The sequence below is a fragment of the Crinia signifera genome, chromosome 9 (assembly GCF_055691185.1).
Source record: "Crinia signifera chromosome 9, ASM5569118v1, whole genome shotgun sequence".
NCBI classification, from domain to species: domain Eukaryota; kingdom Metazoa; phylum Chordata; class Amphibia; order Anura; family Myobatrachidae; genus Crinia; species Crinia signifera.
In genome coordinates this window covers 123439036-123496799 of record NC_139225.1, presented here as the reverse complement: position 1 = coordinate 123496799, position 57764 = coordinate 123439036, and the positions used below count along the sequence as shown (strand labels likewise).

General features: G+C 45.0%; 2 protein-coding genes across 4 annotated transcripts; one reads left to right on the top strand and one right to left on the bottom strand.

The window, feature by feature from the left end:
- Positions 1–2231: 2231 nt before the first annotated feature.
- On the top strand, positions 2232–37541 carry RELB (RELB proto-oncogene, NF-kB subunit). The gene is made up of 11 exons (XM_083159635.1): positions 2232–2469; positions 3924–3962; positions 16424–16719; positions 27454–27614; positions 28456–28547; positions 29529–29660; positions 29789–29893; positions 32964–33179; positions 34498–34563; positions 34640–34711; positions 36863–37541. Exons 1-11 carry the CDS (start codon positions 2448–2450, stop codon positions 37177–37179), a joined length of 1518 nt encoding a protein of 505 aa, XP_083015761.1. The 5' UTR covers positions 2232–2447; the 3' UTR covers positions 37180–37541.
- On the bottom strand, positions 37488–42885 carry LOC146035923 (uncharacterized). 3 transcript variants are annotated; one of them, XM_083159636.1, is made up of 3 exons: positions 42401–42885; positions 38506–38889; positions 37488–38333 (listed from the first exon to the last, which is right to left on the bottom strand). In XM_083159636.1, exons 1-3 carry the CDS (start codon positions 42459–42461, stop codon positions 37762–37764), a joined length of 1017 nt encoding a protein of 338 aa, XP_083015762.1. In that variant the 5' UTR covers positions 42462–42885; the 3' UTR covers positions 37488–37761. The 3 variants fall into 3 exon arrangements, with proteins under 3 accessions (XP_083015762.1, XP_083015763.1, XP_083015764.1); XM_083159637.1 differs by lacking the exon at positions 42401–42885 and adding an exon at positions 42128–42318; XM_083159638.1 differs by lacking the exon at positions 42401–42885 and adding an exon at positions 39434–39783.
- Positions 42886–57764: the final 14879 nt, after the last annotated feature.

Genomic DNA, 57764 nt, shown 5'->3' with positions numbered 1-57764 from the left:
TATTATGGTATGTGGCATTCATGGCCACACCCCTATTGTGATGAAGCCACTAGCTTTGTGAGACCATGCCCCCTTTTTCGTGACCACGCCTTAGCCATAGCTGCCTACCCTCCTGCATTTTGCAGGAGACTCCCTGAAATAGCAGCAATCTCCCTCTCTCCCTCATTAGTCTACCAATCTCTCTCATTTCACCTAGCCCACATTACACGGTTACATTTTTGTGGAAAAAAAAGAAATGAGAGATAGATACATTTACATTGAATCATCTGCACGATTTCTCAGCACTTTAGCAAGTATAGTAGCTCTTACTAACTGCTCTGGGGCTCATCTACATTTGGATATAAGTCATTTGAAAAGATTCCTCTCAGATGTAGCAGTACACATCCACGCTTCTAGGTGCCAGGTTCACAATCTTATTTCACAATCTCTCCAAATATGGAACTAGACACGCCCTTTGGGTGGGGCATGACATGCCCCTTCAATGGGGCGATGTGCAAAATTCTGCAGTACTTGTGTATTATCAGGGCGCCCATTACGTAGTTTACGTAGTGGTGCATTCAGAATACCAATACAGCACTATGCTGGCTACGTAAACTACGTAAGTGACTCTGGAGCCCTAAAAATACACAATGCTTAATATCCCCACTATCCACGTCATACCCCCAGTAACCACATCGGCGTGGAGATGATCTTATAAAGCGCGGCGAGCGCAGCGAGCCACCGAGCCCAAAGTATCCGCGTCTCCTCGCCGGCAGTCACATTCAGTCCCCCTGCTCCGGCACTCGCCACGGACGCTGTAAGCAATTAGCATAGTGCCGCTGGGGGAGCAGGGAAACCATGTGATGAGCCGCCAGTGGCACTGCGCTGAAGGAGGGGGACTGAATGCTGCCGCCAGGGAGTGACCGTCGCTGCCGCCAGGGAGTCATCTGGGATCGCCGCCCGGAGGAGGGTAAGTATAAATCACACCATACCTCCCAACTGTCACGATTACAGCGGGACAGTCCCCCTGTCCCACCCGCGGCAGGCATTGTCCCGCTGCGGGGGGTGGCAGTTGGGAGACCCTCCCAATCTAATAGAATAGACGCTGTGCACATGCGCACAGCGTCTATTCTCGTATGAAAATGAGGTTGCGGCTAATTAGCATAAACCGCGCCCTCATTTACATACACCCGCCCCCTTTCCGGACGGAAGCCGCACAAGTGTCCCTATTTCATCAGCACAGAAGTTGGTAGGTATGACCACACCATTCTGCTCCCAGTGCTGCCTCCTGTATTATCACGGCGCCGGCTACGCTGACAACGTAGATCAGGGTTGCCGACCCTCCCGGAATTTGCGGGAGTCTCCCGAAAATCGGGTCCTTCCTCCCGGCCCCCGGAAGGGTGGGCAACCCTCCCGGAATCAGGGGGACCCCCACTGAGCCCCCCCGATCGCGGCATTTATATGCCGCAATCCGCGGGTCTCAGGGGAGGGGGCGGAGCTAAAACGGCACAATCGTGACGTTTTAGCCCCGCCCCCTCCATGGATATCAGTTATTTCTGCTATTTGCTGTAATGGGGGCGTGGCTTAATGACGGCACAATTAAGCCCCGCCCCCAAAACTCGTAATGCAAGATTCCTCTCCGGGCTTCTCCCGGAGAGGATTTTTTTAAAGTCGGCAACCCTGACGTAGATTGAAAACATAGCGTAGCTGGGCACCCGATAATACACAAGTACCAATTCTGCTACCAACTATAATGTCCCTGAAACTAGTTTTCAAAAGTAGGCAAGTATGTTTTCCATACCCCCACTTCAAAATTTCCACTTCGACCACTGAATATAGCTATACATAGAGAATATATAATATATTATTGTAAGCTTGCGAGCAGGGCCCTCCTACATTTTGACTGTCTGTAAATACCCTGTTTTGTTTCACTGTCTGCTATTGTAAAGCGCAACGGAATATGCTGCGCTATATAAGAAACTGTTAATAAATAAATAAATAAATATTACATATAGAGAGAAATAGATAAATATACATATATAGATCTATATAGATATCTAGATATACTGAGGAACACTACTAAGTATCTGCGTTCTAGAACCAAAGCTGTCACTCCCCATATCCTAAAATTATTGTTTCCAAGTTTTTTTTACAGTTCTGGCCCACGTGGTGTAGCGGACGGGAAGTCACGTGGTCTCCAGAACGCGGAGGGGGATTTCCTGGCCCCGCCTACCGTTCTGTCAATGATGTCACCACACTCCTCCAACCTATCAGCGAGCTGCCCACGGAGCCGGGGAATTCCAGGGCTGATGCTGCAGAGTCTGTCTGTCAATCCAGCAACTTTGCTCAGCGGAGTTTAGTGATCCGTGCACTGAGGCGCCAGCCGCCCTCTGGGTGTGTGTACAGTTATACCCGTGTATGCTGCCTTGTCCTGTGAGCTTACACCTGGGATCTGTGCAGACGGCAGGATGAGGGAGCCAGGCAGGGCAGGTAGGTAGTGTGTACTGTAGCATGCATTCAGTCTATATACACAGCACTGTCTGTCAAAAACACTCACACACTCTCACACACTCTCACACACTCTCACACACTCTCACACACTCTCACACACTCACACACACACACACTCACACACACACACACACACATTCACACACGTTCACACACATTCACTAGCTCTTTATACAACAGCTAGGACATGCTGGGAGTTGTAGTTCCACAAGAACTGTAGAGCCACAAGTTCCCAAGTCAGGATCTATAACTTTATATGAACTTACTAATGCTATTAATATTGAATTATAGCCCATATGCATGTTATTGGCAGCACAGTCTGATTTATTCCTGTTTCACTTCCCATTATTGTCTCTCCTGCTATGAGGACAGCCATGTTAGTGTGTACGGTTATTATGGTAATACATGGCCCTCTTAATATACCGAGGCGTATGAGGAAGTACAGTACGCATGCACTTCCCACTTTAAATCCTAATGCAAAACATCTGTTCCTTCTTACCATGCTTAAAGAAGGCAGTGCTGACATGAGCGGCCCCTCATGTGTAAAGTGATTTTTCTCAGTAATGTTCAATAACAAAAAGATCCAGTTTTATTATTCCTTTATTCTTGTGATTGATAACACCCGACACTTGCCAGAAAATCAGGCGCTGTTCTAGGCCTTAGACTTCGGCCATATGTTGGTGGGTCAGGCCCTCTCCTGTGGTATACACATTACCATCCAGCTGTTTGCTACATGCAGCACTGTAAGCATTATCAGGATCGGTAATTGGGGGCTATATGGAAACTGAGACGTGATTATATTGTAACCTGCTCATATTGAAAACTACACACAAAATTGGTAATGGGCATTTAATTGTCAAAACAGTGGGAACGAAACACCGAACATCCTTATCTGTCATACAGCCCATTCTGAAAGAAATATATTACTTTATCTTCTAGTGCTCTTGATGTTGTTAACGATGCGCGCCCCCACACATCGTTATCAACCCCCTCCCTCTTCCAGCATGTCCAGACAAGGTAGGTCCTTGTTACTCCCCCCACCCTCGCTCACCTTGCAGCCAGCATCTGCTGCAAGTGTGTATGCATGCCGTCGCTGCCGATATTGTCATCGGCGGTGTCGCCTTGTGTGTATGGGGCTTAACTCTCTGTACATCTGCCCCATCTGCAGCACAGAATGGTTTTACCAAAGTGCAAAGTTGTTTCTTTGTTTTTATTTTGCTCTGCTACAGTGAGTAATCAGATCTGTACTGTATGTAGACAGGATAGCCCCTGTCGCTAACAGCTTAGACAAGAAACTGCACAGAAGCATGTACAGTATTTATACTGTATCCATGCAGTATCACTCAGCCGTCATTGTACAAAGCTAGATATAGATGTCAAATCTACAGTATGTATATATATGGTTTTAATGTATTTCTTTGTGTTTCTCGCAGGGTCTCATAGTCTTCCTCAACAGCATGCTCCAACATTTGGTGAGTACCTACAGTACATGGTATTGGACACACTATTGTGGTACAGACTGTCTCAGATCTATTCATTGTAACTTGGATTCAGTTGCATGTAGGTGTGCAAAATGCCAATGCAAACACATATTAAACGTATTATAAGCTGACTGTCTGAAATCCGATACCCAAAATAGTCCAATATACAATATTTTTGGAGCCTGGACCTGAGATAGTGACACCTTTGCTTTCTGAAGGTTGCATGTACACAAACTTTGTTTCTTGCACAAAATTATAAAAAGAAAAAAAAAAGTATAAAATGACCTTCAGTCTGATTATGAAACATAAATGCATTTCGTGCATGTTGAGTTTTTGCTGAGCGATGCTAGATTGCTCAGATTGCTTGGCAAGATCGCTCCGCACACAGCACTGCACAGTAATATGCCAGTGATGTGTGCTGAGGGATCTGTCAGGGCGAGTGTTCTCCGGTGACAACACTGGCCCTGACCGGCGATCTTACAAGATTTATCGAGCACGCTGGATCTTAATCTCCAGGGCCCTGCGTCGCTATAGCTATGGACCGAACACACGGAGCAATGTGGGGCATTTTCTAAGCGATCTAGTCAAATTAATTCAGATCGCTGTCCTGAAATCGACCCGTGTGTAGGCCCCATTAGACATATACCCCATCTCCAAGATATCTCATGATTAGGGTGGCCAATCGCGGGATCGGCGGGATCCCTGGATTTGGCCCCTAAAATGCCGGGATTTCAATCCCGGGATTGGAGTTTCCAATCCCGGGATTTCGGGATTAGACTGCGCATGCGCAGTCTAATGCCGGGCAGCGTCTGAGCTAGTGCTCAGACGCTGCCCGGCTTCTCCCGTCCCGGGCAGCGCGGCTCTGCGCAGCGTGACGGCGTCAGAGGTCACGCTGCGCAGGCCACACAAACAACCGCCTCATCCATGCGCGCCGCGCTGACCTCCGGCCGCCTCGACGATACCGCCCACCCACCCAGGCTGCCTGCACTCGCCACTTACCGGACCCCAAAGCATCGCCCGATGAACCAGCCAGCCACCCACCTAGGCTGCATCTTCCTTCATGCCCAGCTCCATCGCCCACCGGCCCAGCCGCACCACAATTGTAAGTAAATATGCGGGCGGCCGGGGCGGGATTTTGTATAGGAATCCAATCCCGGGATCCCGGGATTGGGCATTTTTCAATCCCGAATCCCGGGATTGAAAAAATGCCCCGGGATTGGCTTCCCTACTCATGATGGTATTCCGAAATACTGATATATCCGAAATCTAAATACATCCAGTCCCAAGCATTTCTGATATGGGAGACTCTACTTGTAATATCTCAAGTCATAAAGTTCCTTAAAGTTCCTTGTCATACCAGTGAAAGTAATACACAGATGATATATGCTAATGTTTATATCTAGAACCACAACGTTTGCTCTCTGTGGTTAGCCATGGTGATGCGTCTCAAAGTTAACAGTGCTGTGAGTAATGAAAGTTATGTTATCGCTAATGTGTGTAGCAAATATAACTGATATCGGCAGTGTGCAGTGAGCAACTTGTGAACTGTTTTCACTATGGAAATTGACACAAGTGCAGTTCTTACTCTGTTGACAAATGGTCAACAGGTTCCCCCAGCTTGTTCCTATGTTTTTGGATTTATTTTTTATAGTTTCTAAATATGTTTTTTTAAAACCCTACTTTTATGTTAGTACAGATAAATGTCTCAGTGATTAATTGTATTTATTTAGCTTCCTACTGGGACTAAATGTTCAGTCCTTTTAAAGGTTAAAGGGCTGCCCTCTGTGGCCCTTGAAGTGTATCCAGTTACCTATTACTGCTGTAGAACATATCAACGTATCTTTGGCAATTTTATTTCATTTTAGCAAATGCTGACTAGAGTTGAAAATGATATATATATTTATTTAAAGGCGGTTACGTAATGACCTCTGAAAGAACGGCTGTGCTAACGCTGAGCTCCCTCTCCCACATTAGCAGATAGTTTATTTCATCCTGTTACATCTGATGTGCAGTGCTGCAAGCTGTGCTGGAATACTGGAGGGGAACTCCTGTCACTTACCATGGGGGTTATTTTGGTTCACTCTTTCTGACAAATTCCTTCTTAGATGGACAAAACCATGTGCGCTGCAGGTGGGGCAGATGTTACTTGTGCAGGGAGAGTTAGACTTGGGTGGGGTTTTACTTCAAAGTGAGATCTATATTGCAGTGTAAAAATAAAGCAGCCAGTATTTTCCCTGCACAGAAACAAGATGCCTCTTCTCCAATGTAAAGATACCTAATCTGGCCAGCCTTTCCTCATAACCCAATGACTCTAAACCCTTTGCCGGGATGTATTAATATACATCGCTGCCGCGATATGCGGCTAGCATCGGGGTGCGGTGACAGAGGCCCCCGCGATACCTGTAATGTGGTTTGCGGGGTCTCCGTCACATCCCGGCGGCTGTCAGTGTCCTTCTGCGTCTCCTCCTATCCCCTGCAGCCGGATGTCCTCCCGGCTGTGACACCTGCTGGGGGAGAAGGAGATCGATGGAGGACGGGAGGGGGGGGGTCGCGCGGACGGCGGGCAGCGAGCAGCGATAGAAGCCCATAGGCTTCTATAGGGCTGGCGATACCCTGCCCGGCGGAGACTGGGCGGACGGGTAATGGTACATAGGAAAATGCGGTAAAACCCCCGTTTTACCGCATTTTCCCTTTAGTACATCCCGTCATTAATAATATTTTGTTGCTCTTCTCTGAACACCTTCAAGTTACAAGATGTATTTTTTATGCAGTGTTACCCAAAACTGAACCCTGTATTCAAGATGAGGCCGTACCAATGATTTATACAGTGGCAAGATTACACTGTCTTCCCTTGCCTCTACACCCCTATTTATGCATGCTAATACCTTATTGGCCTTTGCTGCTGCTCCTTGACATTGAGCACTGTAGCTAAGTCTGCTGGCAATGAGCACCCCAGTCCTTCTCCTTTGACGATTCCCCTACATTTACCACATTTAATTTATAGATTGCACGCTTGTTTCTGTTCTTAAAATGCAAACCCTTATATTTATCAATGTTCCATTTAGCTGCCCAATCCATCAGTTTATATATGTCACTTCTGTAGATAGACTACAACCTGATCTGATTTTATTACCTCACACAGATAAGTGTCATCTGTAAAAATGGACACTTTTCTCACTAGATCACTGCCTAGGTCATTTATAAATGTATTAAAAAGTAGTGGCTCGAGCACAGAACCTTGAAGTATACCACTTACAAAAAAAATGCCCAATTTGAAAAAGTTCCATGAACTCTCTGTTCCCTATTCTCCAGCTAATTTTTGACCAAAGTCAAATATTTTTTTTTCCTAGACCTAGCTCAAGTATTTTGTAGATCAACCTTTGCAAAATCAACATTTACTGCATTGCCATGGTTTAAGTTCCCACTCACTTCCTTATAGAAGATAATTAAGTTAGTTTGACGTTCCCTATCCCTCACAAATCCTTGCTGGTTCCCACTAATAACTTTATTGCACACCAAGTACTCCTGAATGCTGTCCCTTAGTATACCCTCATGTAACTTCCCCAGAATTGATGTCAGGCTTACAGATCTATAATTTCCTGGATGTGTTTTACATCCCTTTTTAAATAACGGCACTATATTTGCTATTCACCAGTCCCTTGGTACTGTGACTGATGAAATTGAATCTGCAAAGATTAAATGTAATGGCCTAGCTATTTCTGAGCTCCGATCCATTAGAGCCCTTGGGTGTAAGCCAACTGGCCCTGGAGATTTATTTATCTTAATTTTACCCAGTGGCTTCAGGACTTCGTCCTCAGTCACACAAGTATTAATTAACTAGGGGAGGTCGTCATGGTGGCTCATAATGATGTTTTAATACAGGTACTGGTTTTAGAATTTGCTTTATTTGATTTTTTTTTTGTATTAAGTATGTATTTACAAATGCTGTAATACTAAAGCCCAATACACATGGGGCGCATTGAGCTTTGTGCTGAGCGACACTGAATCGCTCAGATCACTCAGCAGACATCTCTGCACCAGCGCTGTCTGCTGAACGATCTGTCACTGCCCATGTTCTCAATAGAGAGAACATGGGCAATGACTATATAATTCAAGCATGCTTGAAGTATCTAGCCCGGTGATAGCGATTCCGGGAGCTGCGCAACGCTATTGCTATGGGGCATACACACACAGTGATTTGTGCTGTGTGTGTGTGTGTGTGTGTGTGTGTGTGGGGCTTAAATCGCCCCATGTGTATGCCCCATAAGATATAAGGGTACTTATGTAGTATCTGGGCTGCCGATTTTTTGATTGTATGCCTTAAGTTAAGGCATACAATCAGATGCGATGCGATGCGATATCGCATCGCATGCGACCATCGTATGCGACCATCGTATGCGATGACCCGATTTTTCCATAGGAATCAATGTTAAAATGGACTGAGTCCATTTTAACATGGAATTCAATGGGAAAAAGGGGTCCTTTTCATACCCCTACTATCCAAGTGGGCATGGAGTTGGATAAAAACCTGTGGCGAGCGTAGCGAGCCACCGAGCCCGAAGCGTGGCGAGCGAAGCGAGCCCCGCGAGGGGACGGTATTCTGTGTCCCCTCGCGGGGCTCGCTACGCTCGCCACGCTTCGGGCTCGGTGGCTCGCTACGTTCGCCACAGGTTTATATCCAACTCCATGCCCACTTGGATAGTAGGGGTATGAAAAGGACCCCTTTTTCCCATTGAATTCTATGTTAAAATGGACTCAGTCCATTTTAACATTGATTCCTATGGAAAAAATCGGGTCATCGCATCGCATCCGATGGTCGCATGCGATGCGATGCGATGTACCCGATTTAGAAATCGGCAGCCCAGATACTACATAAGTACCGATATAAGAAAGTAGGTCCCCAGCGCAGTGGTTATGTATTGAATATAAATATTGCACAATAATAAAGGGATTGGAACACAAACTACAGAACTAAACAACCGTGTGTCCGATAAATACAGTTGAGGCAGAGGGAGCAGAGGATGGGTCAGGGGAAGTAAAAAAAAAAAAAAAGAGGTTATGTTGCCCATAGCAACTGATCAGATTCTGTCTATAATTTTCTAGGATGCAATAAAGAAATGATAGACAGGATCTGATTGGTTGCTATGGGCAACGCATCTCTTTGAATGGCTGACTGCTTTTGGAAGACTATTATATTGTCCCTCTATACCCATTTGGATCGATGAATAAGTTGGTAAAAAAAAAACAGGAAAAATGTTAACCTTTTCTTTGTCGACCGTTGACATGTAGATCTTTTTTTTTTTTTTAAACTCTTTATTTACGTAGAAAGAGAGAGCAGTACAGATGATTATAATAACATCAATAAACAGACATTTTACAACTCTCTATTTTTAGAAACATTATGTAAAAACAGAACAGAAAATATAGCAAATATAAAAAAAGGAAAAAAAAAAGAGAAAAGGAAGATGAAGAATGGGGAAAAGCTGAGTTAGAGGATTATAGTAAAATAAGAGGGTGGGGGGGTCACACATAAACGACCTATAAGACACATGGAGGAAATTTGGCTAATGAATGTAGTAGTGGGGTTACTGCTGAGGTAAGTGTCATAGGCATGCTGTAAGGGAGGTCAGGAGGGGGATAGGGAAGAGAATAGGACCCGAGTATAAATTGTTCATGTATTGGGGACTGTTATAGGGCAGGTGGTGAGTTTTGAGTGGTGTGGGAAGGATGGGCTGAGATCCAAGGGTCCCAGACCGAGTTAAATTTGTGCGGGCAGTCGTGGAGATGGTATGTAATTTTTTCCATACCGGCGATAAACCACACATAGTTAGTCAAGGCTGATAGAGAGGGAGGGGAAAGTGATTTCCAGTTTCTGGCTATCAGAGATTTTGCCGCTGCTAGTATGTGGGAGAATAATTTGTTGAGTGATGGCTCTAAGTTTTGGAAAGGGCAAGCTTATAGAAATACCCAGGGATCTAAGGTAAGCGGAATGCCAGAGAGGGATTTTAGTAGGTTGAGAACTTGGGACCAAAAAGGAGTTATAATGGGGCAAGTCCACCAGATATGAAGGAGGGTGCCTCTTTGACCGCATCCACGCCAGCAAACAGGGGAAGTTGAAGGGTAGATCCGAGATAGTCTATCAGGTGTAAAGTACCACCTGTAGTATAGCTTATAGGAGGTTTCTTTTATGCGGGTAGAGATTGAACTTTTAGCTACACCCTCCCTCACTTCATTCCAAGTTGTGGGCTCCGGTGGTGGGCCCAGATCTCTCTCCCACTCCAGCTCGTGACGAGTCTGCAAAGGAGCTGTGGATTCCACCAGTATAGTATATATGAGGGAGATTGTTCCCTTGCTTTGAGGGTTAGATAGGCATAATTGTTCAAAGGAGGTGGGAGCCATCAGAGTTCTGGAGTGGGGGAGCGACCCTAAAAAGTGGCGGATCTGAAAATACTCGAAAAAAGGGGGGGTCAGGAGGGGATATTTGGCTTTGATGTCGTCCAAGGATGCCCATGTCCCCCTTATATTTAAATCCGAAGCCAGTTTAATGCCTGCGTTAGACCATTGTTTAAATTGGGTAGGGGAGATGCCGGGTGGGAAGGCAGGGTTGTCCCAGATAGGAGTGAGAGGGGAGGGAGAGGAAGTCAGTTTGAATTTGCGGGAGGAGTTGTCCCAGAGTGAGAGGGAGAATTTAAGGGAAGGAAGGAGGCGTGTTTGGAAACGTCTTGAGGTTTTATCTAGGCCCCAGAGGGAAGTTAGAGAGCGCACTCCCAAAATATTGGTCTCTAGGTCTACCCAGGCCAATGATCCCAATGGAGAGTAGGAAGCGGCTATTTGGCTCAATTGACTGGCTAAGTAGTATAGTTTCACATCGGGAAAGCCGCGGCCGCCCAGGGACCTAGGGAGTTTAAGGGTATTTAGAGCTAACCTAGGGGGTTTATTGTTCCAAACAAATTTAGAAAGGGAGGATTGGATGTCTCTGAATAGAGTATCTGGGACTTTAATTGGAAGTGTTTGGAAGAGATAAAGAAGTTGGGGTAGTATATTCATTTTAATGGCTATTATCTTGCCAAGCCAGGAGATGATATAGGGCTTCCAGCGGGATAAGTCCTGCTTAAGTTTATTGAGTAGGCGAGGGTAGTTTTCCATGTAAAGTTGTTCATAACGGGAGGTAATAAATATTCCTAAATATTTGATTTTATTTGCTTGCCATTTAAAATGATATGAAGAGGATAGGTTGTTTCGTATGTCATGGGGAATATAAAGAGGGAGAGCTTCTGATTTTGTGAAGTTAATTTTATACCCTGATAGATGTCCATATTCATTGATAATGTCATAGAGTGCAGGAAGGGAGGAATGAGGGTGGGTTAGAGTTAGTAGGACATCGTCCGCGAACAAAGAGATTTTATAAGTTTGAGGGCCCACTTCTAACCCGCGTATCTTCTCCGATAGTCTGACCATAGCAGCTAGAGGTTCTATAACCATCGCAAATACCAAGGGCGATAGGGGACAACCCTGTCTCGTGCCATTGGAGAGTGGAAAAGGGTCAGAGAGCGTGCCATTAGTCATGACTCTTGCAGAAGGGGAAGAGTATAAAGCCGAAATAGCTGAGAGAAATTCGGCTTTTATACCATACATTTGAAGGGTTTGGAGTAGAAAGGGCCATGAAATGCGGTCAAATGCTTTTTCAGCGTCGAGCGCTAAGATAATAGATGGGGATTGTCTACGGTTAAGAATTTGGATCAAGTCAATAGTTCTTCTGGTGTTGTCCCTGGCCTGACGACCCGGTATAAAGCCCACTTGGTCATAATGGATCAGGCCAGGGAGAACATCATTTAGACGTGTAGCCAGAATTTTTGCATAGATCTTTATATCTACATTTAGTAGCGAAATTGGGCGGTAACTGGCACATTCTTGTGGATTTTTGCCCTCCTTATGGATGATTATTATTTTCGCTTCAAGCATAGATTTGGAGAAGTGGGAACCGTGCAGTACCGAATTAAAAAGTGATTTGAGATGTGGGGTTAAGATATGGGCAAATTTTTTATAATAGGAGGCTGAAAAGCCGTCAGGCCCCGGGGTTTTTGAGGACTTTTGTGACTTTAATACAGTGGAGATTTCTTCGTCGGTAATGTCGCGGTTCAATTGCATAGATGCCTGATCAGTTAAGCGAGGGAGTTGGGCACGACGTAGAAACTCATTTATGGTATCCACGGAGGGCTTGGGAGCTGAGGAGTCTTTGTTTAAATTATATAAATTAGAATAGAAGGATTGGAATTCTTGGTTAATAGAAGTGGGTGAGTGGGAGATGTCACCTGAACTGGTTTTAATTGCTGAGATGTTGTTACGTGAGTTTCTGGCTCTAAGTCTAGAAGCTAGAAGTCTGTCGGCTTTATCCCCTTTTTCGTAAAAGGTTTGGTTTAATTTTTGGAGGGCTTTGGCAGTACGTTCTGATAGGAATAGTGAGAGGTCAGACATGTAGATCTTTTGACCGTGTTGACCTAAGCGTCATCCAATAGTGGTAGACCTATTGACTGTTGTTAATAGTGGTTGACCTATCAGCCGGAAACAGGTTGGGTGCATGGAAAGGAATGGGATTGGATGGGAAAGCAGTGTTTTAAAATAATTATTTATGCAACAAGTAAAATTGACTACTGGGCAGGTCAGTGCTGATTGGAGATGCTGAGTAGAGGGTATCCCCAGCAAAGAGAGCTAAGAAGGTCAACTTGCTATGGCTGCCCCTAATCCCAGCCATCACAAATGAACAGCGGCTGTCACACTGATTGGTAAAGTTTGAAATAAGTGGCGATCTCTTGGAGGGATGTTCATTTCGCCTGATGTTGTTCTACCTGACTGAGAAATACATTGGCTTTACCATCGGAACAGCTGAGAGGACCCAAGGATAATTTTCCTTCCAAAGAAATCCATATATATATATATATATATATATATATATATATATATATATATATATATATATATATATATATATATATATATATATATATGTAAGAAAACTTCTAATATATGTCTTGATATAATTGATCTTATACCCAAGATTGGGCGATAGTTTATGAGGATTTAGCACAGGCCTGGCCAACCTGTGGCTCTCCAGATGTCAAACTACAAATCCCATCATACCTTGCCACAGTTTTGCTATAAGGGAGTGTTAAAACTGTGGCAAGGCATGCTGGGATTTGTAGTTTCACAACATCTGGAGAGCCACAGCTTGCCCTGTCCTGATTTAGCAGTAATTATGGAGGATGTACGAGGGCATCATGTCCTGGAACCCTTTGATATCTGAGGATTAACGTATTCTAGCTGCCAGGGGTGCGATACCCAATGCAAGGAGAATGGGTGAAAGTGTGCACCCCTGTCTTGTTCAATGAGATATAGGAAATTGTATTTAACATGATTGCCTTTTTTTTTTCTTGATTATCTTCTACCTTTCCTAACATTTATGTTTCATAATATGAAGACATTTACTGATATGCATTTAGCACGGAATATAGAGCGGAAATATTGAAGTTGTGCATCTGTTCTCAAACAAAGGCCCCAGTAACATTTCTGTTGTGCACTGCAAAGGGGATTACTCAGGCACACAATTTGTGTACCACGTTTTGATCTGACTTAGCTTTTTCAAGATCTAGTACCTAGAACTGAGGAAGCGGAATAGGTGCGATCATGCCCCCTTACAGCTTATATTTATTGTGGGTCCTTTCACTCCTAAAATGTTTTAAACCAGTTATGATTTAATGTTGCTTGAGTTAGGAATTTACTATATCAAGCTGAGTTTTAATCTTTGTGGTAGCTGCAGAAGCTTGCCTGAGAAGACCACATGAAGCAGTGCTTCCCAACCTGGGGTACTGGTACCCCTGGGGGTAATCTGCAGAACGGTTGGGGGTTCCCAAAAATAACTATTGATAATGGCGGAAGAAGTCTCCCATTGCCATTGACATGTTGTCACGTTCGGTTCCGTCTGCAGCGTCATCAGCGTCTCCTTGTGCTTTTGCCCGACCAGCAATACACTAGGAGCTATTTCAGACATCAGTGATTATATGCTCCACACTGACACGGCTGAATCCGCTGCAGTAATCCTACAGGCATTAGCGGGAACCTCCACTACTCCTTAATATAAGGACAAGCATAAGGATACCCATACCATGCACTTCCACTCCTTTTATAAGTACTGTGGATATTTCAAATTGAGAAGTGGGGTAATCATACATGAAAAGCCTAATCAAGGGGTACAGGAGAGAGAAAAGATTGGGAACCTCCGACATAGAGCCACACTCTCAGCATACAGAACAAGGAAACCAGTCAGCCAGAGATCTGTATGCAGTTCAGGCCAGGTGTTTGCAATGAATATTATGTGCATATAAGGCAGGGTGATTGTTGGCTTTGCTGCATATGTTGCATGGTAACCCCTTCATTATATCCATCAGAGATAAGCAAGGCTTATTTGTACTGCCCCTGACTCATTACTGTATGCTTCCTAGTGTTCAATGGTAAATTGTACACCGCCAACTTGCTGATTACAGTATATCCTCCACAGAGAAAAAATGATTTCCTTTGATTCCGAGCAGATGATAGTAAGACTGTATACAACTGGATGAAACGTGCCACCTTGTGTCATCAGTAGATGCACTTTTTTTCTAATCTATTTTTAATTCCCTCTCGATTTTCGCACAACTGCGAGGAAAGCTGGATAGCCCCCACAATACGATATAGACCTAAAGTTACAAAATGCATATATAACAATATTGCATTATAACAATAAAATAATGGCAAATCACATTTTGGGGTAGATGTATGAAGCAGTGATAAGGGAAGAGAAGTGACCTATGGCAACCAATTGTCTGCTCTGTATGATTTTATATTATGCAAATTATAGGTGTTAAGTCAGTGCTGATTGGTTGCCATGGGCCACTTCTCCTCTGGCTCACTTCTCCTCCCTTATCACTGCTTCATACATCTACCCCTTTGAGTTTTATTAAGTGCTAAACAAAAACCGCATCAAATAACAACAAAAGGAAAAGGGAGGGGTGGAGGCGAGGGGCACGTACAGAGGGATATAGGCAGTCACCATAAAAAGACAGATCAGTAATTCTAAAGAAGGTGGTCAGACCCTTAGGGGGTGTGGTATGTACTTTTACCACAATCCCACTACCTAAACATGGTCAGGCATCATTTTGTGGAAGTGGGAATACAGGGACCCCAGATCTTTCTCATGAAGGAGGGCAGTGACATTTTCCACAGAGGCGGTTATACTGTACATACCTTATTATTAATTAAGCCCCGCATGGGAGGATTAACAATGAGTTTCCAATTAGCCGCGTTAAGTATTTGGCCAATGGCTTGAATACTCCTCTTACTGATTTACTAGGTAGAATATGTAAAGGTAGGGGAGTAGGTAACCACCGCGCTAAACTGAGAAAACACCATGCCATTTTATAAATATATAGATCTCTCTAAGGTTGATACATGCATACATGCATATAAGAATGATCTTTAAATGCACTATGAGGTTCCCTTTGTTCGTTCAACTTTTTGGAGATAATGGGTGAGATTTAATAGGATGAGATATTCAGAAAGTGAGAGATTTGGGAAGAAATCTCCAGTTTTTTTTAAAGCGGCAATCATTTACACTTCAAAATCAAACTGGTTTTGCAGTGTAAATTATTGCCGCTTTAAAAAAAATGGAGATTTCTTACCAAATCTCTCACTTTTTGAATCTCTCATCCTATTAAATCTCACCCATTGTGACTAGAGACTTGGATTCAAAAAGACACTGGCTTGATCTGGTGAGCTTAGTTGCGTAGACAGACTGGCTGTAAAATTCATTGAAACCTGTGAGACTGGTTACTGTCCATTGACACCAAAAAAATGTAAACTTAACCTTTTTATGTGTCTACCTTTTCCCTGTCAGCAGTTTGCTTGTGTCAACCTTTTGTCAATGTCTACCTTTTCCATGTTGACCTTGTAAGTGTCTGTTGATCTTGACATTGTCGACCTTTTGATCCAAACCAAATTATTCTTGTGTCCATTTTGGTGTACATACTTAGATTTTGGATGCATTCATTGAATAGATTAACTTTCTTTGGCCCTTATTCTGGTTTACTCGCAAAGGCAAATTCCTTCTCAAATGGACAAAACCATGTGCACTGCAGGTGGGGCAGATGTAACTTGTGCTGAGAGAGTTAGATTTGGGTGGGGTTTTATTTCAAAGTGAGATCTATATTGCAGTGTAGAAATAAAGCAGTCAGTATTTTCCCTGCACAGAAACTAAATAACTCACCCAAATCTAATTATCTCTGCACGTTACATCTGCCCCCCTGCAGTGCACATGGTTTTGTCCATTTGAGAAGGAATTTGCCTTTGTGAGTGAACCAGAATAATGTCCCTTGCCTAATTTTACGTTCTGCTCACTCCTCTTTCTCCTTTCATTCTGACAGAAGAAGTTATTGATTACATCATCACCGACTCCTGCGACCTACAGACCAATGAGCCCCAATGGAGGCCTGACCCTCCCTTAATCAGCACAGTCACTGTTGCCCCATGGACAACCCCAGTGGAACCTCCTAACCCTAGTTCAGTGTCCTATTTGAGCACTCCAGAACCAGAACTGGTCATCTTAGAACAACCGAAACAGCGGGGGATGCGATTTCGGTACCAGTGTGAGGGCAGGTCTGCTGGCAGTATCCTTGGAGAGAACAGTACTGACCATAGCAAGACTCTTCCTGCTATTCAGGTGAGGTCATTCATTACTATAACATTTTTAACACTAATAGTCCGTGGTTGTCCCGGAGTAGGGGCTACAAAAAAAGGGGATGCACACCAACTGAAGTAAGGCACTTTGGAATGGCAGTTGGTGTGGCTCTCCTATTTGCATTATGAACTGTGCTGCAGCCCCCCCTGGATCCAACACTGCTAATAGTGACTGTGGCTTGGTGGTATAACGAGCATACCTGGAAATGCATCTATTGCTTCAATTCTAAAGGTGCTTACACACAGAACGATTTGAAGGACAATGTGGGCATTCCCAATCGTTCAAATCTTTACGTGCATTGTTACAGCTGCATAGACAATGGTCAATGATCTTCCATGCATGCAGGAAGATCATAGACCAATCTTTTGTGAAGTGTAAAGGCCCCCATACACTAGGGCGACTTGTCCTTAGGACAAGTCGCCCCCGACTTCCCCCTGAGCTTCCCCGGCTGCTCCCCGGGGGAGCTTGATTAGATTGGCACTTGATGTGCCATTTTTTACATGTGATAAATCGTCTTGATTTATCACATGTTAAAAACCCGGGGAGAAGGGGGGGGGGGGCTACAGAGGTGGGAGCAGGGGGGCTGGGGACGCTGCGGGGGACACGTCTGTGTCCCCCGCTGCTGGGGACGCTGCGGGGGACAGCGTCTGTGCTGCGAGGCGGTAGAGGGAGCAGGGGGGGCTGGGGACGCTGCGGGGGACACGTCTGTGTCCCCCGCTGCTGGGGACGCTGCGGGGGACAGCGTCTGTGCGGCAAAGCGGTAGAGGGAGCAGGGGGGGCTGGGGACGCTGCGGGGGACACAGGCGGCATAGAGCCGGGCAGGGGGAGCCGGCCGGGAGCTGTCAGTAATGAATAAAAAAAAAAAGCCCATACAATGAATGGGCAGCCTGTGATTGGCTGCTGAGCGCTCTCTCAGCCAATTGCTGACTGGCTGAGAGAGCGCTCAGCCAATCACAGGCCGCCCATTCATTGTATGGGCTTTTTTTTTTTTTACTGACAGCTCCCGGCCGGCTCCCCCTGCCCGGCTCTATGCCGCCTGTGTCCCCCGCAGCGTCCCCAGCCCCCCCCTGCTCCCTCTACCGCCGCGCCGCCCCACTAGGTCCCAAGTCGGGTGGTCGGACGTGCAGCAGGTCCGACCACCCGACGCAGATCCGATGCGCACGGGACCGCGCATCGGATCTGAGGGGACATCAAAACTAGCCGATTTTGGTCCGATTTCGGCCAGATCCGACTGCATACCCTCCAACTATACCGAATTTGCCGGTACAGTACCGTTTTTTAACAGTCTGTACCGGCAAATTCTAATAGTACCGAATGTACCGATTTTTGTACGTCTGAGCTGGCGTCACAGTCACTCTCATGTGCGCCGCTTCCTTCTCCTGGCTCCCGGTCCCCAGCTCCCTCTGTGGTATGCCTCCTGTGGTGCGCTGCCGGCTCCCTGGCTTTCCCCCACCCGTTCCCAATAGTGCAGCATTGCGCATGGTGCCAGGCGTCATGACTTCACGCGCCAGCTCCGCGCACAGTGACACTCTTCAAAGCTCAGCCCTCCCTCAGTCTCTTGGCGTGAATCTGCCGCCCTGAGGGAGAGGGGTGCGGTGGCAGGCCAGCCAGCCCCGGCGCACGTGACTGGGGGGACATCTTAGCATCGGAGGAGGCTCCTGGCCCGGCTGCCACGTCTCCAGCACTGTAAGCACTGCCGCTTAGGCTACATGTAAATAATAAATCTCCACACAAATTATAAATCTGTGTGAGGCACTACCTCACACAGGAGATTTTAAACTAGGCGACGGGGGGGTGGGGGCAGCAAGACATTATGGGACCATCAGGGAGAGAAGCCGGACTGGGATCAGGAATCATATGGGGGAAGGAGATGGGGGGGGGGGGACGGAGACATAGACAAAGTCCTGGGACATAACAAGGGTATAATCGGGGGTAACTCTCAGGGTGCATCAGGAATGTCATGTAATAAAATGTTATGTTGTAACAGTCACGTTACCCCATTACAGTTCTTAGGTACAGATGATCTTAGTATACGGGAAGGAGGGAATGACAGAGGAAGAATTCCCGGAACTATGGAGAGGGCAGGCAGTGTGCATGGTGGGGAGGCCTGTAGAGAGTCTATTGAAGGGGAGAGGGGAAAGAGGAAGCTAGTAAAAAATTCAAATGGGTCCTGGGGTGAAACTAATCACAATATTAGAGCCATATCTAAAAATAAACATAAATTAAAATGCTTACTGGCTAATGCAAGAAGCTTAGTGAGTAAAATCGGGGAGCTTGAAACGGTGATCAGTAGGGATGACTACGACATCATTGGTATTACAGAAACATGGTGTAATGAGTCGCATGACTGGGCATTAAACATGGAGGGATATACACTCTACAGGAAAGACAGGGAAAATAGAAGGGGCGGGGGTGTGTGCCTATATGTAAATAATAACTTAACATCATGTGAGAAAAATATGAGCACAGACCTGGAAGACGACAACTCGGAGATAGTGTGGGCAGAGATAACCGACAATAATAAGAAACCAAAAAACAAATTTATAATAGGGGTATGCTATAGACCACCAAATATAAATGAAAGGGAAGAGTCTCTTCTTTTAAACCAAATCAAACAAGCATCAAATCAGGGTCAGGTATTAATTATGGGGGATTTTAATTTACCCGACATTGATTGGGAAAACGAAACAGGTAAATCAGCAAGAAGCAATGGGTTCTTAAGCTTACTTAAAGACCAGTTTATTACACAAACGGTAGAAACTCCAACTCGTGATGAGGCACTCTTGGACTTAGTATTAACAAATAACACAGACTTAGTTTCAAACACAAAAGTAATTGAACAATTAGGGAATAGTGATCACAATATGGTTTCACTGGAAATCAACTTCAGTAAATTACATCAAAAAGGATCTGCAAAAATACTAAACTTCAGAAAAGCGAACTTTGAATTATTCAGGGAAGCCCTAAAAGGAATTGGGTGGGAAACGGTTATGGAGGGAAAAAATGCAGAGGAAATGTGGGATACTCTAAAAAAGGTGCTTGATTCACTAACTATTGAATACATTCCTAAAGTAACTAAAGGTAAATTCAACAAAAAAAAGCCACCATGGTTGGACAAAGAAGTAAGGTCAGCTATCAACAATAAAACCAGAGCCTTTAAATTCTATAAAAATAACTTGAATGAGGAGGCATTCGCAAAATACAAAGAATCAAACAAAACTTGTAAAGGGGTAATCAAAGCAGCTAAAATATTATATGAAGAGTGCATAGCCACTGAAAGCAAAACCAACCCAAAGAAGTTTTTTAAATACATAAATAGTAAACGTTTAATTAAGGAAAACATAGGCCCACTAACTGATACTAGTAGAAAAAGTGTTACTGAGGACAAGGGAAAAGCAAAACTGTTAAATGAGTTCTTCTCATCAGTATTTACTAAGGGAGAGCAGACTGTGGAACGAACATTTACCACAAACGGGACAAATAAGCCAGATCTCATTGTGGATTTCACGCCGAAAGAAATAATACTGAGGCTAAGCAAACTAAGGGATGAACTAGCTACCCCCCTACATTATATCTTTAGCAAGTCACTATCGTCAGGTATAGTACCAAAAGATTGGAGAATAGCAGAGGTAGTGCCAATATTCAAAAAAGGAAAAAAGGAAGATCCAGCTAATTACAGACCCGTTAGTTTAACATCAATTGTGGGTAAACTATTTGAAGGATTTTTAAGGGATGGTATCCAGGAATATTTAGATCATCACCGTCTACTCAGTACTAACCAACATGGGTTCGTGAAAAATCGTTCATGCCAAACTAATCTACTAGGGTTCTATGAAGAGGTTAGCAAAAACCTCGATAATGGAAATGCTGTAGATGTGATTTTCCTAGATTTTGCTAAAGCATTTGATACTGTCCCACACAAGAGATTGATTAATAAAATGGAGAACCTAGGATTGGGTGAAAATATCTGCAGATGGGTAGGGAATTGGCTATGTAATAGAGAACAAAGAGTGGTTGTGAATGGTGCCGTATCAGATATGATACCGGAACTAAGTGGAGTGCCCCAGGGTTCGGTTTTGGGGCCCGTTTTGTTTAACATTTTTATTAACGATATTGGGATAGGGTTACTCAGCAATGTATCCATCTTTACGGACGATACAAAACTTAGCAAAGTCATCAAATCACCAGAAGATGTCACCATGCTTCAAAATGATCTTGCAATTCTAGATGAATGGGCAAAAAAATGGAAGATGAGGTTCAATGTAGATAAATGTAAGGTTATGCACCTTGGGAGACACAACCAGTGTGCAAGTTACAACCTTAGCGGAGAGGAACTGGGTAATTCCATACTTGAAAAGGATCTAGGAGTCCAAATAGACAGCAATCTAGGATGTAGTGCCCATTGTAATGTAGCTACAAAAAAGGCCAACAAAATTCTGGCATGTATTAAGAGGGGAATGGAAACTAGGGACTCAAGGGTAATTATGCCACTATATAAAGCATTGGTGAGACCTCACCTAGAGTACGGAGTACAGTTCTGGGCCCCACACTATAAAAAGGACATCATAGAATTAGAAAAAGTCCAAAGGCGAGCAACAAAGCTTATTAAGGGAATGGAGAATTTAAGCTACGGGGAGAGATTAAGCAATTTGGGACTATTTACATTAGAAAAGAGACGTTTAAGGGGGGACATGCTTAACATGTACAAGTATATCAAGGGCCAATATAAGGAACTGTCACACACCCTATTTTCTACTAGAAAGGAATCTAGGACGCGAGGGCATGAGTATAGATTAGAAGAAAAAAGATTTCATTCAGCTAGTAGAAAGAATTTCTTTACGGTCAGAACAGTCAAACTCTGGAACTCTCTTCCCAGAGAGGTGGTAACGGCTGGCTCATTAAATGCGTTCAAGGCAAAGTTGGACAAACATTTACTGGAGAAAAACATCCATGGGTACAAATAAGAAATATAATTTGTCTGTAAAATACCAGAACCAACCAAATCAGCAATGGATATCTATACCAGGTTGAACTAGATGGACGCAAGTCTTTTTTCAGCCTTACCTACTATGTAACTACGTAACTACCTGCTCTGGCTGCAGCTCATGGTGGCTTGGTGGGCTGCTCTGGTATATTAAATAAGTATACTTAATATACTTATATTTATTAAATAAAAGTATATTAAATATACTTAATTATTTTTAATATGCCAGCAGACCACCAAGCCACCATGTGACATGAGCTGCAGGCAGCAGCTCATGTCACGGTGGCTTACTACAGCTGCCAACTGTGACTAGGGCCCTGTCCCACCCCCTGTCAAAGGCCTGCCCACACATCACAGCAATCAGCTGGTTATTTTATTTTAAATGCCCAGCTCATACACATACGAAAAGAGGATGGCCACGCCCCTTACAAGTGGACACACCCACTTTACTCATGGCCACGCCCCCTTTCGAGTGTGTACCGATTTCCCTTCTTCAGATGTTGGAGGGTATGCGACTGATCTGGCTGAAATCTGACCAAAATCGGCTAGTGTATGGGGGCCTTAACAAATCATTCTTTGTGTACGCATGATAAATGACTTGATACATTTGTGAACTATATCTGATCGCTTCCGGCATTGTTCCGTGTGTATGCACCTTAAGTGTAATTGTGTTATTCCAGAGAGCTTTATATAAAGTAACAATACAGTGATTGGCCATTCATCAAATAAATAGGACAATCTGAGCTATTGGTGGGTAGACCCATTTCAGACTATCTCCATAACCTGCCATGTATAGAAATGACATTATCTCCAAGCGCTGGTGATCTGTCTCTCTGTATACATTAAGCTGGACCCTGTTCAGACTGCACTGTTACCCAGGTCCATGCTGAAAACGTGGCCCAGGTAATTTTTATCTGCCCTTTCCAACCAAAACGTGACATGGGTAAGGTTGCCTCCCCAATTAGCCGGGTTTAACTTTTGGTAGAAAGGTGAATCCGTAATCAGACATTCCTTGTTAAAAGCAATTCAGCTCTGCCTATATGGTTTCATTTAGCGCTGGCCACACCTAGTTACATATCTATACGGCCAGAGGTAGCTGAAGGAAGGGACGTACAGTAGGTACCGCATTGTATAGACTGCGACAGGCACCATTACCATAAGTCACTTGTCATGCAGACCATAAGGCAGCAGGGGAATAAAGAACGCTGGATGCTTCCATATTACAGCTCCAACCAATCAGCCTCTAACTGGCACGTGTTTGGAAACTTATAGTTAGGGGCAGATTGGAAAGAGCACCGTTTATCATTTGCAAGGAGTTTTAAATAGCTAAAACTTGTTGATTAATGGGCCCCTAAGTAACTGGTAGGTTGAAAACATGCAAAGAAAAGAGCAAATCACCACCAGGTGATGAAGGCGCTTGGTGGGGGTGGTTGTTTTTTGTGGGCTGCTCACACTGAGGGGAGGTTCAATCCCCAAGTGTTGTAGATGCAAAATGAGGAATAGGGGGGTGTGTGGAGCGCCCAAAAAATTGGTATGAATACTAAAACATTGAATTATGTTTACAGTTAATAAAAATATAAACTTAAAATGAATTGAATTAAATAAGGTTGATCAATTGGGTATCACAAAGTATGAATTAATTTAATCATCACATCAAAATGAGAATAATAATAAAAATTAATTAATAAAAGTACACATAAAATTTGACATATAACATAATCATATTGCACTTATGATAGAAGTAATAGGCATACAGTAAACCACTTGTCTATATTGAAAGTTATTATGAGCAATGGATACTTAAGTGAGTCCCGCTTGTTCCAAATTAGTGCTGTCCTTTTGTTCGGGTTTGATGTCCCCTTGTCTGGACATTGGATTGGATTAAACCAGCCTTCCTTTTGTCCCCCCCACAAACATACCACTATTCATGCCGGCAGCCTCCACCTGGATGTACAAATTGGGTAACCCACTACCTGTTAATTTCTGGAGCCTTCCTTCCGTGAAGTGAGGTATTTCCATCTTGCCCACCAGTGGAATCAGAGACCAAGGCCTCCAGCAGGAACAACCAGATACCCACAAGTACCAGCCGAACCCCAATTCCATACCCATTCCCAGTCAAGCACCTCCCCTTTCCCCCATCCTCCACGTGGGGACATCAAACCCGAACAAAAGGACAGCACTACTTTGGAACAAGCGGGACTCACTTAAGTATCCATAATTCCTAATAACTTTCAATATAAGACAAGTGGTTTACTGTATGCCTATTACTTCTCTCATAAGTGCAATATGATTATGTTATATGTCAAATTTTATGTGTACTTTTATTCATTTGTATTATTTGATGTGATAATTTAATTAATTCATACTTTGTGATACCCAATTGATCAACCTTATTTAATTAAATTCATTTTAAGTTTATCTTTTTATTAACTGTAAACATAATTCAATGTTTTAGTATTCATACCAATTTTTTGGGCGCTCCACACCCCCCCCTATTCCTCAGGTTGAAAACATGTACACACAGGTTTTGTATAGCTGTGAAATCTCAGAAAATATGGAATAGACCTCCAACATTATGCAGCATAAGTATGGATGGATTGAAAACAGCGGTTTTATAAACAGATAAATGGCCAAATGCAGCTTTAGTATCTTGATAATAAACTCAACCGTACAGGTTGTCAGTATACGGGTGACTGAACACTCCTTCCGGTATATAAACCCCAATTTTAAAGGTGTTAAACTTTAAAAAAAATATGGTCTAGTACGTAATGAAATTCTGGATGTAGGCGCTCTCTATACAGACATAAATGCAGGTAGGGAAAAAATATAAATTACTTCCCTTATCTGGTCGGGAGTGAAGTTTTCTTCAAGATACTTTTTTTCCCCTTTGTTTCTCTTTGTTTCTTCTTTAGTTTAGGCTGGGGTCTATCTTCTCCTTGGAGGTTTCCCCGAAAACATAAAAGAGAATGTATGCAATAGGTTATATTCTATTAATCTTGAAAAAATGAAGATTTTTCAAGTTCCTGAAGTGTAATGATCGGGCGTACCCAACTCACTATTGGGATAGGATAGATGTACATATAAAGGTATCTTTTGTGCTGGGTAACGCACCAGTACTCACGATGTTAGTAGCTGTGTGACACACAAAAAGGTATCTTTCTTGTCTTTTTCTTTTTTCTGACAAAAGCATTTATTTCAAGTACACAGCAAACAATTTCAAATAAAAGATCCAAAAAAGATAAAATATGCTGTTTGAACCACAATTAGGTTTACAGGTGGTGATAATGTGAGGTCAACAACTTAAACCGGTGTTCCGGATCCCAGAAAAAGAGGACCAGCACATATACACTCACCTGATCCAAAACGTAGTCCTTCAGCTCATGCACATTCAGTTAGAGTCGACATGTTTCAAGACAAAAAGTCTCTTCATCAGGGCTCCACTGACTATGTGCAATGAATGGGGTTTTATATCCATTCCCCCTCCCACTTCCGGTTTCCCAAAACCGGAAGTAAAGTCGTCCTCTGGTGGGGAAATACATGCTAAATACAAATGATTTGAAAATGGGCCAAATGTTATAAATGTGTCCGCTCAAGTGACCCTCCATAGGGCGCTACAGTGCGGCTATATCCCGCTGTGTCTATGAAGCGGAGTTCGGCCGCGTGTGACGCGGCTAACCACTACTTCCGGTCGCGTGTTTTCCAGCGGGTGACGCGGCTTCCGGTCACTTCCGGTGACGCGTTCCGCGGTAAAGTTGCACCGCATGTTTCACAGCTTATAGACTTCCGGTCGGATCTATCGGTCCGTGTAGTTAAAGTCCTCTTGGCAACTGGTCACTGAAAGATAGTTCCTTCTTTCATCAACTTGTATTGAAATCTTGATAATGGTCGCTTCATTCAATTTAACTTGTATAGAAAGGGATGGTAATATAGAGGATTTAAGAACATCATTAGCAGCATAGGTGGAGAAAGGGAAATATAGTATAAAATCTAAAACATCCAAAAAGTTTATAAGAACCATTTAAGTTCGAAGTCGTGGTTTAAACCTAGAGGGGTGAGGGTTTTAAATTTGTAAATAAGTTTCATCTGAAGATAGACCCCAGCCTAAACTAAAGAAGAAACAAAGAGAAACAAAGGGGAAAAAAAGTATCTTGAAGAAAACTTCACTCCCGACCAGATAAGGGAAGTCATTTATATTTTTTCCCTACCTGCATTTATGTCTGTATAGAGAGCGCCTACATCCAGAATTTCATTACGTACTAGACCATTCACTTATATTGGGAGTCAATAGGGTAAGACTCCAGGAAATTCTGAAGGGCGAACTTGAAATCATCTAGCGCCACGCTAACCTCCACATCTATCCTTGTTTTAAAAAAAATATATTGCTTGCCAATTTTCACACCTATTTTGACAAATGCCCTTGGCACTCAAAGGGTTTATTATAAACTAGGTGATTCATTGCGCCCTATGGGCGCTCTTCACACGGTCGTTTGAACGTGTGAACGCCTTTAGTGTGTGAAATCTGGTTTGTGAACGCCTTTAGTGTGTGAAATCTGGTGAAATCTGGTTTGTATTCTATGGAGGATTACCTGTATTGGTACTGTAGTTAGAGGTTTCACTTTTAAGATGAAAAGGGCATTTGATTGTGAAGAGGGTGCAGGTTATTTTGTTGGTATGAACAGTGCTTACAGACGATGGGCGTCTGTGGTGTTGGTGTTGCTGGTTGCAGGGGTAATGCGGTATGTAGAGGGGCAGGTGCAGTGTTTTTACAGGTGGATTTTGGGGATGCAGTGTGTGGTGAAAGGCCCCCCCCCTTGGCTTGGTGACGTTGGAGGGGCATTTTTTTTGCGAGTAGTGGAGTTGGAGGAGCATGTAGGTGGTGTGGGGTGCCGGACGGGTTCCCCACTGTCGGGATCCTGACAGTCGTTTACCCGATGTCGGGATCCCGACTGTCAAAACGCAGACAGCCGGGTGCCTGACGGCCACCCGCTGTTTTCCCTCGTGGGGGTCCATGACCCCCATAGAGGGAGAATAGAATAGGTGGCTCGCAAGGGGCTTTTTTGCACTCGTCATGCTTTCTGACTCCGGGCAGTCGGGATCCCGACGTTGGGATAATGACTGTCGGGATCCCGACTGTCGGAGTCCCATACCACACCCGGTGGTGTGGGTGTGTGAGGTGCAGGGGTGAGGGTGCTGGAGTTGGAGTTGGGAGTTGGGTGGTAGTGGTTGATGGCAGTGTTGGAGGGGCTGTTGTGGGGTTTTGGGGTGGGTTAGGGAAGGGGTTTGGGCATGTTGTGGATGTGTGAAAGGCTGGTGTAGCATTGGTGGGGGAGGGGTGGTGTGGGAGGGGCGGTTGTCATGTTTGTGCAAGTGGATCGTGGGGTAAATTTATGCCTCGAGTCCTCATTTTAATATGCAAAAAGTTTCGAAGTGCAGGTTGACTATTGTTTTATTAATGTCTATGATCACAATTGTAACTCTACAACAAGGCAAACATCCATTCTCTGCATTACGGGCCTTTTGTGTATTAGGTATTGATCTTTATGCCCCAACATGCCCGTGATATGGCGAGGAAACCTTTTGTCAGTCAGAATGTTCCCAGTCACGTATTCAGGTTGTTAATGAAAGAGCAACTGCTAAGATTGTATTATCATTATGTGTACAACCCAACCTCGCACGGAAAGTACCTGAAATCCTCAGATTTATCATACCTGTCATCTCTTGGATTATTGCAGCTAGTAAATGCTGGGAGCCTTCATGATGTCCATGTCAGTGTGTGTCTTGTGTGGAAGGACCCCCCTTACCGAATCCACCCGCATGGCCTCGTGGGTAAGGACTGTCATGATGGCATTTGCGAGATCATACTGCATCCAGATGAAGGACAGACCGAGCACAGGTAAGAATGAACAGTAATGCCACAGATTTCCACTTTAGGTACAGACCATAAATAAATGGACTGCATTCAGTATCTGCCCTCACTATGTAAACCCTACTGTCACCCGGCTCGGACCCTGGACACAGAACAGGGTTTGAAGTCGAGTGTTCAGCACTTACACCTGTTCACACCTGGGTGATGGACTTGGGTTATTCCGTTGTCGTCACCTTCACACTGGAGCTGGGTCTACAAGTGACCCGGGTCTTCCACCTGACGGTGGATGCTGGGAGATGCACATTACATAGCACTGTATACTTAGCAGCTTTTGAGCTGTGCTGATCGGGACAAATACATGCACCTGAAATTAGGGGGGTGGCTGACACTGGGTCATGCTCCAGCGCACACACAGCTGACCATGACAACTGAGCTGTGTATGATCTTTATCAAGCATTGCGTTATTTGTTCTGGTCACACCAGTGGCAGTACGGCACAAAGCACGGACATCACTGGCGCACTTGGGTCCAGCATTAAGCTGTTGTCATGCATGATAGAGATACCTGCAGTCCCATACCTACATGTAGCATCACTATGTAGCTAGTGGGACACTAGCATTACCCGACGTTGCGCACCTCTTAATGCCAAGGAACGCTGGTCACCTTCACGTCCCAGTGGAACAAGCTCTCGTCGCATTATATTCATTTCTGGCTATTTACATTTACTTTTCTAAAACACATGGTAGATTTTTTTGTTTTGTTTATCGTTGTGAATTAAGCTTAGTTGTTGCAATTAAATTAATTAATTTTATTTATTCTAGCTCTTGCTGACCAAGTCTCATTACAGCATATTTTCTCCCCCCCTCTAGTTTTAGTAATCTGGGAATCCAGTGTATTCGGAAAAAGGAGATCGAGTCGTCTGTCAAATCGAGACTCAAGTTGGGAATAGACCCCTACAACGGTGAGCTGTGACTCCAGTGCATGGCGGCATAGCTAGATTTCGCACTGCAGAGAATGCTGGTCCGCTCTGCTTCTCACACCTGCATTCATCGGGTTGTGCCACAGAGTGAAAGTGGAGGGTGTAACCTGCATAGCATTACAGGAATGAGATGAGATCCAATCTCTGCCCTCTGGTGGTGAGATAGAGAAGTCCTTTTGTATGTAGCAGTGGCCTTTAAACCCTCTCTAAATGCAAGCTATCCTATTATCACTTTTGGTTGTGGTCATCCTGCCAAATAACACTTTGGGCCCAATTCAGACCTGCTCTGAGGGAAAAATCATTCAACATCGAATGTTTTTTGCAGCCTTCGCTCTTACTTTTCATATGGCAGCTATCCGCTGAATTGGAGGCAGGTGCTGACGTCAGCCACCTACCCCGAGGATGCATGGGGACGCCCAGCATTTCCATGGAACCACGCCCATAAAACACTGGGTGGTCTACTGCATATTCCCCCTTCCCACCCACCATTGAGCGAATGCTCCAACGAGTGTGACACTTGCAGAAGGCGCTCGCTCCGGAGGCTTGCATATTCGCACATGCGCCAACCCCCACCATTGTCCAGCATACCTAATTTGGACCTTCTGAACTTCTCCCACTTGGAGTCATACAGTATAAGCCAGGCATGTCCAAACTGGCCCTCCAGCTGTTGTGAAACTACACGTCCCATCATGCCTTGCCACAGATTTGCTATTAGGGAATGCTAAAACTATGGCAAGGCATGCTGGGATGTGTAGTTTCACAACAGCTGGAGGGCCAGAGTTTGGACATGCCTGGTATAAGCATTTAGTTCATGGAACAACTAGGCCAAAATATTATGAAGGGAATTGTGCTTTCCAGTGACGCTTATGTCTATCCTGTAAAACAGAGAAGGTTCTGTCTCTTTAACTGGCATTTAATATTTTTACATATTTGAAGTTAACACTGTGGTTTCTTCCCCATTAGCTGGCATGTGGCGTCACCATGAAGAGGTGGATCTCAATGTGGTCAGGCTTTGCTTCCAAGCTTGGTATACATCGCCAATGGGTCAAAGAAATTATATCAGCCCTGTGTTGTCTGAGCCAGTGTATGATAAGAGTAAGTCGCAGTGGACACTTACTGAGTATGTTGTCTCAATATAAAATATTCCTGCCTTTCCAATAAACTATTTCCCCTATTCGCTCTTGTTCTGGGCAAGGGAATTATTTTCATATATATTCTTTTAGAATCCACCAACACATCGGAGCTGAAGATCTGCCGGATGAATAAATACACTGGGCGTTGTGATGGTGGAGAAGAGATTTACATATTGTGTGATAAGGTGCAGAAAGGTGAGAGGACAGTGGCCAAGATACAGGGAGTGATGCATGTTCTGTGTGATGCAGGGGAGAAAGGTGAGAGGACAGTGGCCAAGATACAGGGAGTGATGCATGTTCTGTGTGATGCAGGGGAGAAAGGTGAGAGGACAGTGGCCAAGATACAGGGAGTGACGCATGTTCTGTGTGATTAAGGGGAGAAAGGTGAGAGGACAGTGACTGAGATACAGGGAGTGACACATTTTATTTGTGACGCAGGGAAGAAAGGTGTGAGGACAGTGGCTGAGATACAGGGAGTGACACATTTTATGTGTGATCCAAGGGAGAAAGGTGAGAGGACAGTGGCTGAGATACAGGGAGTGACACATTTTATGTGTGATCCAGGGGAGAAAGGTGTGAGGACAGTGCCCGAGATACAGGGAGTGACACATTTTCTATGTGATCCAGGGAAGAAAGGTGAGAGGACAGTGGCTGAGATATAGGGAGTGAATCATTTTCTGTGTGATCCAGGGGAGAAAGGTGAGAGGACAGTGACTGAGATATAGGGAGTGAATCCTTTTATGTGTGATCCAGGGGAGAAAGGTGAGAGGACAGTGACTGAGAAAATATATAGGTGCAAAGAAAAAAGTAGATAAAAAAAATGTAAAGATTAAAATTTGTCTCTGTATGCCGTTGTTTTAAAATTTTAATTAGTTCTCCATTATTAGTATATGTGTTATTACTGGGTTAATGTGTAGTTCTGATCTTTTGCAGCACTTATAGTGTATCGTGTGTTGCTGCCAGTGGGTTGCAGCTTACATAAACCAGCTTGTTTTGTGTGTTTAGATGTGTACTTCTTTCTTTTTACTATATGTTCTGATAAAAGATTCTTTCTGTGCCCCTATATATTTTCTTTTCTTCACATATTTACTATCAATAAGTTTTTAATACTTCACTCCCTATATCCCTAATACAGGGCATTTATACACTTATACTCAGTGCTCAAAATGGAAATGTGGTGGTATGGAAAAATAAAGGATTTAGTTATGCGCTACAGAAAAAAGGGGCATGTCTTTAAGGGATCCGGTATGTAATCCCGGCGGTCGGGATCCCGGCGTTCAGAATCCCGACGCCGGAATCCCGACAGCCGAAATGCCGACAAGGGGGGGACGTGGATCGCCCCCCCCTTGCAGGCTCGCTGCGCTCGCCACGCTATTTTATTCTCCCTCCAGGGGTGTCGTGGACACCCCAGGAGGGAGAAAGTGTCGGCATTTCGGCGGTCGGGATTCCGGCGTCGGGATTCTGAACGCCGGGATCCCGACCGCCGGGATCTTAACTGCATCCCGTCTTTAAGTATAGCGTACCACACCACATACCTCTTATACACTACACTAGTAGGACCCCTTATACTATCTAGTACTAGTGCCCCACACGGTATGAGCCAAAATTCAATGACAGCAAGGACAAAGGGACAGGGAGAGTGATAGCAGAGAGAGAGAGTGACAACGGGGACACAGAGAGAGTGACAGCGGGGACACAGGGACAGCCACATATGTATATTGGGCATCATGATGTATGGCATATGTATAATGGGCATCACGGTGCGTGGCATATGTATAATGGGCATCATGGTGTGTGGCATATGTATAATGGGCATTATGGTGTGTGGCATATGTATAATGAGCATCACTGTGTGTGGCATATGCTCATTATACATATGCCACACACCTTGATGCCCATTATACATATGCCCCACACCGTGATGCCCATTACAGATATGCACAACTGAGATGCCCATTACATATAATGGCACATAAGTGCCGCTTACCGACATGCTCATGGCTAGGGGGGTTCTTTCTCAATGCCAGGTGTAACATGGCTGATTCCAGGGGCTTCCTGCTTGATGCCAGAGTTGTCATACTCAATGCCAAGGAGGTTTAATGCTTGTTGCCAATGGAGTTTACATGCTCCTTGCCAGGGGGAAGCAGTCTGACAGCCGGGCAGAGAGGGGTGTGCTGTTAGCTTAGAAAAAAAGCAGTGCCATACCGGTGTATGCCAGCCCACTTCGAGCACTGCCTATTCTACAAGGTAGAATTAGTTACCTGTAGAAAACAAGACTAATGGTACCTGACAGGACAAATTGCTTTTAAAAGGATTACTAATATAGAATTGCATTTGATAACAATTAGAATGAGATCTTCTGGCTGAAGAGTGCATTGGTTTGAAACTGATTTTTTTCTTCTTTTGGTGTTTATCTGATATTTGAAAATCAGCTGACAGCACCTTGCAATAGTGAAGTAACAACTATAGGACACCCCCACTCGGTCTCTACAGACCCATCCATTACTGCAAAACCATATATAGTATTTTGGTGCGAGATCAAATAGGACTCTGCTGAATGAAGAGTAACTCTAAATGTAATCATTCCTTAGGCTATCTGAAATCATTCAATTGCTTAGATGTACAGTAACTTTTTATTACATTTGTTACCAGTTTTCATAACAAGCTTTGCTACAAAATGAAAGCATATTGGGCCTTATTCTACTGTAGTTTACTCTTTCTGACAAAATCCTTCTTAGATGGACAAATCCATGTGCACTGCAGGGGGGCAGATGTAAAATGTGCAGAAAGAATTAGATTTGGGTGAGTTATTTTGTTTCTGTGCAGGGTAAATACTGGCTGCTTTATTTTTACACTGCAATATAGATCTCACTTTGAAGTGAAACCCCACCCAAATCTAATTCTCTCTGCACATGTTACATCTGCCCCACCTGCAGTGCACATGGTTTTGCCCATCTAAGAAGGATTTTGGCAGAAAGAGTGAACTAGAATAAGGCCCATTATGTGCCACACAAACAACATTTACTTCGCACAAAATATCACATACCCCAAAAATAGATTTCACATGATCTTTTTAGTCAAAATGTAACGTTTGTTATCATGGAATGACCATACAGCAAACATGTTTATATGTAATAGATAAATCTGCAGCATTTATCCTCTTATGCTAATGTTAATCATTGTGTTATTCCCAGTGTCCACAACTTCCTATGTGTGACTATTATTCCTGTTTCCCCATGACATATTTTCTACACGTCTATCACAGAGGACATCCAGGTGATGTTTGTGGACGGCACATGGGAAGCCCGTGCTGATTTCTCACAGGCTGACGTGCATAGACAAATCGCCATTGTTCTGAAGACTCCGCCATATCATGATCTGCACATCACAGACCCGGCTCCTGTCCAAGTCTGTCTACAGAGGATCACAGATGGGATCCGCAGCGAAGGACTGGTCTTCACTTACATGCCACCGCACAACAGTAAGTGTGTAATAATGGCGTCGCCACTGGTATGTCAATATGTGGGTGAGGGCTTTCTGTGTATTCATCATTCCATTACTACCAGCATCTTGGTATGTTTTGGCCATACTATGGGCATAATTCAGCACAGATAGCTAATGTAGGAATTCACAAGTTGAGCGTATATTGAATGACTTCTCATACGTAACATAGGCATTACGCATGGGCAAGGGTGAGTAGTGACAAAAAATGCCTATGGATCGTAAACGCAATTTGGCCGGAGTTTAACTGACAGGAAGCCGGCGTTTGGTGAGGAAACTTTCTGTTTTCTGGGTGTGTCTGAAAATAACTCTGCATGTCTAGTAGGGGGGTCTGATGTCAGCGATGACCACTTCCACCCTGTCTCAGTTGTAGATTACTGGCAGGGCCGGTGCAAGCCCCGCCCGCTTCCCTCTGGGGGGGATTTCAGCATGGCACTACCCACGCTCCGGGGGGAGGGGGGTGCCGCACGGGGATTGCCGTCGGGGTGGGGGGTGCCGCAATGACCACGCCGCACAGTGCCGCATGGGGATTGCCCGGAGTTGCTGCTGATGACCACCCGGGGGGTTTTGTATCACTCACCTGCTCCCCGATCCTGCACCCTGCTGGGATGTACTGCTACCGTCCTTGGCAGCTTTCTACGGCACCTGCTCTCCTTTGCGGCTCAGTACCGCCCTCCAGTGGCTGCCTAGTGGTGGCGCCAGCCCTGATTACTAGAGTCCTTAGACCAAAGTGGCAAAAACTGTTGGATGGTTCGGGATTTGCGAGCGGTTTGCAATTAGCGATGCATACAAAATTCTCTGGCAGTTTAGCATGGGGCATCTTCTCTTTCTGTCTGGGTGTCAGCTTTCTCCTCGCAGACCACTGAGAATGATCACATTGACGATCAATGCTGAATTAGGCCCTATATCAACTATAGGAATGTTCTGCATTGTGTCACTTACCCCGATGCAGCTGTAAGAGGCATATATACTCCTGTTTTCCTCACTCCTTGGGTCTGGGAGTCTGCTGTGCCTGCAGTAACAGGAGCCAGATGCTGCACGTAATGTTACAGTGTAGTACCTGGCTCCTATCACTGAGCAGCAGCCTGCCCCCCAAACAGCCCCATAGTGACGCCACTGAAGTTCTGGGCTGATATTGTCATATCAAAATCACCCTGAAGATCCCAAAAAAATATACTTTGGGGACCTGCACGTGTCCCTTTTTCGGGTTCTTGGACCACCATTGCTCTATGTATTATTTTTTATACATAATAGTCTCTTGTATATATTCATAGTATGCCTTAAACTTTCCGTTGCAGATTCCTACAGCCTGCACAAAAAGCGTCCTCGTCTCAGCTGTCCGCTAGATGAGTTTAACGGCCCTGGTAGGTACTAGGCGCTACTATGTGCTCGCATCTAAGATTAGACTGTACGTCCTCTGATACCATTCTCTGCCCACAGATCCACATGGGATTGAGTTGAAAAGAAAGCAAACAAAACCAGATTACATGAATCACTGTACTTCTAATGCAGGTAAATACCTAATGTGTTACCTAGACATAAATATGTCAAACTGAAACATGTACAACAGCACAACAATGAAAGAAAGTTCAGGTTAAGTAACCGACAAAGGACATTTTTGGCGCTGATTGTTATAATTCATCTTCCATTGATGCTACTCATTCCATCTGTGACAGCCAATCTGTAATGTCGGTCACCATTGGCTGCTTTATGATTGGTGGTTTATAATTCTGCTGCCTCCACCTCCAGCAGCTGCCACTGGTATTCTGCCCCCTTTTACTGTGTATCGTATTCTGCACGCCTCTTAGATTGTAAGCTCAGTTGGGCATTGCCTACTTCACCTGCTATTTCAGGATGTAATCTGTTTATGCCATGGTCTTTCATTCACTTGAAACCAAGCTGATAAGGAGCCATTCATAAATTGTGAAGAATCAGGGGCAGGTATTTGTCTATGTACCTGTTGCATTGGTACTGGCTTAGGACCTTATTCAGGTCAATTCACAGTGGCTCGTTCGTCTGCAAGAGGCCGATGTTTTTCTCAATGCGCATGCACGCACCCAACCTTGCTGCCAGTGGGCGAGGGGGGGCATGGGGCGGCAGGCAGGGGTACCCACCCATGGGAATGCCCAGCGTTTCATGGGCGTTCCCATGGTAATCGCCCGGTGATGTGGGTGCCCCAAATGATGCAACTATTAAAGTGTGGCTATATCCTACTACACCCAGTAGAGGAGAGCATCTTAGGAAGGCAGTCTCTCTATTCCCTAGTCCAGGGGTAGCCAACTCCAGGCCTCGAGAGCTACCAACAGTTCACGTTTTCCAGCTCACCTCACAGGTACACAGGTGCACTCATTACTGACTGACACATTTTAAAAGATCCACAGGTGGAGCTAACTTTTTCACTTGTGATTCTGTGAGGAGACATGGAAAACGTTTACTGTTGGTAGCTCGAGGACTGGAGTTGGCTATTCCCCACCCTAGTCACATGACTTTTGAGGTGAACCATTATAAAGTTCTCATAAGTTTACATACCCACACAGTTGTTTGGCATAAATGGCTTCACCCAACCACTAACCATGAGTGAAAGAAAAGTTTGTGAGTTATCGTTCATATTCTCTGACAAATGGCCAGAAAATCACAAATTCTGCTAGGGTATGTAAACTTATGAGAAAAACTGTGCAAGAAAATTAAGCCTATCGGTTTTCTGTAATAGCCTCCAAGATGCAGATGTTCACGCGAGCTAGGCCCAAATCTTTAAAGCGGCAATTATTTGAAAGGCAAAACCAACTTTAACTTATTTTATCCCTTAGGAACTACAGTATAATGGATTTATTCCACATTTACACGTTTTTGGGACTCCCAGGAGAATAATCCAGCCTACTAGGTCTAGTAAAGATGTCAGGTCCTTGGTGACATTAGTCCATTAGCCGCTTGATGATGTGAACAGTGTCAGTAAAACTCCCTGCACTAGTCCTTTTGACCAAAAAGTATAAATGTCACTAGATCTGGGTGATTTGATAGGCTACATACTCACAAGCACGGTTTCAGCACCCCCCTCCCCCCACCCCCACAAAAATGTGTCTGCCTTTATTGTGTCTAGGAAAATGTAATTGGTACGGTATCCGGATTGATCAAGGAATGACTCAAGAAAGACAGTCATATGGTCGACCACTAATGGTCGTGGTTGTCAAAAGCTCGACATGGAAAAGGTCGACATGCATTTTTTTACAAAATTTTCAGGCGACAGGTGGTATTTCATGCCCTTCCAGCCACTAGGGTGTGGAGGGAGAAAAAAATAGTGTGCCGAGCACATCAAGGCACCGAGCCCGAAGCATTGCGAGTGCAGCGGTACAGTTAGACAGTGTCCATGTCGACCTATGTCGACATTGACACCCTAAAATATTAAAAACTCAACCTTTTTTCCATGTTGACCTTTTGGATGTCTACCTTTTAACCATGTCGACCTCTTACCTGTCGACCTTGTGACTGTTGACCATTAGTGGTCGACCATAGGATTATAGACCTAGACACTGTAGATGTTTTATACCATAACCAATTGGTACTAACCACATATATTCCAATGTGTTAAATATACAGATCTAATGAAAACTTTTAAAGTAAATTGCTCTAATTCCTTCTTTTTTTACTTCTTTAACCTTTGTTTAGACTTTGGCATTACCATGGTGGATACTTTCCAGCCCATTGATTATTTGCCTGGTGGTAATTTGATGGCGGCTGACCCTGCACTGGATGAAACTCCCCCATTTGAAGAGCTCCCTTCAAATCTTGAAGCCCTCATATCATGGTTACCTCCAGAGATGGAAGACCTAGCAGCCACATGTCCCTTTGAAAGCTTTGCACCTGGCATTGAGGACGATGCAACAGCCAGCTTGGTAGGGTTCAGCCTTGCCCTCACAGGAGAACAAGAGAGACGTTTCTCAGATTGCAGTTACCCAGATGATGCACGAATGGGTGGCTGTTGACCATTGGGCAGAAATGGATTTCATTGTACATTAGCTGGAATTAACTCTGAGAATGTGCCTCCTTTCCTCATTTTTAGCAAGGTCTAACTTGAGGGAAATCCTATATGAAGATCGGCATTCCCACAATCCCGGCATTAATCCCACTACATCACAAAACATGTTAAAAAGACCATGGATAATATAATGGACAAAGTCATTTAGCACATGATTATCAACTACAATATTACCATAATCCTAGCTTCCAAAGTAGATGACTACCATGGATAACACTCTTTTTGGGTAAATACATTTGGTGAGAAACAAGAAACTTAAAGCACTAACTGTTTTTATGTAGATATTAAAAGAACATATTTTTTAAAAAACACTGTGTGTTAAACTGTACATGTATAGACTGTGGATGGTCAGAGGGCTAGCGGCTGTCTAAATAATGCAGTCTTTTGTCTTCTTCACAAATGGGTTAATGTCACTATTTCTGTCCTTTTTTTGCTATATACAGAGGTGGCTTTGGGTCCAGTTTCTACAGTTCATACATTTCCTAAGCACTGTTACCCTGTGGATTGCCATTACGTGCTGAGTTCATCTTCAGGTGCACATGTTGACCAAGATTAAATCATCGCTTAAAGAATTTGTGGACTTGCAGCAGGAGTGTTGAGCACAGCTCGGCCCACAAGCCAAAGCACAGGGCCCAGGACTTCCAAACTCTGGTTGTATGGTCAGCTCTCTGATGCCGTGATGCTTAAATAGAACCCTGGCCTGGCCTACAATATTCTTATAAGCCTCCAGTCCAGAACAGTGAACGTGGAGAGATGCTACACCATGTCCAGGGGCAAGGGCCCAGATATGAAGCTCATGATAGCCATTGTGGCCGCACAGTGTGTCCAGATCCATTTTCACACTTTGCAACTCCGTAGACGGTGGCACAGCCTGGAGAAGCACACGGCCATTTTGAACAATGTCAGAGTAGACCGAAGCAACCATGATCGATATAGAGACCAATGAGAGAGCTGGATCTAAGTAGTGTACAGCTGGGTGGCTAAACAGGTGCAGAAGCAAGCTGCTGGTGAGGAGCAGGGATGAAGGTGCCAAGGAACACAGCAGGCGCAAAAGCAGCTGCCATCTTGGTTGATGTAGTTGCACCTTTGGTAGACACAGACCTGGTTTTGTAGAAGGGTAGAGAATACAGGTTTCAGCTGTCTGAAGAGTTACTAATTAGGCCTAGTAGATATCAGTTCAGGGCAGATACATAAAGAGTTTGATCCATGTAATTTAATAGAACGTTACAATTGCTACCTTACAGTTTGCTTCACATCGTAGAACAGGTCTTACCTTGCAAAGCTCCAGTGACCACCATATATATGACATTAAACAGAAGACCCAGCACTCCAGCCACAAGGATAAGAGCCGGACTGTGAGAGTGGTGAGGATGTACAAGATGTCCCAGCGACCCTAGCGTGAGAGACAGGCAAAGGGAAGAGAGTAGCAGTGGAGAGAGTAGGGAGAAGAGAGTTGGAAGTCGAGCCTTGGCATGTGCGGGCAAGGAGGATGAGCGGGAAAGGATGAGCTCGGGACACAGAGCAATGAGGAGAGAGAGTGTGTGTGCGGAGTCCGCCAGGGTGAGCAGCGAGTCGGACAGTCTGCTCATTATGATCTGGGTGAGGAAGACCGCTAAAGCGACAGCTGAGAGCAGGATATGAGACACCATTTTGATAACTAAATAAAAAGCAGAGGGAGAGAGGGGTGAGATACAATTAATTACATCAATGGGGTTAAACACAGACATAGGTCTATCAACGGCAAACCTTATCCAGCTTCTCATTCTGGGCCTTATTTTGGTTCACTCTTTCTGACAAAATCCTTCTTAGATGGACAAAACCATGTGCACTGCAGGGGGGCAGATGTAAAATGTGCAGAGAGAATTAGATTTGGGTGAGTTATTTTGTTTCTGTGAAGGGAAAATACTGGCTGCTTTATTTTTACACTGCAATATAGATCTCACTTTGAAGTAAAACCCCACCCAAATCTAATTATATCTGCACAAGTTACATCTGCCCCACCTGCAGTGCACATGGTTTTGCCCATCTAAGAAGGATTTTGTCAGAAAGAGTGAACTAAAATAAGGCCCTCTGTTACCCTGAGCAACGTGCTAATGAAGCAGCAGCCGGAAGTAATACAGACTGGGCTTCTTTTGAGCTGTATTCAGCCACGTGGTGAACGCAGAATAAACTTCATTTGGGACACAGATCATTGAACTTACTGGAGAATGTTCACCCTAATCCCAGCATTTCTAGACAACAAAGAAGCAGACCATGACCTCTCCTGGCTTTACTCAGACCATTCCATCACCTACTATAGCACAGTCTGGTAGACGTCTTTCTAGGCTCAATGGGGCAGTAGTAAGCCTTAAAAAGAGATAAACGTGAGGGTGATAAACATCCAGCCAATCAGATCCCAACTGTCATTTTTCAAATATTGCTTATAAACTGACAGGAACCGATTGGCTCCAATATTCCATTGAATATTGAGTGCACCTACCAGATGATACAGTCATTAGGTCGACATGGTGAAGATCGACAGTCAAAACGTCGACGTGGGCACAGGTTGGGGGGGGGGGGATGCTGCAAAAGGGGGACGGGGGGTAGGGGGAGAGAGAGCGGGTGTCCCACAAAATCCCGGGAGGGAGATCCGCTTTAATCAGATCAAAATTGTTACCTGGAGAGGCCAACAGGACCGCAATGCTGCAGGGAAGCACAGTCGTTATATTGTATGGTTGGCTTTTATATTGGATTGGAGTAGCACAAGTACGGTATATACTGTTGATAGTATAATAGGCCTTAATAAAGGTTTGAGATTTTTTTTCATTACAAGTCATCAGGGTAACGCATGTGGTCTACGTACGGTCTTTGTGCCCTCAGGCAGAGTGAACAATGGAAGCTGCTGTCAGCATATTCCCGGTAACATTGCAGCTTAGAATATGTGCTATATATTGCAATGCAGCATTCACATGTCCAGTATGATGTCGCTAGGTTGACACTATGAAGGTCGACATACATTAGGTCGACCACTAAAGGTCTACAGGGCTTAGGACAGCACATTAAATAGGTTGACAGGGTGAAGGTCGGAAGGTCAACACAAGCATTAGGTCGACATTGGGAAGGTCTACAGTCAAAAGGTCGACATGTGTTTTGCACTTTTCAATTTTCAAAACAGACAGTATTTTATACCCTACCATCCACTGGGGCAGGCCTGGCCAACCTGTGGCTCTCCAGAGGTTGTCAAACTACAAATCCCATCATGCCTTGCCACAGTTTTGCAATAAGGGAGTGTTAAAACTGTGGCAAGGCATGCTGGGATTTGTAGTTTCACAACATCTGGAGAGCCACAGGTTGGCCTGTCCTGCACTAGGGCATGGAGGGATAATAGAATAGTATGCTGAGCGCAGCGAGGCACCGTGCCCGAAGCAAGCCGAACACATCGGATGACCATGTCGATTCACGTCAAAATATGGCGAGCACAGCGGTACACTGATACGGTGTCCATGAAGTAAAGGATGTTTGTCATCCTCATGTTTAATTAGGAGGTGAGGGATGCGATTTGCTTCTGTTTGTACAAATATTTTATTATCGGCAGTCACCAGCTCTGGTTTTGTCTGTTACTTGGACCATAAATAATTTGAATTGGTCTTGGATCACTAATCCAAAGCACCCCTGCAAGTGTCCCAGGGCACCCCAGGGGGCCACGGCACACAGTTTGGGAACCACTGAACTATACAGTAAGCAGGTAGCATGAAAAAGATGTACATAGAATCAGTCATATCGCTAATTCATTACGCTGCATTTTACATTTTGATTGGAACAATAAAACAAAGCACTCATTCCTGTGCAGGTTCCAATATCAATAAGTAGCGTGTCCAAAAAATATATATACAATGGATTTTTTTTTTTAAATGGACACATCGGCCCTTATTCAGGTCAGTTTGTTCGGACCCCGTAGTTCGCAAGGGGTCCGATGGTGTGCGTCTGCAAGGTGTATGCGGCCAACATTGCGGGCGGGGGGAAGTGGGCCAGGGTACATGCACATAGGAACGCCCAGCGTTTCATGCAAATCACCGGGTGACGTTAGCGCTGGGGGTGGGCAGCTGACATCACCGGATGTCATTCGCCTGCCCAGTTCCTCCCAAATGTGCACGCATATATAAGTGACCTGAGAGTCACTATATAATATATATATACATGTGCACGCACCACATCTTTCGATGAACGGCGATAATCGAAAGATGTGGGAGGTTCCCCCTGGTCTGCATATGGATGTTTATTTAAAACATCCATTTGCATGCCTTGCATGTGAACCCGTGGTGCAAGGGGGAGCGGGCGGCCCTGCATTCGCAGGGCGGGCTCTGGTGGACTTGCAAGGCTGAGAATTCCCAGCCTTGCAAATCAACCAGAATAACCCCCATATGTAAATTCCTGGACATAACAATAAGGCAATAAAAAGAATCCCCAAGTGGAGCATTCCTTAATAAATCAGTGACCAACATGAATTTATCAATATACATCAATAAGATCATATGAAAGTATATGTTTATTTTCACCCTTTCCTCTGGGTGCCCCTGATGCCTGTGCCAGCTGCATACAGAGGTAAGGAAGGGGGCAGATTGGCCAAGTATTACAATATAGTCTTGGTAGAACCAGGCAGGCATCCTGTCCCTCTCCAGTGCTTGTGGAACTAAGGTGCCCATTTATTACCACTGGTGAAGTGATAAAGTGGCTGGCACTTTATCACCGGCCAATCAGCTCCTATCTGTCATTTTTCAAACCCAACCTGTAAGGATTGTTAGGAAAGTTAGGATTGGCCGGTGATAAAGTACCAGCCACTTTATCGCTTCAACCACTTTATCGCTTAATAAATCTTCCTCTAAAAGTCTCAGCTGCACAGGTGTATAAATCATTACCTGTCCAGATCCGTTATAATAAAGACAATAGGTTGGTGTGAAACGCTGCCCCAATGGTGGAGGAGGTGGGATGCGAGATGCCAGCAGCCATTCACACACAACTGTTCCCAGCTGACTAGTTTTCATCCATGTCACGCTTTCTGTCTCTTGTTGGAAAGTTTCCTGATAGTTCCCTGCCCCCTTCCTCCAGCTTCTCTCTCTCTCTCACACACAGTTGCTGAGAACCTCTCTCATTTCTCTTTCATTCCTTGCCACACTCGCACTTCTGCTTACCTTGTTTCTCTTCACCTCCTGCTGTATTTCTTACACTCATGTCTGTAGTTTTCGTATCCATGGATCATGTGCCTTGCTGTCACACTGCCCCTTTCTTATGTTCCAGGGTCACTGTCAGCTGCTTTCCTCCACCACCCCTCTCTCCCCCCCTGGGGCACCACTGCTCCCACCTTGAATTCCCCAGTCTCCACCAGAACATGTGCCTGTTTCTCAGTTTCCCATCAGTTGCTTTATTGATCCCTCTTCACTGTGTCTCTCCTTCCCCCTCCCAATCCACGCACCCCCTCTCGCTCAGCTGACACTAAAACACAACAAAGCCCATTTATATACAGCTATCGGGAGAGGAAAGCAGATGAGAGTATCCACTGGCCTGGTGCCAAGGGGTAAAGGAACTTGGCCACCCTACCCGAGCAATAAAAGCTGTGCTACATGACAGAGAAGTCCCTAGCAGTGCCTTATCATAGCTGTTCTAAGTCCAGGAATGTCTTCATGTCAGCAGTTTTTATAATCACAAATACGGATATCTTTGTATCCAGGAGAGCGAGATTATTGTAGAGGTTTTTCCTCTCAGAACTGAACATAATTAACTTTTGTGAGCTTGTACCATACAGCAGCTCATGACTGATCACCTCCTTCTGTATAATGTGAATTATATCGACAAGAGTGGATCTCATCCACAGTAGAAATTTGGACATATTTGCCCCTATCCTTACCATTGGTTTCATAGCTGGCATCATTATTTTTTATTTATTAACAGTTTCTTATATAGCGCACACATATTCCGCAGCGATTTACAGAGAATATTGGAACACTCACATCAGTCCTTGCCCCAGTGGAGCTTACAATCTATATTCCCTACCACATGTACACGCACACACAGACATTCTAGGGTTAATTTTTGTTGGGAGTCAATTAACCTACCAGTATATTTTTGGATTGTGGTAGGAAACCGGAGTACCGGAGTAAATCCACGCAAGCACAGGGAGAATATACAAACTCTGCACAGATAGGGTCATGGTGGGAATCGAACTCATGATCTCAGCGCTGTGAGGCAGTAATGCTAACTATAACACTGTCCGTGCTGCCCCATTATTGGTGACCATTTGGACAAGACTCACCCTTAGTGCAAAATATCAGGGCCATCTTAACAGCAGTGTGGGCCCCTGGGCAAAGCAATGCCCTGGGGCCCTTACCCATTCTCCCCTCCTAGGGGTGGGGGGTGCTATCAGCAGCAGCTTTGATGTCCCAGGGTTGGCAGGGGGGTGCTCTATCTTCCACTCAACATGTAGAACCTGGAGCAGTAACTTCTGCTAATTACTCCTTTACTGCACAGGTGGTGGGAGGGAGAACACTAACGTGTGGAAGGGGGCACTGTGCTGAATGAAGGGTCCCTTGTAAAACGCGTAGAGGATAAGGATTGGGGAGAGAGGCTGCCGCCTTACAGAGCCACCTTACCATCCCAGCTAGGACCGCACCAAAAAAAAAATCAGCGGTCGGAGAGGTTTGGTTGGAGACTGCAGACTGGACCCCGATTGCCCATCCGGATACAAACTTAAGTATTGACCTAAATGATTGTGCACTTTCATAAGCAAAAGTACCGGCAATTAATCAGAGGCTAATACTACTAACTTTTAAACAATACTAACCCTCATTGATTATAACCAAGTTGCATACTGCTAACCATTGACTGAGTTCAAAGGATCCTATATATTTTTTTTTGAGGGGAGAGTCCATTATATGTTTGTAAGTCTTGTTTGTCCCAATGTTGGCCACATTGATACAATAAATGTTGTGAAATTATTTTAATAAAAATTTAAATTTAATATTAAACACAGCGCTGTACCATCCTCCTTATTTTTCTTGTACTATCTCTTTAAGGGGTTTGGTAATCCCCCTTAGGTACGAGCTGCAGTGTTTAATACCAATCAGCGCTAAATATCATTTTCTTTTCCCTTGTTAATGACTTCCAGGGAGGTAGGGGGTGTTTTATACGCAGGGGAGGGCTGGATAATGGAGTGGTCTTAATATTCGTCATTTTCCGGTGGAAGGGCAGCATTTTTGACTGCAGATATCGCCATTATCTGGAAAAATATTTCTTAGCCTTCAATAGTATAAAAACCTAGAGTCCCAACTTTCAGGAGGTGCTGGGGACTTGGGGATCAGAGATCAGGAGCCAGAGCAATCCATTGATAAAAATATAAAACTGTACACCAGATGTTTGGAGCTGGAGCAGGGACCAGCTGCTTGAAGGCTGATATCTCTGGTTCTGGGCATGATAGAGACAAGCCGCTAGTGTCGGCAGAAAGGGGAGAGTTCTAACTTTTGGAATATACTCTCAGACAAACTCTAAGTTAAAGAGAACCTGAGAAATATGACTGGGAAGTGCAATTAACGGGTCGGATGTGGACTGCTGCTTTGAAGTTGGATATCTCCAGTTCCCCAGGGCCGATTTTCAAAATTCTGGTATCCCTGGAAAAAGGGGATCCTCAGCTATCAGAATAGGGCCCTTATACACCTGCCCCCTGGGCAAGTGGCCATTAAGCCCATACGTAAACACGGCCCTGCAAAAGATGCAATTGTAAATGGGCGTATCTATGTTCACGCACAACTCTGCGTTGTGTTTAGGTACATGGGGGTAATTTGGCACCTGATCGCATGGCTGCGAATTCGCACATCGGCCGACTATCGATAGAATGCATGCGTGTCCGGTTCGCAGTGCGCATGGGTGTGGCCGTACTGCGATGAAAGCCTGCCACTTTTTTTGATCTCTGTCTGTACGCAAGGTGATTGACAGGAAGTAGGCGTCTGGAGGTTGTAACCGGACATTTTGTGGGAGTACTAAGAAAAACGAGGGCATGCTGGAAAAAATGCTGGGAGTGTCCAGGAAAATGCAGGTGTACCTGCGCGGTTTATGGGAGGGTGAGTGACGTCAGCTCCAGGCTGGATATGCCTTTTTCCATTGCAGCCGCTGAGTACGTCTCTGGCTACTCTGAGCATGTGATGACTTGTGCCCAGTGTAAAAATCATTCATCGGTGTTATGATGGGTTAGGGACATATTAACACTGCTGAGAACAGATGTGTAGCCGCACACATCCATTCTGTGCGCTCGGCCTGTGTGAAAACGCCCCATCACAGTGCAGCTTCTCAACTACAGGTGTACCTGTATAATAGCACATAATGAGACCCCGATTTACAGCATGCCCAGAGTGGAAACACGCAAGTCGCGTTCCGCACACTTACATTCTTCTGGTCCCTTGCTGCGCATATCACATTATGCAGAGCATCTCATACAATTGCTCCCCTCTTAGTTTATGGTAAGTGATGTCCTCACTAAGTAGGGAAATATATCCCCATATTTGTACATGTCTAAGATCAATATTGTTATATGGTGAAAAACTGTCAATTCTGTTCAGTTTCAGAAATATATACTGTGTGTATATATATATATATATATATATATATATATATACACACACACACACACACACACACACACACACACACACACACACACACACACACACACACACACTCTCAGTATGCAGCATTGGAACACTACTACAAATGTGTGCTGGAGGGATTAAGGTCCCCCTTGCTGTGAGATTATATGAATATTTAGCAGCAGCTTGGACCTCTGCAATCTGTATTAAAGCAACCGTACCACCTTAATCAGTGACGGCCCCATGTGACTTTTGAATATCTAACTTTGAATAGTCTCTGAATGGTATCAAGTTGTCACTGCAGTAGGTAGTCACTACCTATATATATCCCTCTGCAGTTGGTGGTCATTACCTATATATATATATATATATATATATATATATATATATACATACATACCTCTGCAGTAGGTGGTCAATACTTATATATACCTCTGCAGTTGGTGGTCATTACCTATATATACCTCTGCAGCAGGTAGTCATTACCTATATATCCCTCTGCCGTAGTCACTTATATATACTTCTGCAGTAGGCAGTCTCCACTTCAGAGAGACGGTCAGGGTTGTGTGTGTGTGTGTGTGTGTGTGTGTGTGTGTGGGGGGGGGGGGGGTGCAGGGAGGGGGAGGACGGCAGCAGTGAGCTCTGTCGGAACTGTGGGCGCGAGCGTCTTGTGCGAGCACGTCCCCCTCTGATGGATGGCAGGGCCTGGCGGCTGATTCTAACACCAACCCCCGCAAGAACTACACCAGCTCCATCTGTATATATACACATCATTCTAAAGTTGAGGGGGTATTGTTCATATTGCCCACCCGATGCTGCTTCCCAGCCGCCACTGTCCGCCCCCGCTACCCATCCAGCTGGCCAGACCCCGCTGCACGCGTAGGAGGTCCCAAGACGGGTGGTCGGACGGCCAGCAGGTCCAACCACTGAACATCGGACCTGAGGAGACATCGAACCGAGCCCAAATCGGCTCAGTGTATGGGCACAGACTCAGTCGCACACAGATTTACAAGTGTCCCGTATCAAATTAGGCTCCTAGTGCACCCTTTTCACATTGCACTGCTACTAGACCCATTGTTGGCAGATAAAGATGCCTGGCCTTAGCGGAGCTGCACAGGACCTGACTACTCTCTCACACCAGGCATATATCTGACGCAAGATATACGAAGACTATTATACAACAAACATTATTATATATCCACGTATTCGTCTCCTAAATGTAAAAGATAAAATGTTTATTTCTTCCTTTATTAAAAACGGCAATTACTATTTGAAGGAATTATCCCTAGAGCTACAAAAATGTTAACATATCAATGGTAATTTGTGTAACCTGTATATGTCTTTCTATACAACTGACTAAATAACAGATCCACACATCATTTACCTGTAATCAGCTGAAATGATAACACCCAGTTCCCTATTCAAGATACAGATGGTAGATTCACAAGGTAAAAGTCAGAAAAAACTCTGTGGCAGAGGGAAAGAGACTATTGCCTCATGGGAAAGGAACCATGTGGAGATTTATGTTTGGTATAGATAATTTTGTTGGTCCAGTAGAAAAAATATCCCATTTGCAGGGTGTGTAGTAAGTTTGTGCTTTTATACGATCCAGATTGGATTTACATATTTGGCACTCTAACAGCCCTCTGTTGTGTCATTAACACCATTCAATACGAGTACTCTTACCAAACATTAGTTTCACCTCCTGTGTTACTGCGAAGAATATACAGTATCTCCATTACCCTACACAACTTATCCCCAGCCATGTGTAACATATATACCATGTTCAATGAACGCATTGAGTGGTGGTTTTTACCCAGGTAAAATCCGCCACTGTGTGAAGCCAGATGCAGTATGTGAGACTGCACTGGCTTCACTGTGACTGGCAATGGCTTTTTATTGGAAGTCCTACCTGCCAGTCACCCAAGGCAGTCCCATTGGGAGGTGTTTATGGCTACATGGGCTGTTGTGGCGGCAGCCCATAAAAATGGGTTCTGCACATGTGCGGTACTGAGGACGATACTGCACATGCTCCGGACCCAGGATTGTGAATCTGTGAATATGCTTCTATGGACTGCTGGAGAAGCAGCCCACAAAGGGCCAGCACATACAAAAGGTTATTTTCGTAAGAACTACCTGTTCGAACCCCATCCTCGTGATACAGCTTCAACCTTGGGATGTAGGAGGGTCCGCAGAAGCAAAGCACCTATGCTAACTTCTTTGAGAGAGGCAGGCTCCTCCCTTCTGCATCCCAGGATACTTCAGTTCAACTTCCAAAGCACACTAGGATACATAACTCAGTCCAACGCCTGAACATCTTGTATGCACAATCCATATATAACCAATAACATGACAAAACATGAACGGTATAACTTACTGAGCGTAAGGGAGGGATCGCTGTGTCACCAGGATGGACTCAGAGAAAGTTCCCCTTTTCTCTTTCGTCCATCCTGGTGACACAGCTTCAACCTTGGGACGTTCAAGAGCCGGTCCTTTGGGAGGGTACGCTCAGACTCACAGTTCTCAACACTGCTTGTCCAAAGGAAGCGTCCTCTGACGCGAACTCATGGAACCTGTAAAATGTTGTAAAGGTATGAACAGAGGTCCAGGCGGCAGCTCTGCATACCTGCTCTGCTGTAGCCCCATGCCGCACAGCCCAAGAGGAAGCAACTGACCTGGTGGTATGGGCATTTATACACGAAGGAACAGGTCTACCTACCTTGGTGTAAGCAAAGGCAATAACTGACCTCAACCATCTTGCAATGGTCTGCTTAGAAGCAGGCCATCCTCTCTTATGTACATCATAGAGAACCAAAAGCAAATCAGATTTGCGGATATCCTTTACTCTTTCCACGTATATTCGCAAGGCGCGAACAATGTCCAGTTTCTTCAATTTGTCCCTATTTTTTGCCCCTTCGGGGGGAGAAAACACCGGGAGCACAATCTACTGGTTCAAATGAAAAGAAGACACTACCTTAGGTAGAAACTTAGGAACTGTTCGAAGCACAGCCCTGTCTTCATTAAAAATCAAAAAGGGGACCAGCAAGACAAGGCCCCTAGCTCCGAAACATGCCTAGACATGCCTAAACATGGCCAACAAAAAAGAGTTTCCAAGAAACAAATTTAAGGTCAGCCGACCTTAACGGTTCAAAAAGGAGAATTCTGTAATACAGACAACACTAAAGACAAATCCCAAGGTGCCACCGGCTGCCTATACGGGGGTTTAATCCTCATGACTCCCTGCCAAAAGGTTTGAACCTCAGGCAGCAAAGCTACCCTTTTCTGAAAGAAAATAGATAAAACTGATAGCTGTACTTTTAAAGACTCCAGAGTCCTGCCAAGAATCCATCTTGGAAAAATTTTAACAACCTCGATACCTTGAACCTAGAGGTGTGCACTCTCTGAAGCTCACACCACCTGATATAGATCTTCCAGACTCGATGGTAATTAGCTGCAGACACAGGCTTGTGAGCCCTGAGCATAGTCTGGATGACCGCTTCCGAAAACCCCTTCTTCCTCAATATGGTGGTTTCATAAGCCAGGCCGTCAAATTTAGACGAGCTAGGTCCAGGTGTAGAAATGGGCCTTATTTGAGTAAGTCCTGTCGAAGAGGAAGGCGCCAGGAGTCAGTCTACAATCACAGTATGTCTGAATACCACAACCTCCTGGGCCAGTCCGGAGCAATCAGAATGGTTTGCACATTCTGGGATCTGATTCTCTTCAACGCCCTGTTAATCATGGCAAATGGAGGGAACACATAGACAAGGTTGAAATGCCATGGGACCGCCATGGCATCCACCGCCCAAGCATTTGGGTCCCTGGTCCGAGAACAGAACCTGGGAACTTGACAATTTTTCCTAGACGCCATCAAGTCTATCTACGGGACACTTGTTTCTTAGCGAAAGCTCCGAAACGCGACCTGGAGGCCCTGCTCTTATTGGCTCGAAACTTTCCTCTTCCTGTCTGTCCTCTATTAGATGCCCCCCCTCCCCGAAAGGAGGGACGAAAGGATGGTTTAAAGGCCCCAAACTTGAAACCAGAATGTTTTGAAGTAGTGGGAAGAAAGGAGCTCTTCCCTCCTGTGGCCTGCTTTATAATGGAGTCTAGCTCAGATCCAAAAAGAAGCTCTCCCTTAAAAGGCCAGCGTCTCCAGAGACTTATTGGATTCGCTGTCTGCCTCCCAAGATTTTAGCCACAAAGCTCTTCAGAGAGACGGTCAGGGTTGTGTGTGTGTGTGTGTGTGTGTGGGGGGGGGGGGGTGCAGGGAGGGGGAGGACGGCAGCAGTGAGCTCTGTCGGAATGGTGGGCGCGAGTGTCTTGTGCGAGCACGTCCCCTTCTGATGGATGGCAGGGCCTGGCGGCTGATTCTAACACCAACCCCCGCAAGAACTACACCAGCTCCATCTGTATATATACACATCATTCTAAAGTTGAGGGGGTATTGTTCATATTGCCCGCCCGATGCTGCTTCCCAGCCGCCACTGTCCGCCCCCGCTACCCATCCAGCTGGCCAGACCCCGCTGCACGCATAGGAGGTCCCAAGACGGGTGGTCTGACGGCCAGCAGGTCCAACCACTGAACATCGGACCTGAGGAGACATCGAACCGAGCCCAAATCGGCTCAGTGTATGGGCACAGAATCAGTCGCACACAGATTTACAAGTGTCCCGTATAAAATTAGGCTCCTAGTGCACCCTTTTCACATTGCACTGCTACTAGACCCATTGTTGGCAGATAAAGATGCCTGGCCTTAGCGGAGCTGCACAGGACCTGAAGAAAGGAGCTCTTCCCTCCTGTGGCCTGCTTTATAATGAAGTCTAGCTCAGATCCAAAAAGAAGCTCTCCCTTAAAAGGCCAGCGTCTCCAGAGACTTATTGGATTCGCTGTCTGCCTCCCAAGATTTTAGCCACAAAGCTCTTTTAGCAGCGATGGAAGTGTCTGAAACCTTTGAGGCCATTCTAGCCAGGGGCAATGGGAGGGCGGAGCACGAGCTCCAGGCACCGGGATATCAAAGGGCGCCATAGCCGCATGCCGCCGGCTCCCCTGTCCTGCTCGCCCGCTCCCTCCCCCGCCCAGCTGCAGCACTTACAGCGCTAGTAGGTGGAGGTGCTGGGATTCAGCTGTGGCAGACAGCACCCGGCAGGACAGAGAAGCAGGGACATTGGCATCATGGGAATTGTAGTTTATATGTTACTGCCCAGACTTTGAGCAGTTAACGATTAAACTACAAATCCCATGAGGCCATGCTTTCCATGCAGGAAGTCTCACAGGTTATCATGTGAGACAATGGAACCGAGCTGGTGGGATGACTGCATGCAGAGTGATTACAGTTGCTGTGATAAGGATGTTCTGGAGGGAGACAGCTCTGCAGTTCTCTCCCTCCCCCTACCTCCCCTGCGTTTCTCTAAGCAGCAGGAGCAGCAGCGTCATCATCAGGTAGAGGAACTCCTCCATGCACAATATGTGCTTTCTTTTCACTGATAGGGTAAAGATCCTTTATTTTGTCTTGTAGAAATTGGCAGGTTATTCAGTATAATCTATTACGATTTATTTCACCTCCTGCAAACAAAATTGGTGTGTGTGTACATATAACTGGAAGCATGATGGCTCCCACCAGTGGCGTAAACTAGAAATGTGCCCTCCTTCCAAAAAAGTTTTTGCTTTTTTGTGTCAAATGTGTAATGGGCATTACGGTTTGTTATATATTATGTAATGGGCATCATGTGTGGCTTTGTGTGTAACGGTTTGTTATATATTATGTAATGGGCATCATGTGTGGCTTTGTGTGTAAAGGGCATTACGGTGTGTCTTATAATGTTAGGTTGTGCCCTTGCTCCGGGCACCGTGGCACCTAGCTACACCACTGATTCTAGCCCCTTCTTCTCCAGCCTCACAAATATATTCTGCAGCACAATTAAGCTTCTCAGCCAGCATAAAAGCATCTGAATCAGGCTGAACTTTATTTCCTAAGGCCTCAGCCCATTTAATCATAGTTTTGGCTACCCAAGCTACAACATCCCTGTAACGATCAGATCAGGTGATCGATCAAATTAACGTATGCCTCCTGTTATGATTATCTGTGCAATCAATGTATGTCTGGTATGTTTGGTAAATTCATGCCGCCTGTGATTATTATGTGGGAGATCAGAACATGTCAGGTATTATGTGTGTGGACTATTGGTGACCCAGGGAGTGTAGCCATCTGTGGACTCCTCTGGAGTCAGGATGTAAGATAAGATCTGAGACCCCTCATAAACCAGATTGGGGGGGAGAGCAATAGTGTCCAGCCAACAGGCCAAAAGGTGCTCTGGCCCTCCACACTAAATTACCTCCTATCACTTGAGGAATGTATAAAATCTACTTCAAAGCAGGGACAAATTCTTTATGGGAAAGATCCTATATCTAGGGACCTTCACTAGGCTCAGCAAGGGAATGGTTAAAAATCCCAAGGGTGGGAGGGATGAGGGAGTCTGCAAGGTATAACTAAGACCCTTCTCCCTATAGTCAGTGTCACTACCTGGGGGTCTAGCAAACAGGCTGTAAGCGACGAGAGATTTCTTGTGGAGAACCCCCCCTCCACGTCAGGATTGGTACTTAAGTGTAAGCTACGGTTCTGTCATTTTTCCCTTTTTATTTTATTTCTGAAATTGCATTTAAAACTCGTGTGTACTTTTAAAATCATTGTAAAATCTTGTAACTATTTTCTAAAGCTCTGTAGTATTTCTAGGAATAAATAATACATATTCTCAGTTCTGGTTCTGTGTTCTTAAGACTCATTAGCCTCAGAAGAGAATGCTCCAGCGTGTTACCATTTTTATATTGTATTGTGCGGTCAGGTGCGAGCCAAGCCACCCCTTGCGCAGTTTCAAGCGCTAAAATCAGGTTTTGGCTGGTGGCAGTGTACCTCAAGGAAAGGACCCGAGTGTCCTAAGTGAACCCCAGTCACGGCCGGAGCTGCTCAGATTGACGTATCGGAGCAGGCGACCATCGCATACCTTAAGTAATGGTATGCGATGGGACCCGACGGGCGCCGTGCTAGGAAACAAGTACCGAATAAAAAATTCAGATTATCCAGAAATAATGCAGCCTGTCAGCACAGCACCCACTCCAGTGGGCACCTAAAACAAACTGAAGTATCCTGGGATGCAGAAGGGAGGAGCCTGCCTCTCTCAAAGAAGTCAGCATAGGTGACTTCTCCTATACTCAAACACTCAGTGACCATCTTCATCCGCATACCCATCTCCATCATTGGCCTCAAGCCTCTAGTTGTATGTTGATTGAGTCCTCTCTACTTATAGTTAAGCTGTAATGTGTATTGAACTGTGGCACTCTTTATTTGTACTCTACTTTTGTTATTTTTTCAATGTTATGCCAAGTTTGGTCTCCCTGTATTGTTCCTTTGTACGGCGCTGCGAAACACTTGTGGCACCTTATAAATAAAATTATAATAATACAATTATAATAATAGGTGCCTTGCTCCTGCGGACCCTACATCCCAAGGTTGAAGCTGTGTCACCAGGATGGATGAAAGAAAGTACCAATGAAGTGACTGGGGTCAGGATCAGCAGCAGGGACCAGCAGGTGGTGGCAGCGTGGACTAGCTGAGGACCAGCGCAGGGGGATTAGCAGCGGAGGGGGGGTTGCATCATTGCAGCAGCCCCTTTTCCACAGAGGTAGTCAGAGGTGGATTGAATCTTTTTTCGGCTAATCAATGGGACCTCTCTGACAGTGTACTAGACACCATGGGTGACATTCTATGCTTTGAGATAAATGCGCATTTTTTTTAGCGCACCACATCGCCGCTATTCGCACTTTTTAAAATCGCATTTTTCAGTCATAATTCGCATATTTAATGTGATGCGATTTGGAGGCTGAAAAGTGCAAAGTGGTGCGATTTGCGGCGAAGTGGTGCGATGTCTTTAGACCTGAAAATGTGCGATTTTCATGTCTGAAAATCGCACGTTTGCAGGAAAGCGCAAAGTAAAAAAAAAAAACGAGCGCGGGGTCCCCCGCCAGAGCATAACCAGCCCCGGGCTCATTGAGCCGGTGCTGGTGACATAAAATCAGGGTCCCCGTCAAATAGGGGTCCCCTTGATTTAATGAAACCAGCACCCGGCTCAAGGTCGGGCGCTGGTTCCCAAAATACGGGGGACAAAATGAATTTTAATTTTAAGAACCAGCACCGGACCCAACCAGCCAGCAGGGTAATGCCACAGCCGGGGGACACTTATTATATAAGGTCCCGCGGCCAAAGCATTAACCCCCTGGCTGGTCAGCATGGGCAGGGGTCCTGGGGAAGTGGGGACCCCCCCAATGAAGGGGGCCCCCCCCTCCAGGACTTACCAGCCCATGCTGATAGTCCGGGGCTGTCCCCGATGCCCCTGGGCGGTGGGCATCGGGCTGATGGATTGTGTAAAAAAAAGAAGAAAAACTATTGTTTTCTACTGGCGAACTATGAGTCCCAGCAAGCCTACCCCGCATGCTGGGACTTGGAGAACCACAAGTCCCAGCATGCAGGGCATTAAAGGGCACGCTGGCACTTGTAGTTCTACAGTACAAAAAATAGTTAAAGAAAACACACTGACACCCTGAAAAATAAAAGTTTAATACACACATAACACACACACTGATACTTACCTACCTTGAGCCCGTAGGTCGGTCCCTGGATCCTGGGTCCGGGCTCCGGGGCTCCAGGGCAGAAGAGTCCGGTTCCGGGGTCTTGGTCCTGGTTCCGGGGCTGGTCCGGGGTTCCGGGGCTCTTGGGCTGAAGAATCCGGGGTCCAGGATCCGAGGTAGTCCCCAGGGGTACCTAAGGAAGGAAATCCTACTCACCTGGTCCCCGGCGACGACCTCGGCATCCTCTCCGGCAGAAGCGCTGCTCCCATCTGGTACCCGGCTCACAGGACTTTCACAGGCGCAGAGATGTTTTTTCCTCGGCGTCTCTAGTCAGAATGATTTCTGGCCAAATCAGGAGCCGAGAAAGTCGGCTCCGTTTTTTTTTTTTTTTTACACCAGAACCCTGCACAGAACATTGCGATCTGTGCAGGGTTCTGGCTAATTTGCCAAACAGAACCTGGTCTGAAATAAGGGCGAATATTAGTCAGCTTAAAAGTGCGAATTGCGAAAACGCATTGCATTAAATAAGCGATTTGTATACTTTTCTTTACGAAAACATCTGGATGCGATAAAAATGCGAATTTATCTCGCACTTTTGGTCAGCATGCATTAACGCACATAATATGCGATTTCTGTCCCTTAGCGCATCCTATATAGAACAAAAAGATGTGGATAAGCAGTAATAGCGCTCAGTGTTAACTATGAGGCAGGGTGTTTGAAGCCACTGCAGATAATACAAAACCAAATTGAAGCTTTGTAGCCAATATCACATGGAAGACCCAAATCCAATCGATCCACTGATTGTGGTAACTGCTCCCAATAAAGTGACTTTGGTAAAAGCGTGAACAAATTGAACCAGGCAAAACGGCATACAACAGGTGGTGTGGCGTCCTCCTTCGGTCTGGGTCCCTCGTCCCGGAAACAAGGGGGGCTCAGTCCAGGGTTCAGCAAAACTGCAGCTGTTAAAGCCAGTCCAAAGCGTCAAGCTGGATGATATGTACGCTTGAACGCGTTTTCGGATGATGTCCTTCGTCAGAAGCGTACATATGAAGTCCAATATAGGGCATATATATACCCCTGTTAAACCAAATTACAAACAGTTGCCGCTAATCGGCGTGCAGTGTCCGGCCTCCTTGTCCCTCAGCCGGCGTTTGCGTTCCATACGCCAGAACTACGTAGGCGTCTGCGTGTCACCCACCGGAAGTGACGATGCGCATCCTCGAGCGTGTGGATGCGTTCCACACAGTTGCCGCTTGCGTGTCAGGCAAAGAAGACGGGTAACTATGGGGATAACAGGGAGCTCGGACGCTGTTTACATGGAGTTCATTCTGCAAAACAAATATACATTAAAATCCAATAAAATAGCAGTACAACCCAGCACCATAGACAATAAAGAAGAATGAAATGGTGAAAGGTATAAACAAATTAGAAAAAATGGATTATTACGTGAGGAATGGTTTTAATTCAAATTCTGTGTTTAAGCCTTTTGGGATTAATGTTCCAAGGCGGTGGATCCACCGCATTTCTGTCATAGACAGTCTCCTCGCCTCATCATTGGTGCGGCTCTTAGGTAGAATTTGTTCTATTGCGCTAAAAAACACAATCTGACACTCATTTGCATTCTGTACCACACGAAAATGCTCAGACACTGTATGTGTCTGTACCTTTTTACGTATATTGTAGATATGCTCTGCTATACGTGTTTTCATGGGTCTGCTTGTTTTTCCTACATAAGATAGGTTGCAGCTACATTGTAGCAAATAGATTATGTTCCTCGAGTGACAGGTAAGAAATTGTTTAATTTTAAAATCACAACCATTCACCGTAAAATGATCCAATTTTCTTTCCTTAGATTTCACTGTCCTACAGGCAAGACATGACCCACAGCGATGAAATCCAATAGTTCGGATTGTTTGACGTGGGCCACTGTCTGTAGAGCTGTGGACCAAGTGGTCTTTTAAGGATGGTGCCTTTTTGTAAATGAATTGTGGTTTTGGTGGCAATTGGGCTCCCAGAATTGGATCACTCTGGAGCAAATGCCAATTGTTCCTGAATACTCGCTCAACATCTTTATGTATGGAGCTGTATTTACTCACGGGATGCGGTTAATTTGCCGGGGGTCGGAATCCCGACACTGGAATCCCGAAACTTTCTCCCTCCGTGGGTGTCCACGACACCCATAGAGGGAGAATAAAATAGCGTGCCGAGCGTAGCGAGGCACCGGGCCCGCTGCGTGGCGAGCGCAGCGAGCCCGCAAGGGGGGGCGATCCATGTCCCCCCCTTGTCGGGATTCCAGTGTCGGGATTCCGACCGCCGGGATCCCGACCGCCGGGAAATCGTATCGGATCCTTACTCACAAAGGCCCATTTAAATCTATCATTCACTTGGTCTGACTTGGGTTTAGGTTCCAATAGTGTTGGACGTTCAATCAGATCAATTTTTTCTCTAGCACTTTCAATAAGGCTCTTTGAGTAACCTTTAGCACTCAACCTATTTGATACTTCCTCCAGTTGTTGCTTACAGACATTTTCATCCGTACAGTTCCGCTTGATGCGGATAAACTGCCCGAATGGGATGGCATCCAGCCAATTTCTATGATGTTGGCTGTTGGTGAAGATAAAGCTATTTGAATCGGTTTCTTTTCTGAATGTTCTAGTTTTCAAAACGTCATTTTCAATGTATAAATTGAGATCCAAAAAAGATACCAATTCTTGACTACAACTGAAGGTCAAATTGATGTTCTTATCATTATTATTCAAAGAAAGACAAAAACTATCCAGGGAATCCTTGTCACCGGACCAAATAAAGCAAATGTCATCAATGAAACGGCTTTTGTGAGTAAATACAGCTCCATACATAAAGATGTTGAGCGAGTATTCAGGAACAATTGGCATTTGCTCCAGAGTGATCCAATTCTGGGAGCCCAATTGCCACCAAAACCACAATTCATTTACAAAAAGACACCATCCTTAAAAGACCACTTGGTCCACAGCTCTACAGACAGTGGCCCACGTCAAACAATCCGAACTATTGGATTTCATCGCTGTGGGTCATGTCTTGCCTGTAGGACAGTGAAATCTAAGGAAAGAAAATTGGATCATTTTACGGTGAATGGTTGTGATTTTAAAATTAAACAATTTCTTACCTGTCACTCGAGGAACATAATCTATTTGCTACAATGTAGCTGCAACCTATCTTATGTAGGAAAAACAAGCAGACCCATGAAAACACGTATAGCAGAGCATATCTACAATATACGTAAAAAGGTACAGACACATACAGTGTCTGGGCATTTTCATGTGGTACAT

Excerpts from the sequence above, each read along its gene's own strand:
- LOC146035923 (XM_083159636.1), bottom strand. The coding sequence starts at position 42,461 with ATGGATACGAAAACTACAGACATGAGTGTAAGAAATACAGCAGGAGGT. Across the intron at positions 38,890-42,400 it reads AGGAGGTGAAGAGAAACAAG|TTATCAAAATGGTGTCTCAT; the intron begins GTAAGCAGAAGT and ends CTTTTTATTTAG. Across the intron at positions 38,334-38,505 it reads GGTCACTGGAGCTTTGCAAG|GTCTGTGTCTACCAAAGGTG; the intron begins GTAAGACCTGTT and ends CTACAAAACCAG.
- RELB (XM_083159635.1), top strand. The coding sequence starts at position 2,448 with ATGAGGGAGCCAGGCAGGGCAG. Across the intron at positions 3,963-16,423 it reads ACAGCATGCTCCAACATTTG|AAGAAGTTATTGATTACATC; the intron begins GTGAGTACCTAC and ends TCATTCTGACAG. Across the intron at positions 27,615-28,455 it reads GAAGGACAGACCGAGCACAG|TTTTAGTAATCTGGGAATCC; the intron begins GTAAGAATGAAC and ends CCCCCCCTCTAG.